The 71,093-nt window shown below is 47.7% G+C and overlaps 1 long non-coding RNA gene across 1 annotated transcript in view; it reads left to right on the forward strand.

Moving 5' to 3' along the window:
* The window catches only part of LOC121657471, a 5,684-nt gene extending 4,014 nt beyond the window's left edge, over positions 1 to 1,670 (forward strand). The window contains exon 2 of the long non-coding RNA XR_006013640.1: positions 271 to 1,670. This is a non-coding gene — a long non-coding RNA (uncharacterized LOC121657471). The remainder of the gene's footprint in view (positions 1 to 270) is intronic.
* The last annotated feature ends 69,423 nt before the right edge of the window (positions 1,671 to 71,093 follow it).

Here is a 71,093-nt window from a genome sequence, read left to right on the forward strand (position 1 = left end):
ACAAAGTTGTGTCAAAACTCTCTCAAGTCTTTGAGGGGAACTTGCCTAGTGCTCTGTGCTATCAGTCACGACGTGAAAGGAGGTGGAGAATGAGAGGGAGAGAGTTGTCTAGGAAGGGATGGAGGGGGAAGAAAGGAAGCTTGATTGTGAGAAGCAGGACAGAATAGGAATCATGTATGTGGAACAGGCAGAAAATGAAAATAATGAAGAAAAGGCTGGCAAAGTTTCTTAGAGCTGCAAAGTTTCTCTTCACGTCTAATTTTATTGCAGGTGATTCACAGAAGGCACAGTTAAGGTGGATGTAAATCCCCTCATCCTGCCTGAAGGATTCACAGCTACGAAAAACAACGAACAAATCCAGCAGCACCTGGCTGCTCCAGCAGAGACTGCCCCATGGACACCAGAGTGACCCCTCTGCCTCCAAAGGCATTTTCCATCATGTGGATGGACAGCAGAGCCAGCTGGGGCTGACAGAGGATGCCTTTCAGTGACACCATCCCCATCATCTCCACAATTGTTCAGATTGCTGTTAGTACCTCAAGCAGTGATGCTCTATCCCTACAGACAGCAAACCGAATGAATTTGGCTTTTCTGGCTGTTTTCCCTCCCTGGCTTGTTTTTAATGTGCTTGAGGCCATTCACGGAATGTGCTGAGGGCAAGAGCTGCTTCAATCGCGGCGCCTGTGCTGCTGCTGCCTCTGAGCCAATATAAAAGTCATCTTCCTCGTGTCCTTTTACATCTTGTAGCTTGTGAATCTCCACAGCACTGCTTTAGAGAACAGCATATTCTTTGCCTTTGTATTGTCAATGCTGAGACGCCTCGTTCTGCTTCAGGGGGTTTTGCCAGGGGCCTCCCCAGGGAGGTATTTCCACTCTTGTTCCTGCAAACCACACCAGCAACAGCTGGAGAATGAAAGTCTGAACTCAGAGGGAGGACCACAGCAGCAGCAAAATATAACTTATCCCAGTTCCTAGTGATATCACCTAAAGGATTAAACTTTGCTTAATTCTGCTAAAATCCTAGTGGTTACCAAAAGACTGTGGTTATATTTGGTCCCAGGTTGGATCCAGTGCTCCCGGGCAGGGGCATGGATCTGCTGGCAAATGTGGATGGAGCACAGCTCAGGGAGGGCACAGGGCCAGATAACTGCTTCCCAAAGATTCTCTTACATCCTGAGTATTAACTGTGCTTTCAAATTTGAGGGGAAGAGAACCATGAGATACATTTGGGTTTGTTTTGTAATTTTTAATCCTCTTTTTCTCTTACACTTGTCCTTATCCACCTTCTGTGAGGGTCCTAAGATAGCACCTATGCCCTGAGATGGTACAGCTGTGAGGAGTATGGAAGAGAAACATCTTGGAAGGCTTAAAGAGAATGACCATGTGATAATGTTGTCCTGCTTCTAATTACAACACTGTGTATCTGCACACTTAGCTGTGTTCTGAAGTGCTCTGCCACCAGACCTGTGCCTGCTGAGCAGCACTGAGCAGGGCTGATTTAAAGGTATTTACTTAAGCAAGTTACTTGTGTGCAAGCACACTTTGGGGGATAGTTACTCACAAGGCTTTCACAGGACCCTAAAGGCTGCAGTCACTCGAATCTTGTTGAAATTCAGTAGCAGTTGGTTCCTTCTGTGTTTGAATTCAAATAAAGCTTGAACTTGTCTTTACGCTTTATCTCCCTTTCTGTTTAAAATGTACCAGCTGCATTTGACCTTATGGATCTTAAACTCTCCTGGGCCGATGTGAATCTGCAGCACATCCATTACTGCCCCGGAATCTGCTGTTGTTTGCTGGAATTTAGGAGGTTTGCATCCAGGAATATTTTAATCTCTTCCTCCAAAGAACCCTCTTCATCCCCCAGGGACACCTTCTCTTTGGGGTTTTACGTTATCTGGACTACATGACGCTGCTGGGAGAGCTGGAGCGTCAGCACGTGGCGGATTTCCTCGTGAACGTGCTGCTGCTGCTGCATGGCCCAGCTTCGCCCCAAGCTGTCCCCAAGGCGCTGTGCCTGTCACACACCCGCAGCTGGATGAGCAGCGATTTTCTGTAGCTGCGTATGGCAAAGACAGGGAATGTTCTCCAGCCCCATGGCAGCAGTTAGCAGCCACAGCTCTCAGTGCTTAGGTGGCATTCGACTCCTCACGCCTCTCCACTTGCAAACACCACTACAGCAGGTTCTTCCAAAGTGGAAAACCCAAATACTCCCAGCCTGTTTCCCTAATGTCTTCCCAAATACTCTTGTTGTTCTGCCTTTGTCCAGCACACCAGCTCTGCTCTGCCTCTCACAATTTTAACTAAAGATTAGGATCATAAAGAACTCCAGATATTGCAGGAGCTGATGCAGATATTGCTGAGGCTGTGACTGCAAAGTGCAGAGCAGGGAGCGTCAGCCAGGGCGGGGCTGGAGCCCTGCCTGGAGCTGTCCACGGTCTGATGTACAAATGAATGGCAGCAGCAGGAAAATGGTCCTCGTGTCAAGCTTTACTCTGGACACCCGAGCTGTGATTGTGCAGGAAGCTGCACAGGTGAGAGGGGCAACCTGTGTGACTTTTCTGCTGAAACTGCCAGGGACTGAGACCGTCAGTGTGGGACATGTGGAGCTGCTTGTGAGTCTGAGCACCAGGAGTTTCATTCGAAGACCCTTGAGGTGCATGGAAAAGCTTCTACTGATGACAATGAGATTCGGGCAAAGACCCATGAAATACTGCTGAGATAAAAACAACCATTGGCTGTTTCTGACTTGAGCCCCGTTTCCCCCAGAGCTGCAGGGAGCAGTCTGGAGTCCCACCCATTCCCTGAGGCCTGCTTTCCTTGCCCAGTTCAGAGTCTCAGCCTGTGTTCCATGGAGTCTGATTACTGGTGTCACAGCTCAATTTAATTATAGATACTCAGTTACATAACTCTCCTCTCTTGAAGGACTTATTCCTTCTGTGTTAACGACTTCATAAACAGAGACTGTGACCGTGAGGGCTGGGAAGTGCACGTATGGCCAGGGAAAACAGCCTGAAAGCTTGTTCTGGAGAGATGAGTCTCCAAGAGACTCGAGTGAAGCGATGGCCTTTATGCATCATGCATGCAGACATTTCATGCAGGAACATGGAGCCATTATCCCTTCCCCGGGAGATTTTCTGTTTGTTTCAACTCCAACATTGAACTGTAAATTTAATTTTTAAAATATAAGGTGCTTTCACCTTGATATTAGAAGTCAAATCCCCACTCCGTTGCAATTACAGGAGTGATAATGTTGGGGATTCTGCTAGAAAAAGCAGATGTCTGTCTGAGAACCAGGAATCTGCTTTTGCCCATGATGTCCATGCAGCATTTATATACAACCTGGTGGGAGCATGAGGAGTAAGAACAGTCAAATCCAGGTTCTCCTGTCACCTGTATTGCTCAGCTCTGTTCATGTCTCTTTATGGAATGCTTGGATGGTCCAGAGCTCTCTCAGTAGCAACAGTTTATTTGTTTCATTCTTATGTGTCAAAGAAATGAACAAATACATCTCACACTTAACCATCCAAACCTCCTGTTCTAGGGGCATTTTAACCCTCATGGTGTGCAAATGTGTGGTTAGAAAACAATAGGAATGTTCTCCTCCCAGTGTGTGATTTTCCAATGAGACCTGAGTGTGAAAGGAAAAGAAATGTTAATTATTAAATTATTTTTAAATTTAATTATTTCAATAAATTATCCAGTTATTTCAGTCACAATTTCTACTCCTTGTAATTCAGACCCAGATGGGAAATAAGCAGTTCACGTTCAACTGCAGCTGGTGGCAGATCCTTTGCAAGAGCAGCATCAGGTTTTGATGAGAAGAGGCTTTTTGCATGCAAATGTTTATCTTCCACAAAACTCTGGAGCCCAGTAACTGGGCAGGTCCTCAGCACAAAGAGAGCTGTTGGCAGCACATCCTGACACGCTCACAGGTACCAGGCTCTGAAATATGGTGAAATTACTTCATTTGCTGCAGACAGCTCAGGATTTATTGACTGATTTATTTATTGCTTTGCCACTGTACTGCTGGTGATCATTGCCCAGTCTCTTCCAAAGGGAGGGGAACGGGGGTTTGAAATAAACCTGGGAAGCAGTAACAGTGATATCCTTTCTCCAGGACTATTCTTTGTTGAGTCAATAGGGGGTAAAAGGCATCCCACCTCACCTGCATGTCACTGTGCTCAATCTGCTCCCCGTCAGCGCTGACCGGGCACCGCCATCCATCTGCTCCCCGGCAGCACACGCAAAGTAATGAAGGAGATCATTCCTGCAATCCCTGGAAGACATTTTCTGCACTAGAGCAGTTGCTGTCACAGTTCTCACCAATTAACTCTTACTGGCAGGCTCAGAACTGGGGAAAAATGACCTGGCCCCAAAAATGAAGTGTCTGTTCAGCACTGAGTTCCTTTGTGTGAGCCCCGAGCCCCGCTCGCAGCTCTGCCCTCGAGGATTATGCTGTGCATGGATCCAAGAGCAAATGCTTCTTCCCCAGCAGAGTATGCAGAACTAACTGCTCTTCTACACATACTTTCATGACTTTTGTACTAATTAGGAGTTCCTAATCTTTAGTTTTCTCAGTGCTGTAACAACTCTTGGCTTTGATAACCTTTTGACTTTGGATAACACAGCTTCAAATTGTTCTGTGCAGAGGAATTATGTGTTATCCATTAGCAAATTGGAATTCTTGCAGCATTTTTTTTTTTTTTTCAATTTTCAGGCTCACAAGAAAAATGGCTTTTTAAAATTTTATTTTCTCTTTCTTTTTTTTTTTTTTAGCTGTGGCTCCCAGTTTCAGACAAGGTCGCTCATCCCAACAGATCACCGGGTTTAAATTGCCTTAGTGCTTGGTGTTCGCCCTCCCTGCTGCTCCTGCCCCTCCCTGCGGCCGGACCTGCTCAGTGCGATTGTCCTCAGCTGTGCTGGGCAGCACAGGGTGCGCTAAAACCCCGGCCCCAGCTCCTGCTGCTCCCAGCTTGGAGAGCTGTTCCTGCCTTCCTGGCAGGGGCTGGAGCTCAGGGTGGCCCCTGCAGCCCTGCTGCTGCTGCCTGGGGCTCACCCCTCGTGTCCTGGGGTGGCCAAAGCCCGCAGCCCCGGGGGAGCTCAGCCTGAGCGTGGAGGAGCCAGGTGGGAGCTGTGGGGTCACGCTGAGCTCAGGGGGAGGAGGCTGTGGGTGCTGGGCACTCAGGTCCCCCGGGGATGAACCCCAGTGGGTGGTGAGCAGCTGAGGAGGGCCCGCGTGCCCCCTTACCCTGAATGGGGTGGTGGCCAAAAGATGGATGTGGCGATGCACTGGCACAGAGTTTGTCCCACCCGTGGGTTTCACCCTGAGTGATGCACATTTTCCAAACAGTGTCATCATGCAGAGTAAGAAATTTGTATCTGTAAGGGCCACAGCAGTCAGAGAACTTCCTAAACTAACTGTAGGACTTCCCTGGAGGATTTTTGGAAACTAAGGGCAACTTGGGGTTTCTTGTAACACCCAGAGAAACAAGGAAGGCAAATCTCTCTCTAGGTTAAATTCTGTAAGAAGGACTTAATCATTGGGAAGTTTAGTTGCTGCTTCTGCCTAGAAAATGAGAGGACAAAGGCAAGTTGCTGTGTGATGTGAATGGAGACCTTGGAATGCAGCAAAGTTTTTCCTGCTGTTATCCTGGCCTGTAGAAGAGCCTCTAAAAAAAGATTAAGAATTGGGAGAGAGTCTTAGATATCAGAGTTCTCATTCCCAGTGCTTGAAAGGCCCCAGGGAGAAGTAATTGGAAAATACTTAAGATCATATGGTTATAAACCAGCCACATTTTGCTTTAAAATTGTAGTGCAATAATCTTCTTTACTGATGGGAAGAAGTTTGGTGAATGTAAAGAATACTGATAAAGAGCAGTTGGGAAGGGCTCTGTTTTCAGTGGAAATGAGGATGTAGCTGTTGCTTGTAGTGCAGTATGGAATATCACAGTGTACTGTTGCAGTGCTCCAGCCTCCTGGACAAACACTGCAGGTGAACAGCCAGGGTGCTGAAGGAGTTGTGACAAATCCCAGCTATTCCCTGCAGGGAGGAAGGGTGGCTTGGGAGCGGGGTTAGTGCTGCCTCGAGCTGATGTGAGCAAACAAACTTTGTGAGATGGAGTCTACTTGGAGAATAAAAAGCGTCCCCCTCGTCACCTCTATCGTGACTGAGGAGTGACAGGAAGGTGTTGAAGTGTCTCTGTTTCCTGCTGGCTGTCGTGCCTCGGTGCCAGCAGGAATTGTTTGGGTGCGGTGCTCAGGAGGGCTCCAGGCCCAGCGGTCCCTGTGTAGGGAAGGAGCGCTGCTTTGGGGTGTCCTGAGGGTCCTCCTGCCGTGTTCAGCGTCTGCCCCACGTGGCTCCAGGGCTGGGGGCTTTCCTCAGGCTCCCTGGGATGGGATTCCCTGTTCAGGAATCCCCGGGGATGCTGCAGGGCTGAGCCGAAATCCCTGCGCTGCTCCCGGAGCACCTGGGGCAGTGCTGCCTCTCTGATCTCCTGAGCTCCTTTTCGGCTTTGTTTCTCTGATTCCATGACGCCACTTGCATTTTTTATGGTGTTTTCTTACAAGGGGCTTAAATAATTCCTTACTCTTGCATTTCTATGGCGTTTTTGCCAAGTTAGCCTTTCCTCGTGTGTTGTGATGTGTGGTTGGTGTCACAAGATTTTTCATGGAAGGTGACAGAAAATGTCATTTTTTTTTTTGGCATGTTATTTGATCTCAGACTCCCAGGAGATTTAAGGGAATAATTATATACCAGGAGCGAGTAGGCTGAGCACAGAAAGGTCATGATTTACACAATGTTTCATGTGAAAGGGAGGGCAAGAGCTGCTCCTACAATGGAGACAGCGATGTAGCTGTGAAACCTGAGAGACTTTGTGGTGTTCCTCACAGATATTTTGTGTTCTGATGTGAATTCTTGACATGTTGAAGCAAATTAGTTCATTATCAAATTTGAAAAATGAGAATGCTTACACATGGCTTTAAAATACCTGTGCTGCGTGGCAAATAACACAACTGTGAATGTTTCCACGAGCAGCATGAGAATGTCAAAGCAGATATTGCTTCATTTTCCAAAGTTCTGTCTTTAGTCTGTTCACTGTGTTTCATTACCACTTCTAGGTCATTAGTGAAGTGACACCCGAGGGGGAAGAGAGAAATCAAATGACAGTGTAGGTGATGTCTGACATTAGCCAAATGTCAGACTTTCTGATGGAGGCATCAAAATTAATCTGAAAATGTTATACCATTTTAGTCATTTTCCTAAGAGATTGAAAATACAGGAGGCAGGCTGATGACATTTTGATTATAGTCTCAAATTGCAAAGACCTTGCAGAACACACCTTCTCCTCTCCTCTCATGTAATTAAAACCTGCTGTCACCTTGATCTTTATTATATTTTTCCATGTTCTGGCAGGTCTCTTGAGTTCTGTGTGCTATTGATCCTTGTTGTTTGAGCAAACTCAACATGTCAGCGTTGCTGAGATGAGCAAGTGGCTCTTGCATTTTGCATTTAAGGGTAAAGATGGAGAGAAAACACACGGCAGAAGGAGCATGGTAAGAGTATCGAGCAACAGGTGCACAAACAGGTGCAAGAAAGTGAATTCAAGTCATGGCTCATGAAGAGCTTTAAGCCCTGAGGGTGATTCCAAGAGGGATCCCTGAAGCTCTCCTTAGGACCAAGTATGCTGTTTGTAGGAGCAGCACCCCTCTCTGATGGGCAGAGAGAGGAAGATTATTCCCAGTTCAAACCATTTTAAAGCATGTTTGGTTCTGCTGCCTGTTGTAAGCAGTAAAGCCTCCTGCCTGAGTGTGTTAAAGTGGCATTTTTATGGTGACAGAATAATGGGCTCTGAGGGAGCTGGAGGATGCTGTATTTTACCCCAGCTCTGGTGGTACCTCTGGGTGGCTGTGGGTGTGATGCAGAGGAAGGGATGGGAACCCCAGGGCCAGCAGGTGAGATGTTTGCAGAGCAGCTCTGTGCAGACCTTTGGGGAGGGATCCAAAGTGTAATTTCTGAAGGAGAGGTTCTGGCCCTTGTTTGTACTTACCAGCCCTTCAACTCTAGCAAGGCTGGAAGTTGCTGTAGTGGCCCTAAAGATGGGAGCTTTGTAGGGCAGGAGTTCCCTCTGTGTCCCGAAGATCCTGAGTGACTCTTTGCTGTGCTCTTGGTGGTCCCTGGGCTTTTACCTCTTCTGTCACCCTCCTCATACTCAGATGAGGACTGAAGAAATCTGCTTTGTTTTGGTTTAACCTCAGCATCTGGGAGTTGCTGCTGATGTTATTGAGGATGTATGCCCTGTTTGAGGGAAAGGGAAGGTGAACTCTTGGTGGTGGCTGCTCCTGGCACTGAAGTGCTGCCGGGGTGGAAGCTGCACAGCTGCAAGTGCCACGAGGCTGGTGCAGTCCAGCTGCTTTCAAGGCAGATTTTTTGTTGTTTCAGATGTGCTGCCCTGCTTCATCTGCTGCTCATCCTTCCTCCTCTGGGGATTCTGACACCAAATAAACATTACTGAAGCCTGGCAGGGCTTAGCTGTGCCACTGCTTTGCATTTGTGAAGTCTGACATCACCAGCTCTGGCAAGGGATGTTCTTGGAAAAGGAATGTTTTGTTATTGGATCCTCAACCAAAATCCCAATTAGCTGTACTGGTGTGGAAATATTACAAAATACTGTGAGCCCGTGTTTGAAAAATTGTACAAACTTGTTCTGAGGGTTTGGGCTTTGTTTGACATCTGCAGGGAATATTTTCCCATCTTTCTTCCTTTGCTGTGTAACTCCCATCCCTCAGTGGGAACAGCTTCCCATTTCCCACAGTTTTCTTGGCAGTCTCAGAGCTGAACTCCACAGGGTGGTTTCTACCATGAGGATCCTTTTAGAGAAAGAGGAGATGCCTCTTTCCCCCCAGCCCAGCTGCTGTGTGTGGGTGCTCATGGCTCACCTGATGTTCCTGGAAAGCCCTGGCTGTGCTGGGAGAGCCCTGCCAGTGTTCCATGCGGGTCTGGCTGCCCCTGGCCAGGGTTATCTGCACCAGGGCCGTGGGTCAGGGCACCTGGGCCTGTCACTGGGGGACAGAAGGGAATTCTGCCTTATAGGGCTTGGTCCTTGCCAGCACCAGTGACCCCAGGGCATCTTGGTGGGTTGGATGTCTCTGCTTCAGGCCCAGGACAGTCCCTCTGCTCCAGGAGCTCTGCCAAATTCCTGCTGAGTTAACAGGACTGTTCTGGGCCGGTGGAAACTGGGATAGATGCAGTGGAGGACTGTCAGAGGGATTGTGGGAATGCAGAGCCTTTTGTCTGTGGAAGGACTAGAACTTCACTGGAAAACGTCCTTCTGGCTTTTGGGAGGGGGATGATATCCTAATTAATTGGGGCACAGCATTTCTGCCACCACAGATGGGGGGTTTTCCACACAGCTTGAGTTAAAAAGATGAGTAACTTGATTAAATTAGGATCAAGTGCAGCTGAAGTGATCACAACGGGGGAGCAGCTTCCCCTGTCCCAGCCAGGAGCTGGGGATTGTGCTGGGCTTCAGGCTGAGCCTGGCAGTGGGAACAGGGCTGGAACGAGGAAGGTCTTCAGTGCCCGTCACCTCCTGAGGTCTGTGAAAGATCTCATGTGAGCTGACATCCTGAAGAGTTTTGTGGCTGGGTTTTTTGCTTTAAATGATTGGCAGGGAATGAAAGCCAAGTGTGTGTAATGTAGGAGTATTTTAAAATAGACTGACTGACTATTGGCTGCAAATCTGATTTTGGCAGTAAATTCTTCTGCAAGGGGAAGCAAGGGAGACTGTCCCAGGAGGCTTTTCTGGACTGCCTTATCCCAAAGATTTGCACAGGGTTTCCTGTCAATAGCTTTTATTTTCTGGTGTTTCTCCTGACAAATGCTCTCTGAAAAGTAAGTGGTCTTTAATTCAGCTATGCTCAAATTTGCATTCCCTTAATGCAAAACAGATGCTCTGATATCACCAGTGGCAAGGAGATAAGCTCAGTCCAGAGTTTTCTCAAGGAAATTAAAATGTTATGGAAGACAAATGCCCAGACAGGAAAAATCCCACAACAGCCCTAAAGCAATCAGGGAAAAAATTATGTGGATATTTGGACTTTACATTTTAATGAGACTCTTTGGAAACCTTAAATCCATTTGCTTTTCCTTTTCTAGGCTTACAGAAGGGACGAGACAATGACTGTAAAAAGAAAATTTGGCATTAATATCAGTGAAGAAAGGGGCTATGTTCAGTATTAAATTCCTTTGCAGATACCTTCAGCATATAGTGAATAAGTAGAAATAGATTTAAGAAACACTGTAAAATTAAACTTTATAAGATTACTTTTTTTATGGAATATGCAGTAGCTGCCACATAGAATAAATGTATGTTTTTCATTATATTTTTATTATGCATTTAAAGCACATTAAGGAGCAAACAACCATCAAAGAAAAAGAAACTTATTAGATTTAGCAAGTAATCATATCAGCTTTATGTATGGTTATATTTCGTGAAAGCAGGGAAAGATGCATGTCAGGTGTCCTTTCGGGCTATTCAGTGAGCCATTTTTCTTTGGGAGAACAATATTAATGGCTCTTTGGCTCTGCTCCTGCTGTATTGCATGAGCATTTTGTCTTCTTTATTACAGTTTCTTATAAGTGTGCCATTACAGCTGGAGCAACCAGGAGCATCTGGAAAAATGTATCGCTTTGGTTTTGGTCTCCAAAGGGGCCTTGGTTTGTGTGGGAGCTTCTGAAGTGTTTAAACATTGAGGGAAACACTTGTGGGTTTCTGAGTGGTGTTGAGGAGTTGTTGCACGTTGTCCTCTAGGACTGAAAGCTGTGCTGTGATGGGAGGGATGCGGGGATAAGCCCTGTCCTGGCACATTTAGGGATCCAAGGTTGGATTCATCTGTCGGTTTCTCTCTGGTGGATAATGCCATTTGTCATCCATTCTTCATCAGTGTTAAATCTGCCTCAGCTCTTGCTTGCTCCCAGACCAGCCTCCACTGATCTCTTTCCTCCCTGTCCCCCAGCTGGCTCTGCCTCAGCTCCGTGGCTTCAGGACATCCCCCTGCCTTGCCTGGGGTTACGGGGACTTTGGAAATGCTGTGGATGTCGTGCAGGAAGTGTGCCCAAGTCTGTGCTCGCTTTCCCAGCACTTGTCAGGACCTTGCTGGGCTGCCTGGGCACTGCATTTGTGTGAGTTTGTGTCAGTGCTAGAAGGAATCTGGGATTTTCTGACTCAAAATCCCCCTTGGTCGGCCTTGGTAATGCCACTGCAGTAAAGTTAATGTGGGTAATGAATGGGCACTTTAACAGAGCTGCTGAAAGCCAAAAGGGCAATGCTTGTTTTCATGCTGAATCACTCCAGTAAATTTAGCAATGAGACTTGACATTCTCTGCCTAATAAGAGCAATTTTTATGCTCAAATTGTGACTCTCTTTATATAAAAGGAAAATAACATTAAGCAGTACTGTACAGCTTTAGCAGTGTCACAGTTTCTATAAATGTCAAAGTACTTATTTAGTTGACAAATATCACTTCAGAAGCAAATTATTTTTCTTAGTGGAAACCTGATGTATGTGTGTATAACGCAGTCCATTTTTTGAAAAAGTGGATTTGTTTTCTAGCACGATTAATTAATTTAAGATTCATTTCAATGAGTATTTTGAGGATTTCATATTTTCATAACACTTATTAGAGCTACATGTCTGAATGTGTTTTTTTCTGGAAGCACCTTATAAACAACTTTTCTATTGAGTGTCAAACAAGGGTTCATTAATCCCCACATTATTGCAGGAAATTTGAGTATTCAGCAGTAGTGATCTGGGGGGCCCAAGAGGAGATGAAGCTCTGGTAATCCAGGCCATGATGCAGCTGAAAATTCCATTTTAAGCTGGGAGGAGGAGGAGTTTGGCCGTTGCCCAGCAGGTGAAGGATGTGGTACTATGGTTGGCTGCTGATAGTTTGGCCTGGAACTCTGTGTTGGGTACCCCTGTGAAAGCCAGATCAGGTTTTTATTGGTCTGTTGCAGAAATCCTTGTGCATCTCAAACTATCCGAGTTGAACTACAAGGTTACACAGCTTTTATGGCCCCCTGCACGCTTTGTTGTAGCATTTAATGTGCTGTAAGCCCGAATTCATTAACAGTAAAGCATCTGCAGCACTGAAGCAGTGAGTTATGAGCACTTTCAACACTTGAAGGATGGCCCCAAAAGCTGTAAGAAAAAAGAGTAAAAAAATTTTAAGGACTACAGAATTTCTTCTTAAGCTCCAGTAAGGGGTTTTACTTTTTGTATTTGCTTGGAAAAATAGCATCCAACTGCTGCTTCTCCAGCAGGGCGAGGAATGGGCACTTGCTACAGCTGCAGCCACTTTCAGAGTTACTTATTTTGCTGAAGATTCAGCTGAATTCTTTCCTGAGAGAGGTGAGCCTGGCTTGAGGCAGTGATATTTCATATGATTTTGGACTGATGAAAAATTTGACCTGTTTTTTCTGGATTCTCTGTGGTTCATGTAGAAGAACAAAGGCTTGTGTTTTACTTCCAAGTTGATGTGATCCTCCCATAGACACTGTTTATTGAAGCATAATTTCACCTTAAATACAGCCATTCTTTGGGAGGTCTCAGCCATCAAATAGAGGCAGAAAATGTGATCCAGGTTTATAGAAATAATAACTGGGGTTTATTTTCTGTCCCAGAGGGGGGATAGTGCAGGTGTGTGCTTTTGTAGAAATACTAAAAGATTTAGCGAGTAGTGGCTTTAAAATTTAATCTGTGCAGTCTGCCTCCTGAAAATAAACGTCCTGCTGCTGTGGAAAGGATCCTGTTTCCTTGTCCCTGCTCAGGGATGAGCCTTTGCTGTGCAGGATTGTTCTGATGCTGGAGGTGTGACAATGGCACCTGGCCACGTCAGCAGCTGACCGACAGCCTGCACAGGTGCCTGGCCAATGTGCACAGGTTGTTTCTCTTTCCTTTGGTTTGGGACTCCTGTCATTATTTTCCTGCACTAAGCATCTGTATTTTTAAATATAATTTTATTGAATAATTTGAATTAATGTTCAGGCAATTACCAGGCTCTTCATGTACTTAGGGTACATGTGTAATTGTGTCATTTGGACAGTTAATTGCACTGTTTAATGATGTTACATCAATTTCCTTATTAAGCATAATGAATCAAATGCAACTGCCATGCACATGGGGTTTTGAAGGAGCAGTTTCTCAGATGATGGCTTTCACAGCAGGAAGAAACCTGACAGAAAGTGCTTGAACTGTATTGTAAGGTGCTTTCAAACTGGCTTTGATCAGAGATGTAAACTGAGTTTTGACAGAGAAAAGAATCTTCCATCTACAGATTTTGGGGTTCAGCATCTATTTTAAACCTTTAGCAACAAGGGAAGACCAAACAGATGAACTGTGTGAACAAGAAAATGGCAGCTCCTGCAGGGAAGCTCCTGGCAGCAGTCCCTGTTCCCTGTCCTGGGAGCTGCTCTTGCGGGACACTGCTGTGTCCGAGGGAAACTGGCTTTTGGGGTGGTGTCCCAGGGTGATGACAAATTCCCTTCTGAGCTGGGGAAGCATCAGGTGCTGGGGCTGCCAGAGACTGAAAGCTCAGCCAGGGGCTGGTTTGATTTTGGTGCTGTTGCCTGGGGCTGTGGCAGAAGTGTGGCTGCCTTTGGGTGAGTGGGCAATGGCTCTGTTTCCTAAGCTGTGGTGGGGAATATTTCAGGAATTTAAAGACCCCCAACATGTGTGAGCAAGGAGAAGAAACACAAGAGCCATGACTGAGATCTGGGAGCTGAGACACTGGGGGGGGCGGTGAGCAGTAATGTTAAAAACAATGGGAAAGTGAGAGGGAGAAGCTGAAGAAGTCAGGCATAGAAATTTCAAGGAAAGGAATGTTTCTTTATTATTCCCTTAAGTTTATTAGCTGTAACATTTCCAAAAGGTTAAGCTGAACTGTAGAAATGAAGACTAACGGTGTTTGTGGTAGAATTGAAAAGTGAACTGCCCTGATGGAAGAATTCATGTCCCATTTCCCTTGGTTTGGTGTTTTTGCATTGATGATGCATCATTGTAACACTGATGCCAAAATACTTTATGGTTCTGTCGTACCTAGTGAGAACTTCTTTTTTTGGAGGGATTCTAGTTGTTAGTTGTTTCCCCAAATCCTTCCCAGAATGAACTTTTGCTCAGTTATGGTGGTTTAGGGATGCACCTAGGAGTGGCCTGGTGTGACACCTGCTTGGAAACCATCAGGGCCACATCAGTCCCTGCAGGGAGAGCCCCTCTGAGCAGGGGCAGCACACAACTTGCTCTTGCTTGGAGGTGTTGTTTCTGATCCTTGTAATGCTGGGTGCTGATTGTCCAGAGCTAACGCTGACCCGGGGAAGGTGGGGGAAGTTCAGCTTGGGGAGGAGCTCCTTCCTCAGCAGTGGGGTGGGACAGCTGCACCCCTTTGGAGAGACAGGGTGCTGCTGCCTCCCCTCTGGGTCTGCTGGGTAAAGCCAGGAGCCTGGTGCAGCGCTGGTCCCCTCGGGCTGCCGGGGGAATCACCCCTGTCCCCCCTGGGAAGGGGCTGTGGGGGCTCTAGGACAGAGCAGGGTGCTCTGCTGCTGACCCGGGGTGCAATTGGGGCAGACACCTTTCCCATGCCTTTGGCTTGCTCAGGGAAGGGAAGGGGCTTGTCCTGGCCCCGGTGGGCAAAGGCGCCTTCTGCTCAGCGAGAACCACGCAGGCCTGGATGGGTGGAAGGCATTGATCAAACTCATTCTCATTCGGATGCTATTTTAAACTCTCTTCTCTAAAGCTGAGTCAAAGGTTTCATTTTCAGTTATTCACTTATTCACACGAACCTGGGAGTGTTTTTTGCTGCCTCGCAGCCCCTGGCAGGGGGCCCTGGGTGTGCCTGGCTGCACGCAGACAGGGTGGGAGTAGTGCTTTGCTCCAGAGCCAGCCTGCAATTTGATGGCAGCGATGGATGTGGGGTAGTGGGAGGAATACAGCGCGTCAGCAGGATGAATAATGCACAGTCAAAATTATCTCGCTGTCTTGAAGCACTCGGGATCACAGAACTAACCATATGTGCCTGAAAGCCACATGTGGGGTAAGTGCTGCCCCAGACTGGGCTAACAATGCCCTGCCTGCTCTGCACAGTGACACCTCCAGGCACGGGGGACACTTCAAAGGCTGTGATTTTTTTTAGGTTAAGTTTGCCAGAGCGTGTTTGAGAGTTACCATTGTGTGAGTGCTGGGCAGGAGTCTCCCCTTCAAAAATCACTTTGCATTAATGGCTCCCAAGTGTTAGGGGGTTATAAAATGTGTTGTGTTATTAAGATGATGTAGCCAGTCCTGTCAGCTATGCTAAGCTTTTGTTCCAGGCCTGTTGTGTGCTCTAAACCAGGCTGTTCTCTGGGTTTTTTGGGATGGAAAAGCTTGAAATTATTTATCTAAAGATGGAGTCTACAGATAACCCCCCTTCACCTGGGCCAATAGGCACAGAATATCAAAGGATTTTGGTGCTGTTTTATGATCTCTAATGAGGGCAATAAAGCAGAAGGAAGAGGGAGTATTTTGTGTTGCTTTTAGAAGCCAACATATGAATGAATTTTCTTCTGCCTTGGGATCAGTGTGCAAAGTAGTTACCAGATACTTCCATGCAATATTATAGACACAAACAGATTTGACAGGGTTTTCTTTTCCCTGTGGAATTTCTAGTAAATAGAGATAAATTATCTCATCTGTTTTCTGTTTATTAGCTGGGACTGTATCAAATTAAGTGCCTCCAGTATTGCCATGAGATGGAGAAATAATCACTACCCTCTGTTTAATCATTTCTCTGCCGACATGAGCTCATGGGCAGTGGCACTTGAGGGATTTGCTGGGCCTGTTTGGCTGCGTGTGTGTGCATGTGCAGAGGTGCTGCTTACAGGGATGGCTTGAAAACACCTGCCAGCAGCTCTTTGATTCTCTCTTGCTTCTTTCATTCCTCCTTCTGGTACTTCTTGTCTCTCACCTACAGCTTTGACACTACCTGTGTGTTTGTGACCAGATAAATTTGCTGTAACACAATCACTTATGACCAGTTAAATGTCTTCATGCAGAGAGCCTTTTTCTGAAACAAAATGTGGATTTTTGTGTAAGTGAAGCTTTGGAGCTGTGGCACAGGTTGGAGTGCAGCTCAGGAGACTGACTGGGCCCCACGTGGCCAGGGAAATCCAATTTAAGTTTACACCAGTTTGCTTGGGGTCACATCCACTTGAGCTTTAAGGGTCTCCAATGATGGAGATCACAGGGCTCAGGAAAACCTGATGTGAAAGCAGCATTTCTTGTTGGAAGTGGCATCTAGAGAATGAAATAACTGCCTAGGATGGGTGAGGAATGCACTGCAGTCTCATGTGTTATCTTCAGGTTAAATAGCCTCCCCGTGCTGATATTGCTGAGTCTAAGAGCTGGATACTTTTGAATGACCTGTTTCAGAAAACAACTGGCACTTGGAGAGTCCGTGTCCTCAACCTGGTTGTTAATTTTGTCTTGTCTCCACTCACTGTTATTCTCGAGTAACACACAGGATTCAAACAGGGCTTTAGTTATATTAATGTGGTAGATTGATGTGGTTTGAGTTAACTGGAATTCTTTGTTCAACCCCCCCCAGACCACCTTTATTACCTTTCCCACTGCACCTTTTTGAAGGCTGCGTTAGCATTTACAACATGACTTTTCACTGCAGGCTTTCCTTTCCTGGTCAGCCTTTGCCCGGGAGGCCCGTTTGTTGTTGCTCACAACAATCTGCTTTCTTCAGTTCAGTGGCATTTCAGCAGCTCTCAGGTCACCTGGCAGATCAGGGCAGCAGTCCCAGGCACTCGGGAACATCTGTGGGGTGACAACAGTCCTCCACACACAGAAGTGCTTTTCTCCTCTCAAGAAGATGGCGAGCAGGGGTCTTTTCTTTCACCACCTCACACTCTCTGAGCACAAAGCACTTCTTAGAGCTGCATTTCTGAAAGGTTAAAAGTAGCATCTGTCTTATTACAGACAGAGTTTTGTCTTTTAAGAGCCATGTGGTGGTGACAGCAGTGACACCCTCAGACACCGAGCCTCATCACTGCACGGTCTGATGTTCCACTGCCAGTCTTGCCAAGACTTAGCCGGCTTTCCTCTGTCTCTGGTAGGGGTGACTGGTGCAAATCCTGCCCCAATAGGAATTTTGTGATGCCTCTGAATAACTGGGCTGTTCCAGCTGCAGAGAGGGCACTGACTGTGCCTTTCCCCATTTGTTGTAGTTCCCTGGGAAGTGCAGGTGAGGGTTTGCTGACTTCTCAGGAAGGAGCTTTTATTTGTGTGGGTTTTTTTTTTTTTTCTCCTTTTCTTTTTGTTTGGCTTATTTAGAATCCCAGACTAAATGGGTTGGGTTGGAAGGGACCTTAAAGCCCACCCAGTGCTACCCCTGCCATGGGCAGGGACACCTCCCACTGTCCCAGGCTGCTCCAAGCCCCAATGTCCAGCCTGGCCTTGGGCACTGCCAGGGATCCAGGGGCAGCCCCAGCTGCTCTGGGCACCCTGTGCCAGGGCCTCCCCACCCTCATAAGGGAAGGATTTCATCCCAATATCTGTTTGGTGATTTGTTTTTTCTTCCCCTAATCACTTTGTTCTCTTCTTGTAAACCAGCCTTGTCACACCAAATGGAATGTCCTGGCAGTTTGATGATCCTCATTGTGCTAATTATATTTCCTTGCTGTAACATCTTTACCTTCCACAAGCCACACGTGTTCAGCAACCAAACTAGACAGCAATTTTTGAGTCAACAAATGTAATTCTTTGCAGTATGGGATTCTGGCAGTCAATTTCTTGGGTATTGCAGTGATGATAATGAGAGTTTGCTGCTAAGTGCCTTTTAGAAACAAGAGAAACCAAGTTCTTTGTAGAATCAGGGGTCTAAATTAAACCTGATGGTTTAGAGGGAGGTCCCATTCAAGAAGGTGACATTGCTGCAAAGGTGTTGGCTATATTATAATATCTGGGTTTTTTTCTGTGATTCACTGCAGAACTACAGAAAGAAGTGAGTTTAAGTGAGGCAGAGGCTGTGGTCTGGCAGCCCAGTGTGGGGAACACACACAGTTACATGAATCCCCAGGGTTCCTATTGCCTTGAAAGGCTCACGGAGTTTGTACTGCCAGTAAAACATTACACAGCCCGGTCCTCTACAGTTTACAACTGCTATTAAATATTGCACACGCAGCATTTAAATCAGCTTTTCATTGTTTCCTGTGTTTGGGTGCAGATTTGTGTGGCAATAGGGGTGGTAATTAAGTATTTGTTCTGTGCCCTGGGAAGAGAACAGAACAAAAGCATCTGCTGCAAGAGGGAGGTTTATATCTGCTAATAGCAAAAACTTTGTAAGTGGGAGGAGAGTTAAATACTGCAATAAATAGTCACTGCATTTTGTATGATCCCTACACCTCCCTCTCCATAGGTTTTTGGGGGAGAGAACACATTGTGTTGGCACACCTCATTGCTGGTTCTGCTTTGTGTCATTGTGATGGACTGGGGAAAGATTTTACACTAATTTTTATGATCTTATGACAATTTTATGCATATAAGCCCAGTAGAAAGTCTTGTAGGAAGTGATTTAATGTTTGGGGTTTTAATACCGATCACAGTTAGTAAGTATCCAGAGTGATTCTTGTACATGTGCTCTGTTTAAATAAAATGTTCTTGTGGTGTTGACCTGTTTTACCTGAGTCCATTCAATATCTGTGTTGTTACTGATATTGGATTTTTTTGTCTGTGTTTTGTCAGCTTCTGAAATGTGATTTAGAAATCCAATAATACTAATGTGCTGCAGAAATATGGCTTTATTCACTGACCAGGAGTAACCCACCAGAAGTATTGCTTTAATTTTAAAGCTGACCTTTTCTGTTATTTGGCAGAAAATCCACAATTGCAAAAGGAAATAGACCTTTTCTTTTGTGGACAGGATCTATTCCTTCAGGCTAGAAAAGACTGAGGGACTGGGCTGCTTTCCCTGTACTAATGCAACAAGAATAAGGACATTTTTGATTAAACAACTTATGATAGTGCCAACATGGCTCAGAATTGCCAGAGAATCATGGAATGGTTTTGGTTGGAAGAGACTTTAAAGCTCATCCAGTGCCACCTGGGCAGGGACACCTTCTACTATCCCAGGGTGCTCCAAGCCCTGTCCAGCCTGGCCTTGGGCACTGCCAGGGGTGGGACACCTGGAGGAGTTGTCTCCCAGCAGCTTTTCCACAAGTGTAGACAGCAATTGACATTAATGCTGTCTCTTGAGACCATGGATTTTTCCTGCCAGTGCTTCTATTTTGAACTGGTTATTCTGGGATTTGGTGCACAGGTTTTAGCTGTTGTATAAAACTAAATGCTTCTGATGAAATTTATGAGGGAAAAAAATATGGATCCCTTTCTAAGAGTTTTATAAGAAGAGATGTGCCTCTATTATCTGTTGTGAAAAAGGTCTTTCAAATCAGGTATAGCTTTATAACCATTGGGCAACTTCTTGAAATCATCCTATAAAGTTTAATAAAAACCCAACATGTCAAGGAAATGATGCAAAGTACTCTGAAAGAGAGGTTCCCTTTTTCTGCTAAATCCAGTATTGAGAACTTCCCAGTTCTCTATAAAAGTATGCTGATGTTCTTTTATAAATATCATGTACCACTTTATAAATCTTTTATGAAAAATATTAACACTTTGCTTCAGAGGAAAGCTTTTGAGGCTTTTAGGCACATCACAATTGCTTTTTCCAGTCCTCCTACACTGTATCATCTTCCCCACTGGTTTTTTCCTTATGCAGAATGCTCCTGAGGAAACAGAGATACCTTAAAATTTCTCAGTGAGATCAGCTAAAGCTGAGGACAGAATCACAGAATTGTTAAGGTTGGAAAAGACCTTTAAGATCACCAGGTCCAACCATCAGCCTGCCACCATGTCCACCATTAAGCTGTGTCCCCAGTGCCACAGCCACGTTTTTTAATGCTCCCAGGGATGGCGGCTCCTCCTCCAGTGCCCTGAGCAGCATCTTCCAAAATCTGTAACCACAAAGAATAACTCTGTATCACTTTTTTCGCCTGGAAAGCTTGAAGCCACTGCTAGAATGTGAAATGTCCCAGTTAATTGCTGTTCCAGTGTGATCTCGGGGGGGTGAGCTGCTCTGGCAGGTGCTTCGTGATCTCTATTTCTTGCTGTGTTGGGAACACACTCACTGGGCCCTGTTTTATTGCTGACTGTTGATGGGAGGTAAAAGGTCTGTGGTTTTCAGGAGTGGCTGTCCTGGTTGGCTTCAGGCACTAAACTGTCAGGTGGTGATGAGCAATAAAGGCTGAACACTTTACATTGCTCTGCAAGCCCCCGGTGTATTAATGGCAGTGAGATCTTCCTGCAGCAAAGCGTCCTTTGTGATGGTGATGACCGCCATGAGGTAGGAGATCATCGATTCCTTGGATCGATGGGACTGTGAGTCACTGCAGCATTTTGTACCCCCAGGTATGGATGTGTTCGTGGGTTGGTGGCACTTCTGTCCAGGCATCCCAGCAGCCCCTTAAATAGCCCGAGGTTTGCTCTGTCCCCTCTCCCCTCCCTCAGTGTGTGAAGTTGTCTGTCTGCCTGGTGTGCCAGGAGCAGAGGTGCTGCACAGAACCACTCACGTGCCAGTGCTGAGGAACCAGAGCTGGGCACCTTTAGTGGGGCTGATATTTGTGGGGGGTTGGCACACCCTGTAAGTGATTCTCACCTCCCTCATAATTCTCCCCAGAGTTTTGCTTCATGATTCTTCTCCTTTGGATGCCTTGCACTGCCTAATCTTTATCTTGAGGGGGTTTTTTTGACCTTTTTTTTCTTGGATGAATGATTGAAGGAAGGATGCCTGAGTCTGTGATCCCACAGTCCCTGCGAAGGAGCTGTGCAGGCACAACACTGAGCTGGGGTTGGGTGTCTAACTCTGAGGAATGGGAAGGAAATCAGGTCTCCTGTGCAGGATTTATCCTGTGCTGTGATTTCCCCCTCCTTGTGTGTGCCTACTCCTGGTTGTTCTCAATCTCCATTGTCTGCTCCCCTGCACATTTCTGCTTGGTGTGAGGTCTGTGAGCTCTAAACATCCTTCAGGGTCAGATATTCCTCCTCTCAGCTGGATGCTGGAAATCTTCCTCTTCACCTAGCTCAGCTTACCATCTGACACGGATGTGAAGTGGGTTTGCCCTGTGCAGGGTGGAGGATCAGCCACCCCACAGTGAAAGCAGGGCTGTGTTTGAGTGTGGCTGTTTGACTCAGAGGGTGGGGCCCAGGGCAGACCTCAGGCCGTGGTGCTGCTCACCTGAACCCCTTCTGGCTGGTTTGGAGAGACCCCAGGAGCTGCCTCTGGCTCTCAGTGCAGGCACAGCCCCCTCCCAGTGGCAGCTGCTCCCCTTGGTGCCCAGTTACAGCCTTGGCAGTGGGTGAGGCTTTGGTGCCCGCCCTGCCGCGGCCAGGCAGTGTTTGGGGCACCTTGTAAAGGGGCCTGGTTATGAGCCCCCCTGTAAGATGCAGACACAGGCAGGTCTCCTGTCTCTGTGCCTCCCCAAGGAGGGGGGATAACAGGAGTGCCAAACAGCCTGGTGTGAGTGCCAGCTACTGCCCTGGGGGGCTGCAGGAGCTGCACCAGGTCCCTGTGCTGCAGGGAGAGCACAGAATAATTGTCTGCAGATAAGAACAGACCTTTCTGGAGACGAGGCAGTGCTATTCAAACAATCATGTCAATAACCTTGTGCTACACACTGATTGCCAGGGAAAAACAATGGGAGTTCATTTGGCTGTTAGTGTATTGTTGCTGTTCTTTTTGAGCTCTGTGAGCAGCAGAAGGAATACTCTAAATGGTGCATTACTCTGTGCCTGTATCTGTGTATATATCTACACCCACTAAACATCAACATTTTCTTAAGAGCTTGGTCTTTTTTGTTGTAAAGTTTGCCAATGTAACCTTGTGAATTGGAACATAAATGGATTTTTTTGATAAATAAACTTAGTTTACTTCACTGGGAGTCCCTGATGCACAGCCTCACTGGACATGGTGTCTGCTCTTTGTCCCCTTGCCCTTTCCCCCTTTCCTACGCTGTGCTTTCCCACCCCAGAAGGCAAAGCCCAGCCACCCCTTCTTCATTTGAGAGTTTCTCATCTCACTGGCTGCTGCTCTGTAGGAGAACTTGTACCTGACACGTTCCTGCTGCTCATAATGAGCTTTCACTCAAGGGGCTGATCAATAGCGGAGCCCAGCAGGTCTGTCTCCATTGCTTGTTTTCTCTATCTTGAATCTGCCAAGACAGATTAGACTATTGCCAAGGTCACTCAATAGGCTGCGAGTGAAGGAAAAGATATCTAGCTGACTTTTTTAGGACAGACTGCAAAAAGGCAAGAATGGAGCTAAAACTGAGTGTACAATGACAGATTAAATCTGCATCAAGGTCGCAGAGGGGCTGCTTAAGTGAACTTGTGATGCAAGATACACATCCCCTGTCGGGGGAGGTTGTTGCACTGCTTGCTGAGGCGCAGTGTCTTGGCAGGACTCGTATGGGAGGAACAAAGAGGAGTTCCAGGACCTGCAGGGAGAGAGGCACTCGGGTGCCACTGTGCTGATATCAGGGAGAGATGTGCATGTTTTTCTGGTGGCTGTGGCAGTCACAGGACTGAGAGCAGCCTTGGGCTTGTGGCATCCTCCTGCTGACTCAGTGAGTGCTGCTCAAGGGGCTGAGGCGCTCCAGAAGCCTCCTGTGAGCTGGGCTCCTCTATAGCTGAGGTGCAACTGCTCCTCAGAAATGAAGAATATTTTAAAAAAAAGCATGAGTCACTTGAAGTTATTTTGTATTGACATTGGGTGAAATGACAGAGGGAAGGTTTCTAGTAAGAGGCAATATATTTTATGAGTCTGACTGCTGGAACAGGGACAGCAGTCTTCATGGCTGCTGTGTCTGAGAGCTTGTCCCACTTTTTTTCCCCCGCCCAGGTCCCAGCAGTTGATCTAATAAAATGCACTGTCTGTATAAATCTTCCAGCCTCAGATCATCATGTCTGCCTCAGAACAGCTAATAAAACAGCAGACAGAGTTCCCTAATATTGTTACCTCGTTTAATGGCTTGTCATGGCCACTCCACACAGAAAAGTTCTGTCCTTAGACTGCAGTGTCTGTGAATGTTTAGGAGTCTTCCACAGAAAACTGAGTTGTGGGTTTACCTGGCTTTGCAAATAAAACTGAAGTAATTGCTTCCATAATAACAAAACAAATTTAAAACCCTCTCCATTCTTTTCATTCAAACTTCTCTTGAGTTTGAAGCTATTTGATCTGTAAGAGATAAAACCCCCTTCCTCTACACTGGGAGGAGATGTAGCTGTGTCCACGCTATAATTCTGCTTTTATACTTGCTAGAGTGGTAGTTTGGTTTAATTTCAGTCTGGTTATTCCTAAGCTTTTAAGTAGCAGTGTGCTATTAATTGATGCCTTGGCCTGGAACCAAAGTGCAGGAAAACTGATGGAAGGAACAGGAGTCGTGGAGATTGTTGCAAGGCATTTGGAGATAATGGGATCCTTTTGATTTCCTCAGCTTCCCTGTGCCCATGAGGATGAGGCCACAGTGTCAGCGATGTTAACGGATGAAGGAAGTTGTGTTAATTACTTGAACTGTTAGAGAGAATCTCATATAATTATCTCTGAGAGAAACCCCAACAGATAATTACAAACTGCCACAACTTCCACTCTGAATTGTTCAGTGTGACCTAAAGGCTTCAAAGCCTGCAAGATTTAAACCCTGTTTGGGTAGCCAGACTCCACAGTGACCAAACTGTTGGCTGAAACAAGGCAAACAGAAGAGACCCTGGCTTTGAATGTGTCTGTCCTTATCTTACAGCTTTATCTGGGTTTCTAATTGAGTTTTAAAATGCTGATTATGGGCTGAGGCTAAAGCTCCGGTCCAGATGGGAAAGGATCAGTGGGACTGAGCTTGTCTTAGAGCTGCTTTTGGCTTTGAAGCACACAGAGTTCTCCTTCCTGGAGCTGATCAAGCCAAGGGTTCAATGTGCCCACGTGTGCCCGGGTTTAGTGCCTCAGGCTCGGCCCTCGGAGCTGTCCCAGCGCGTCCCCAGGCTGCAGAAACTGCTTTGCTTGGAGTTCACTGATGGCTTTCCACCACTGCAAGGTCTTGCCCAGCTGTCTCCTCCCTCTCTCCCTGCTTCTGTTTCCAAGCCACCGGGCAGTTGGATTTTTAGTTTCAAGCCCAGTTCGGCATGGAGTGAGGGAAGTGCCAAAAGTTGGGGGGGGTCTTTCTCCTCCCTCATCTGAGAGGCTGCATTTGCTGGGGGCTGTAAGAGCATCTCCTGGCTCTGCCAGAGCATCTCAACTGAAATCAGTTTAATTTGAGGAGAATCCTTTCTGTTCTCAAAGCACTGTTTTGAGCCAATTCTCTCCTGCTGCAGTGAGTGATTTTTTGCAATGTGAAGACTTGATACAGGATTGTCCTGCGGGTGAAGGCTTGGCCAGAGGCTGGAAGGAAAGGTATTCACAAAGGGTTTTTATTTGACTTTGGATGTACTGTTAGGTTTTCCTTGTCACTTAACCTCCTGTCTGTGACATGGGAAATGATTCTGCTTGCCTTAGTGGGCTTCTATAAGAATATATACTTAGAAAGTCAAGAGAAATGCAAATTGTGGGGCAATTCCTTGGCCAGGAACACAGATGAGCGCTCTGGACCAGTCAGCAGAGAAGTGTTTCCTTCTGTGTACAATGACCTTAATTTGCAGGCTAACTACGCTTCAGGTATGGGCTGGTTTCCCTTTGTTTGCTAATTTGCCATGTTGTGTTGCACAGTATGAAATCAGTTTAAGATGTGATGGAATGGGATGCACTCAACTTCAGCTCTGTTAACATAATATGGCAGCATGTTTGAATGCATTAGTTTCACTTTGTGTAACCACAATGGAGTCTGACAGTGGTGGAGCTGGTGGACAGGCTGGGCCAGGGCAACAACACAGATCACGCTGTCAGTGGATTTTGCTTAAATGAACCTTGGCATCATCCATCACTGTTTTAAAAATAAATCTGAATTTATCTTTTAGAGTTCTTGAGGTGAAACATTGTAAATTCCAACTTGAGTATAATTTTTTCCCCATTTTTTCTCTTGAAGCAACAAAACCTGCTGGTTTAATTGAATTTAGATTGCCCAGAGCAGCTGTGGCTGCCCCATACCTGAAAGTGTCCAAGGCCAGGTTGGACAGGGCTTGGAGCAGCCTGGGATAGTGGAAGGTGTCCCTGCCCATGGCAGGGGTGGCACTGGATGAGCAGGAAGTAGTTGGGGATGATTTTGGTGCTTCCTATGGTGATTTGTCTCTGTTTTCTGTTGTCTGTGCTTTGATGTTCTAAATGTGTTTCAAATGGATATCTCTGCTACAAGGAGAATAAACATTGCCTTAAATAAACTTCTATCAGTGTTTAGGCAGGTGTGCAGCAGTGCTGCAAATCACCAGAGAACTGCACCCAGAATCCTGGGGAGTCTGCAGAATCCCCACTCCTGTTGTGCTTGGGGAGAGAGGAGCAGGAGAAGTGCTGCAGCCTTTGTTGTTCTGCGCAGCTCCATGGTTGAGGCTGTCCCTGCAGAAGGCCCTGGTGGCCCCTCTGTGATGGGGACGCGCTCTGGGTGCCACGAGGGGCAGGGGAGCCGTGCTCTGGTTCTGCTCTGGGGCTGTTCCTGCTCTCACAGCCAGCGATGCTGCCAGGGGAGGGGAGGGCATGGCTCTGGGAGCCCCGCAGCCCCTGCAGGGAAGGCTGGGGACACAGACAGCTCTGCTATTCAGCTTCTATTTTTTCCTTCCCTTTTGCCCAGCTGAGATGTTATTAACTCTGTCAGCTCTCTGGAGATTAATTGGAATTGTAAACACTGAAATAAGCTTTGAATTTTAAAAGTGAGGCTATTTAGACCTTGAGGAGGAGATGGGAGCTGTTTGAATGTTGCTTAGCTTGGTCACAAAAACCTTGGGATCTTTGCAGATGAAAAAAAATGGTTTGAGTGAATGGAAAGTGTATGGGTTTTTTCTTATGATTGTATCACTGTTTGATTTGGTTGATTTGGTTTTATTTTAAGTTCTACGATTCTTTGATCTTGTAGTAGTGAAGATCCTGGAGCTGGTTTGGAATTATGCTGGGCATATGAAGTATGGAGTGGTTGTAAGACCACCTGCAATAATCTGTGTGAGAATTACCTGATTTGGAGATGACTTTTACAGGGCTGTGGTTTTCCATGCCTGATCCTGGGCAAGGAGTGATGCTGAGGTCTCTGTGCCCACACTTGTGTTCCAGCAGCAGCTCAGGGTTACAACCCTCACCAAGCACCCAGCAGCCTTCACTGATGGAATTTGATCTTGGTCTTGTCCTTTGCAATGGATTCTGGAATGAGTTGCTATAAAACAAGCATGTTGGTTTTTAGGAGAATTTTCTACCCCTGAATTTCTGACTTCAGCTTGTCTTTGCAAATGTGGTATTTTTCTTCTAAAGGGCTTTGCATGTTTATGGATCTGTAGAAAGATTTAAGTATGTCAGAGTAGGAGCAATCGAATGGAAACACAAATGGAAGCTGAGGCTGGAGGCAAACTGTGAGAACTTGGACCTGTTGCAGACTTTCAGTAGCTAATTATTGAACTGTTTATTTCATTAGAACAAAACCAACGGCGTTTGAATAATTAAGAATTTGCTTTGTTGGTGGCACACTTTGTCTCTCATTGATCCATTTACTTTAACTTGCCCACGTGCATTTGGGGGTGTCAGACCTGCACGGTGAGACAGGGGTTTGTCCTTTCTTTCCCTTCCTGGTGTGTTCATGCCCACTGGCACATGTCCCTGGGGCTGGTACATTCCAGCCTCCTTAAATCACTGGGAAGGTTTCTCCACTGACAACAGGGGATGTGGGATCCTCCGAGGGAGCAGAGCCCAGCGAGGCTGCAGGGATGTACCTCATGGAGATGCTCAACCTCTCTGACTCCTCGGATCAGAAGGTGGTGCTCCCCTAGCTGGCCTGAGCTCTTTCTAGGCTCTGCCTGTCTGCACAGAAGTCATCATTACTCTAGGAACGAGGAATATCTCCCGAGCACACGGTGGGAATCCTGACTGGCAGGGGAAAGAGGCAGGCGAGTCAGGGAGCATGAGGGGTGTGTGCAGCCTCCATTCCCCAGCAGTTTGCTGACTGGCTGTGAAGCGCTTTTCCTCAGCCAGCTGGTGCAGGCAGAGTGTGGGGCAGGAAGGGCTGTGTCCCTGGCAAGGAAGGTGCCAGAGATCCAGCACGGTGACGCTGCACCAGTGGCTCAGAGCACTGCCACCCGCGCTCCCTGGCCTGTGTTCAATCACAGGCATCAGAGGCAGAACATCTGACCAGCAGATCCAGTGTGATCTGCTGGATTCCCTGCAGACAACAACAAAACTGTTCTCAGTTCCCCCTCACACGTTCACTTTCTTTCAGGCAGGTCGTGCCTTCCTTTTCCCCAGATGCCCGAGAGTAACAGAGGAGAGGAGCAAAGCAGTGCTGTGCCCCAGAGCCTGCCCAGCCTTTAACATCCCTGAGAACTGAGCAATCTTGGTCTTTGTTTTAATATAAAATAATGTCATATAAAACCGGGGAGAATATTTAATAAGAATATAAAGGTTTAGAGTAATAGAGGATATATGTGTTTTTGTTGGGTTTCCTGGTGTTACAATAATAGTCATCATTTTCTTCAATGCATTTTCTTGTAGTGAGGAGAAATTGTAATGCTGAATCCTGATTTTAGGTGGATTCCTTACAGCAAGCTGGGAATTCCCAGCCATGGGAAGATGAACCCCCCTGTAAGCATTCCTGAAACCTTCATTCTCTCTTCTGAAGGGTGGGTCTGTCCTTGCCCACGGGTGCCCAGGGCTGTGTTCCATCACAAGCGCTGCATCCTCATTACTGAGCTCATGTTTTCTTGGAATGGGAAGTGCATGAGGAGTTTGTTTTAAATCAAAATGAAGCTGCTGGGAGGATGAGACTGTGTAGAGTTAAACACACATAGATATGTGCATGGTAATTTGGGAAGTGACTTTTCTTCTTTTGTGGCCAAGGAAAATTTCCTTCATGAGAAGAAGGAAATATGGAAGCTGCACCCAAACATTGTGGAACTATGTTGTGAAGCAGGTGTTTGTTTTGTAGATGAAAGGAACAGTTTGAAAATCCCTGTCTTTCGACACAAGTTGCTTGGGAGAAGTGAGGGAAGCACAAAGCTAAACAATTACAAATGATAACCTTTAAAAATAGAGACATATTTCCTAACAAACAGCTTCTCTTCATTATCAGACACTCATTAACTGAAATATTGATTTGGGATTATGGGATGTTTAAAAATGCAACAGCTGCTCCATCTGCCTTTTCCCTTTCTGAAGATGTGATTTATTCGATGTTAATGCCTGGTGCGTGTTCAGCAGGAGGAGAAGGCAGCGGAGGGGAGGGTGGAGCTGCTCTCCTGGAGTGCCCGTGGGCTCTGGGAGGGCAGGAAAGGTGTGAGCTGGGCTAGGAGTGTGGCCTGAGTGCGTGCACAGACCCTGCAGGGCCCTGCTTCCCTGCAGGAACTCTGGGGGTAACTGTGGGAAAAACCCAAGAGGAGCCCCCCTCTGGGATCAGCCCCTTCCAGGTCCATCCCAGTCCTGCTCCTCCACTGCGTGCCGAGGCCGATACGTCCCCAGTACAACCCCAAGTGGTTGCCAGAAAACTGGGAATTCTGCAATGGAAGCCACCAGGATGGGTAGAAAATAGGTGTAATTAAGGGAAGTGACAATTAGTGTCCCTGTTCTCACGTGCTGTAGTTCCATTTCTGTCAGTGAAGCAGAGCTTAGCTGGAATTTGACTCCTTGTTTTATAATTGTAAATAGGAGTGGGAACCTGGATTTTTTTCCCATATGGTGAGATGCCTTTTGATCAGGAAGGCAGAAGCTCACTGAAAAGAGCTTAAATTTCTGGTGTCTTGGTAAAAGACACAGACTATGTGAAGCTTTTGAAAGATCCTCTTGAATATTAATAATAAATAATAAAAAAGGCAACATGTAATTAATTTCCCAATACTCCAAGTACTTTATGAAATCCAGCTGGTTTTATCATCATCTTCCATTGACAAGGAGATGACTATAACTCCTGAAACTACAGGCCTTGGAAGCCCATAGTGAAGACATGTACTGAACTAGGAAAAAGAAAAATTGATGGGATGTCTCCTTAGATGAAGAATAAGCAGAGGGCACCTGGCAAAGTGATTGATAAAGTTCTTGTGTAATTACCAGAGAAGGTCTCCCCTGGTTTTGCATACTCTGCTTGAAGAGAAGCTTCTCCAGCCCAGTGCATCACTGCTGGGCTGTCTCTGCTGCCCCGTTTGCAGCCTGAGCTGACAAACACCAATGTCCCCGTCAGCGTCACTGGGGCCTGGCCACCTTCAGGGGTCATTGGGGGGCTGGCATCTGATTTGTCTTGCCTGCACTGAGCCTCCTACTGGGCCCCATCCATAACATTCCCGGACATCAAACCAGTCTCTGGCTGCCTTAGGGGCCTTTTTATGTCTCATACATGTAGGACAACAAATGCTGTTTGCAAGAGGCTGGCTGAGAAAAGGGATAATATATTACCTCTGCAAAAGAAATTTATAGTTTGGTTTGTGTGTGTGACAGTACAGAGGAGGGAAAGGAACATATTGATCTAAGATATGGGAGAGGGAAGAGCCAGCAATATTTCTCACACATTGAGTAGCTTTGGAGCTTTCATCTGAAGTGAACGTGTGTTTTTTTGCCCTATCCAGGCACGGCAGGTCAAGTGTTACACCAGGGATGTGTCTTTGACAGAACAGCCTGCTCTTGTGCCTCTGGGCACTGCCCTCTGCTTCTGGTGCTGCTGGGCATTGCTGCTTCAAACCCCCTGATGAACATAACTGAAAGAAACACCTTTGTACTTAAAAGCCCTAAATCTGGCTGGTTGTGAGCGGGTCTGGAGCCTGGTTTGGCCGTGGCAGAGCTGTGGGTTGGGGCCATGGCAGAGTCGGTGCAGGACAACACCTGGGCTGGTGCTGCTGCTCCCAGGGCTCGTTCTGGTGGGCAGCAACTGAGCCACAGAGAGCCCGAGCTGCTCCTGAAGGGGGGGATGGCACAGGAGGCACAGCTGGGCAGCACAGGGGAGTTTATCATCTCTTCTATGGCCTGATGGAAATCAGGGTTTTCCAGAAGAACCCCTCCCCAGAGGCTGAGCTGCGAGCAGGGAGTTCCCTGTGCTCCCAGGAGCTGCAGTCCTGCTCTGTACCTGTTATGGAGCTCAGATTGTGTCTAGCAGCTGTATTGTCTTTGCTGGAAAACCTTTTGTGACTCTCTGGAGAGCAGCTACTGCTTCTACAGAAAGGAAGAATCATGAGAAGTGATTTAGGTGAAATTTTTGTGGAATCACAGGATGGCTTGGGTTGGAAGGGACTTTAAAGCTCGTTTTGTTCCAACCCCCCATCAGGGACAGGGACACCTTCCACTATGCCAGGTTGCTCCAACCTGGCCTGGTACACTTCCAGGGATGGGGCAGCCACAGCTTCTGTGGGAAACCTCTTTTCAAGGAGTTTTGCAGTAGGTAGCTGGATAAATCAGAGAATGCTGGCAAAAGTTTGATTATCAATCTCCAGTTTAATGTGCACTGATGGTGCACACTGTACAGTCTTATTGCTGTGCACAGAATTAAGTGTTATGTTGAAGAGCATAGCAGGGGATAACTTGCTTTGGGCCCATTATCTGCAATATTAAATAGCATTCAGCAAGTATTTTATGAAGTTCTATTATGTTTCTGTTAAGATGGAAGAGATAATCTGGAGAAAGGTGAAAATGAAGGGTTTAAAGAAAAACAAACAAGCCATACAAAGACCCCAAGGTGGCTGCTCAGTTTGTATTGACAAAGCTTCAGAGAATTGACCACCTGGAATTTATAAACTGTCAGATGTTTGCAGGGGCTTTAGTACCAGAAAGCTCTGTGTTTACAGGAGACATAATTATTGCCACCAGCAGGTTCATGCACTTCTCTGTCTGGTACTTCATGGAAACACAGAAATAAAATGTAAGAAGTTTAGATGGTGTTGGAAGGGCTGCAGAAGTGAAAGGTGAATTTCTATGAAGAATATGAGGAAGAGAACTAGAAATGCTGTCATGACTTTGGTGTTGACCACGGAGAGGTGTCCAGACATAAAATAAAAAACTTGGTGTGTGCACAGGGCAGGGGGACCCAGTTCTTCTCCCCAGTGGGTCAGAGCTGCTCTGCTGATGGACACAGTGTGAGGCTTGCAGTGGATGTTCACTGCTCATGAGTGTGTCTGACTCTCACCCCTCCCTGGTGCAGAGGCAGAAATCCCCTAATCTGACCCAATTCCAGGCGTTTCCCACATCAGCAGTGCAGCTGTACCTGGCCAGGCAGGAGGTGGGCTCTGTGTCCACCTTCCTGGGGAATTCAGTGTCCTGGGGAGGAGGAAGGTGCCTGCACAGGTGCTTCAGTCTGGCTTGTGAGAAACTTGAGATGTCAGGGCTCCTGATGAGCTATACATCCCCAGCTCTCACATCAGCTGAGCATGAATATTAACCTGTCAAAAACCACCTAAGAAAGAAATTGACCTCATTTGCAGATAGCTAAAAGGAAATTTCTTCTCAGACTCACAATGTTATGAACATTTTTTGTTCATAGAAGCCATCAAGTGTGACACAAACTTTATAGATATAAAAAAAAAAAAACCACTTCTTTTCATTTTCCTCACGTAATTCTTCCATTTTCGCCACATCAAGATGTGAGTGGGACAGACAAGCCCTGCCTGCCTCCCTTCATGGTTGGGTCTGGGGTGTTTTGTAGACTGAGGGGTCCAAATCAGAGCTGCCCTCAGTGCCCCACAGTTACACCTACAGGTGGCACTGAAGCCAGGCTGCTTCCCCCGGCTGGCTGATGTTTATATCCCCCCTGTCCAAAGCTAGGAACAGGCTGGCATAATGAAACCTCGGCTGTGAGTGACACAAAGTCACCTGCCAGTGGCAGGAAGGGTGTGGGTGCCCTGGGTGTCCCTGTGTGCACAGAGGTGACACCCACTGCCTTTCCCTGGGACACAGGCACATCATTCTCTGCTCTTGGAGAGTCAGGGGCTCAGTGAGGACAGCAGGCAAGGCTGGGATGGCTCACTGAGGTTAACCTGTTTCCCCATCTGAAGAGATTCTTCCCCCAGACCAGGAATTGGTGTCTGGGATCTCTGGATGTGGCTGTTTCCATTGTGCCATAAATGAGCCCCAGTAGGTTGGTGCCTGTGGGATCTGTTGCTAAGGTGACACAAACAGTTTCTTGCTTCAGCTGCTGGAGAGGACAGTTCAGCAGGAGGTGCTCAAATGAAGCTGAATTCAAACCTTTTTGCATTCTTTCACCCTGAAGCAAAACCAATTTTGTTTCATGGAGGTTTGGTTTTGGACCCCCTGAGCTGGCGTCATTTCTAGTCCAAACAAAAGCATCACTCTGTGCATCTGCAAGAATGTCTCTGTGCTTGAGAGAGGAAAATAAGTCTTACCCAGTGTATTTCCCTTGTAATCTGTGTTTTAGTGCTTAATGTGTTGTTGCACTTGAAAGCGCTGAGGTGGAAGGTTTCTGATGGCTGAGTTTATCATAGATCAGAAGAGCAAAGCTTTGATGATCCCTCTGTGCTGTGTTACTGCTCAGCTCTGCCCTGTTTGCCCATTTGAGCTGGAGATGATTGTTCTTTCGGCACTTGAACAAATAAATAACTCTAAAGGTTTGCCAGCAGATCTGCTTTGTTTGTGCCGTTGCGCTTGGCACTCGCTCAGGAGTCGCGTCCTCTGTTTAGTTCTGCTCCTGTTAATGCCAGGCACAGCTGCAGGAGAAGGGAGCATCTCCCACTGAAGGGGGAGCAGATGCACTCAGGCTCAGGTCTGAGGGACTGTGAGCCTTTTTCTCCAACTGTCTCAGCAGTGTTGATGTCATCTGTCCTTGCAAGCTGTGCTTCCCTTTCGGCTGTTCCAGAGGCAGTAGCCTGGTCACTGCAGTTTATATCCGTGCCTGGGAAGGAACCCAGGCTTTTCAGGGGGCTGCAAGGCTCTGGCTGGGCACTGCCAGTTCTGCAGGGCTCACACAGTGAGGCTGGTGCTGCTGGCAGTGAGCCCTCTGCATGCTGGCCCAGGAGCTCCTGGGTGCAGGTTGGTTGTGAATTCCAGGGCTCAGGACACGATCCTGTACCAAAGCTCCCTGTTGCCACTCCAACTCTGCTCCTCCAGAGGACCCTGCCCTGGGGTAAATGGGTGCAGCTGCAGTCACCTCTGAAACTCTGAGTATTTGAAATAGTGCTGTTATACATTACTTCTCTTGTGATGCCCCAGGTGTACAGTGTTTAGCTCATGTCTGGCTGTGCTGGGTGGAGGCACCTCGTGCTTGTCTCTTCCCAGACCCCAGGTAGGCCAGGGTGACTCCTGGTGCCACAGCCAAGCAATGCCCCGTTCCTTGCAGTCAAGAACCTCCTTCCCTCAGCAGGACCTGCTGTGCTGCTGGGGCTGAATAGCCTCAGGGGCTGTGCTGGCTTTTCCAGAGGGCTTGGAGTGTGGCCAGAAGGAACAAACCTTTCTTACAGACCTGCCCCTTTTCACTGATAAATTATCTTCGTGTCTGCAGGAGCACCTTGGGCTCACACTGGCTCCACTGTCAGGAGACAAAGTTTGCCTTTATTTATATCTTGGCTGCGTGACCCAGGCAGTCTGTGAGTTTAGAGTCTGTCACACATAACTCAGAGTAAATAAATCCCCTCATAGTTAATCATACATTGGACACAAATCATTTGTAAATTCAAACAGAATGTTCCCTTTTTCGAAGGTTTTGCAATGGGGAGATTTAAAACCAGAGTATTTGAGCTGGGTGTCAGGTTTAATTTTCACTTACTAAGAATATTAGTTAGGATGCTATTTACTTAAGAAATTTGCCATTAGGAATTTATTCATAGCAAATGCAAGTACCTCTGAAACCTTTGTTCTCAGTTGAAACAAAATGTTTTGTGGGATTATTAAACAGGTGCTCTGTGAGATTTGAATTTCAAACAAGAGTTGGGTTCAAAAGTGTCCCAATGGATTGAAGAAATGGAAGAGCCCAACGGGGACCCATTGTCTGACCTTGAACGAGTCACTGTAGTGCTTAACACTTCAACTCGTACCTGGATTTGTGGGATGAGATATTTACACTTAGTGACCTTGTAAAAATGGAGCCAGAATTAATTTTTACTCTCTGCAGCAGAACTTCAGAACGCTTTGTTTGTGTCAGCAGCAGCACATAAGATCCTTTCTGCAGTTAGTGTTGTGCCTGGAAAATGGAGGTGTCTGGGTTTGATCCTTGGTTCTGCTCTGTTTTCCTGGGTGCCTTTGCAGGATGCCTGATCTTGTTGTATTCCAAAGTCCATTTGTGTTGGGGTTTTTTTTTCTCTTGATCTCCCCTCTTTCTTACTGTTGGAAATGCAGGAATAAGGATACAATTGTAGGAGGTTGGGCACAGTTTGTGAAAGCAAAGTTGTGTTTTTGAATATCTGGGTGTATTCTTGGTGTTGAATCTGTTTCACCTCACAGGTTTGCACTTCAGTGCACTTCAGACATCTTTCTATTATTACAGCACAATTAGAAATGAATGGAGTTCTCCTCCCTCTGCAGTGTTAGTTAAATTCTCCATATGCTGGTAGGTTAAATGGGTATTGAACTGTTTAACATTAATTAAACAGCCAGGGCTGGGGAGAGGCCAGGAGCACACTGTCCAATTAAAGCAGTTGCCTGAATGAACAGCTGCCCATAAATCAGCTTCTCTTGTACACATAACAATTGTTAATTGAATAATTGCTTAAAATTCATCTCTTCATTTTTCCTCAGGAAATGCATCACATTTACTTGGAAGCATGGGATTTTTGAGCATGTTTTGATTTACCAAAGCTGAGGTGCAGCCTGTGTGTTAGCAGGTACAGAGAACTCACGCTGAGGCTCAGCAGGAGGGGGTGGGAGGGGTTTGGGGTGCGTGGAGGAGTGGACAGGAGGGTTTGGGGTGCGTGGAGGAGTGGACAGGAGGGTTTGGGGTGCGTGGAGGAGTGGACAGGAGGGTTTGGGGTGTGTGGAGGAGTGGACAGGAGGGTTTGGGGTGCGTGGAGGAGTGGACAGGAGGGTTTGGGGTGCGTGGAGGAGTGTCAGAACCTCTCTGGGAGCCCTTTGGTGTGGCAGTGGCCAGAGCAGGGCTGTGACTCTGGGCTGTGTGGCTCAGAGGTTGGATTTGATGTGGCAAATCAGAAATAGGAGCCATTGGAATCTCTGCAAGTCTCCCACTGGTGTCAGAAGTGGTTGTGTCCTGCCACAGACCTGTTGCTTCCACAGGGCAGCCCATGTAGTGCCTGGGTGCTCTGGCAGTCCCGGACACCAGGAAGGGCTCTGGGATGTGCCAGTGTTCTCAGGCAGGTGGCAGAAGCTGCTGCTGCTCCGCAGCTCTGTTCAGGGAGCAGCTGCAGTGACACACCTGGGACGGTGCCTTGTGTGGAGCACAGCAGAGAGCTCCTGTGCTGAGGCAGGAGCAGCTCCCTGGAGCACAGATACCAGGATGCTTTCAAGGTGCGATGGAACAGCTCTCACAGAGTGGAATTTGCTGCCAGGATGGGCCTTTCCTCTGGAGCGCCGTGGTGTCTTTGTAACACAGAACTGCAGTAATCCACCTGACAGTTCTGCTCCTGGTTCCCTCCTCACACAGGCAGCTCCTTCTCCTTTGGAGCAGGATTCTGGTTCAGTACCTACACTTCAGATCTTATCTTGCATAGCAACAGAGAATAACAGCTCTTATTTCAGTATATTGACATGTCTGCCACTATTCACCTTTCTTTGGCCAACCCAGGCAAGATTGGACATTAGGCGAGTATTGAGCTTGCACATTTTTTCTCTGTCACTGCTCAAAAATTCTGAGTTCTTTAAGCTCAGATTCCAAACAAGGGCTTACCATGTATTTCAAATTCCTTTATGTGATCTGGGAGAAAAGCATCATCTCGTGTTTGTTCTTGGTGAGCTGGATGTTGCTCCCTTATGTATGTCAGGGAGCCTTTGGCACTGTGAGGAAGAGCGTCCCAAGGTTAGTAAAGCTTTTGTCTGTCCTATTTGGTTTATAATATGAAAGAAAAATCTTGAGTCTGCATCTTTAGCTGCTGTAGGTTTGTGAAATTCGTTTGAAGTTGGCACTCTGGTATGCATACATAAAGAATCAGAATAATTTTAGTGAAAATCTGCTAATACAGATGTTTTCTTCTTTATAACAATAACAATGAATTTTGATCATGCCTAAACAAGATCAAAGGCATCAGAATCTGCTCTTTGTTTTAACATTATAATGAGAACACAATTATACTTAAAGCACTTAAAATGGTTGAAGACACAGTAGCTGAAAGAAACCTTAACTGCTGGAATGATACCTCGATACTGGGCTGTAATAACCTCGATTATCTGTGGCTGCTGGATTTTGCTGAAAGGAGAAGCACAAATGGCTGAGGGCAGGAAATTCAGTTGTCCTCTGCAGCACCAAAAGTCAACGATGTGCACTGGTGTATACAGCAAGCAAAGGTTCTTTCTTGAAATCACCCAGCAATGGGAAATAAGAGGAATTTCTCATTTCTGATGGGGACTCAGTGGCTTCAGGAATGAGATTTTTCTGTGCCTTGTTTTGTTTGGGTGGTGCTGGACAAGGGCAGGGCCCTGTCCTTGGTGTCTCTCCTGCTGCACCTCTGCACCCACTGCCAGTCTCCTGCTTTTGCTATCTCAGCTGTCTTTTCTGAGAGGAAGCCAGGGAAAGAATCCCCACTTTTCAACTCATTCCATCGAAACCCACTGGAGGCACAGCTCTGGCTTATTTTCCCTTGAGATGCTGAAGTATTTTGAGTCCTTCCCTCTTCCCCATCCCAAGCTTTTTCTGTTCATAGGATCATGGAATGGTTTGGGTTGGAAGGAACCTTGAAAGCTCATCTCATTCCAAGCCCCTGCCATGGGCAGGGACACCTTCCCCTGGTACAGGGATCTGCAGCAGGGAACTGAGCCATGGCAAGGGCTGCAGTGTTTGTCACCTTCCCAGGATCCCCAGGCCCCAGCTCGGGTGTTTCCCTGCCCAAAGGCTGGCCATGCCCAGGAAGGGGTTGGCAGTGAAGAAAACCACCAGCACTGCTTGGTTCTGCCATGGCCCCCCTGCTCTGGATGCTGAGGATCGATCCCACGTTGTCCTAGACAAAGCCACTCTGGTAAACGAAGCTCTTGGTGGCTGGGTGAGGTGGCAGCTGCTGGGCCTCTGAACTATTCCCTGAGGAATTCATTAGGAGGGGTGTCAGGGCATTTTGTTTCATATACCCACACTGGACTGTGCTGGTAGCAGTGGACTGGGTGTGGTGGAGGAAATGAGCCTGTGACAGCTGCATGCCAAGTGCCCTCTGCAAATGCATCTCTGTCAGAGCCACCAGGCAGCCCTGTCACCCTCCCATCAGCTGGAATTTGATGCCTACAGAGGTGGTAATTACAAATCCCAGCCAGGCTGCACAGGCTCATTTGTCTCTGTTTATCATCAGAGCAAGAATATTGATCATTACTAAACCATTAAATATCTTTGGAGAGGAAGAAGAAAATCAGATTAATAAAGGTTGACATGCATTGTGGAATGTACTTCTCCATGAAAGTCAGGTTTGGGAAGTGCAGGGATGACAAATGAAATCACTCTGCTGGCCTGGGACAGATGGCATCTCAGAGGAAGCCACTTGGACTTTTGTTACTCAGCTCTGCCTTTGCGTTTCGGAGGCAGCTGAGTCACGCTGTGTTTGTCTGTGTGTGTGCAGCTCTGGGGTTTGGTGGGCTCCCTGCAGGGTGACCCCAGCTGCGGTGGAGTCAGTGGCACGAAGCTGGTGTGATGGAGCTGTGGTGGAAATCTGCTGAACAAACCCTGCCCTGGAGATGGGGGCTCCGAGCCTCTTGGAGGAGAAGGCCAGGAAGTGCCTGCCTGGAGCCTGCCAGGGGATCCCGGCGTGGGAGGGCTGCAGCCACGGCCTCTTTACACCAGGGTAGGCAGACACTTGGATCTTTTACCCACTGTTGCAGTATCAGATGTTATATTTTTATCTCAGGCAGCAAAACATGGACGTTTTCAGCCCAAACTGGTATTTCCCTCACCGTGCTCTTGGAAACAATTAATTTTGGCAGTAGTTTGACCTACACCTTTTGACTGAGAGCATTGTTACCAATTTCCCCCAATTTCCTGTCTAAGCCCCCTTTTATCTAATAACCATTTTACAGAGAAATGACCAAAAATATGCTGTGCAGGCTTGGTTTTCTCAGGCTGAGTTTTATGAACTGTGGATATGCAGGCAGCAGTGTTACAGGAGGACAGTTGGAAGGTGCTGGGAGCTGCATCAGGTAAAGCAGACCCAGAGCCCAGCCAGGTGAGGGCTGATGTCCAGCTGTGGCGGCTGGGGTGTCTGTGCAGCCCAAGGAACGGCCAGAACTGACCATCCCCCAGAGCAGGAGAACCACTCCACAGGTGGAGTTGCTTGCAAATATCTGTGATCAGCAAAAGCCTTTAATCACAGGGTTTTAGCCCCAATTTAGGTTTTCACGCATGCCAATTAGGAGAACCTTGTTTTCTATAGATACAGTCTTTCCTGTTTTGAAAGCTTGACAGTTCTAATGCTTTGAAATTATTGAAGCTGTCATGTCTCCTCAAGAACTGTTTAATCTGTCAGATTCTTCCTTCTTCTATCATCTCAATCATCTAATGACTAAAAAAAAGAAAGAAAAAGAAAAAACTCCCAATGAGTTATTTTCTACCTTCCTTTAACTTGCCAGTAAGTACAGAGGTTTTTACTTGGGGTAGGAATTTCTCTTTAGAAACAGAGAAGAGCTAATTAAAAACGCCCAATATCCTAAATGATGAATTATGTTGAAGTGCAGAGTGGTTTGCAGGTGATAATGTCAGAGTGTGTTGGAGACATGGCTTGCTGCTTGTGCTGGATGCAGAAAAGAAATTCGGCTTTACACAGACCAGATGACCTTTCTGGATTCTTTCATTTTTATATTAGAGTTTTTCTTCATGTTCATACAAGCAAATCTCCCTTTTCTTGCTACATGACTTCTGGTAATTTTGCTGGGTGAATTTTTTCAGTTGAGGTCCTGATCAGTTTGTTTGAAGGAAGTGGCAGATTTGGCACAAACTGGCAATCTCCTCTCTGAGGAAGGCCAAAGATGACGTAGCAGTAAAGTCTTGGGTGGGCATCCCTTGAAAATGACCACAAGCCATGCAGATAGTGCCTTATAAACTTCATAATCATTTGCAGGGGCTCAAAGCAGGCCTGGAGTAGCAGCCTTGGGGTTTTGTTGTGCTGTGTGTTCCTTCTGTCTGGTTAAGCTGCTGCAGGAGCATTGGTGCAGGAGTGGGAAGATGGTAAAATTCCATATGATCTGCTGAGGTGAAAGAAAAGACATGAATGGATGATATCAGCACTATTAGTTTTCTTTCACTCCTTCAGTGAAACCGATTATTGAGTGCAGTGGGAGTTTGAATAATGGATGATGGAAGATGGGTGGGAGCAGGAACCTCTGGGTTTGAGTTCAGCACGCTCAGATCCCCAGCTTCGGTGTACAGGGGTTCCTCTTGCTTAGTCAGAGCAAGAAGGCTTTATTGTCCTGTGGAGGGACAGCAACAGGATATTATGCATTAACAGCCTTGATTCAGAATTAAAACCAAACAAGAGATGCAAACTCTCCCAATCAAAGTGTTTAATCGGTGCAGGTTTCATTTTTTGAAGCTCTTAGTCCCCCACACCTGCATATATTATAGCAGGTAAATCTCCCATTGTGAGCGATTGGTAGGAAGAAATAAACAAAAGCAACTTTGATATAGGACTTAAAATCACTCCAAAGGCATTTTAAAAAAATATCTCTCAACTGCCTCCTGTCACTGCAAAGGCACCACGTTTCATGGGGGGTTGCCCACTCCTCGTAGCCCCAGCCCAGTGCGCTGTGGTCACCTGGGGATTTCATTTGCAATCAAACTGTCCCCTGGATCTTGCCTTGTCTAAGGCCAGATGTGTTAGCAAGATTAATCCTGTCCCAGGCAGCTCCCCAATTACTTTTCTACTCTCATGAGCCTTCTACTGAAACTGTAAGTAGTGGATACACATCCTTTAAATACATGAGAGATTTCACCATTGACTCTGCTGGGCTCTGAGCCACGCCTGGGATGAGCCATTCCTTGCAGGTTGTCTGCTGGACTGGCAGTGCAGCTAGATGGGTCTAGCCAGTGCATTTGGCCCTGCAGCACCTGAGGATCAGCCCTGGTTTGTGCTGCAAGCAGCTGTAGTCGATGTTTGCTCATTAGAATACCCAGGAATGTGTATTGTGGGATGAACTATAATGATCCTGAGTTTGGAGCGGAATAAACAAACCAGAGCTGCATGATGAGCATGTGCTCAGCTGGGAAATGCCAAGTGATAAAGACGTTTCTGCTGGGGGGGGAAGCCTAATTGCTAAGAAGAGCTGAGCAGAGAGTACAAATAACCAGGCCTTGCCATCTCAGAGCTAATAAAAGCTCCAAGAGTTCCACTGGCACTCAGGGGAGCTGAGGGCTGCACTCCCTGCTGCTCTGCAGCTCCCAAATGTTCCCCCCGACAACAGGGGCCACGATCAGTGTCCTTTGGAGTGAGCAGGATGGTTATGGTCCCCTAATGACCCAGGGTGGGTGAGGGGAGGGGAGCTCTGTGTTGTTAATCAGCAGGAGCTCCGTGTGCGCACGCAGCTCTCCTTGTGTGCACACCAGTTGTTCCCCTGCAGCACCAGAACAGGAAAGAGATGCTTGAATATTTTATGAACATGGACAGAAGACAATGAAAGTCTATTAAACCAGCAATTCACATCACCTTGCACATCACTTTATTGTGTAACAGAGTAATTCTAGGTGGTAATGTGCCGTCACTGAGACAAGTGTACAGAGTCACTGGGCACACTGGGGCTACGAGTGCAGAAAACTGATCTAGGGTAGGATCCAGGAGAAGTGTCCTGGCAATAACCAGCAGGGCAGATAATAATCTGCTAACAGGAGGAAGTAGCTCACAGCAGGGTATGATCTCAGGGTACCAGGAGCCATTGCTCAGTGGATCCCTCTGGTTTTTCCCAATGTGTCACGTCCATCCCCTGCTGGCAGAGCAGCCACACACTGAGGCATTTTTAGGTTGTCCCTGTATTTCATTGGAGAGCAAATGTCCCCGTGTGTTCTCACCCTACCTCCTGCTGACCTTATCCCCTCTCTGCAGTCACACCAGTGACAGACTGACCGCTGCCCCGGTCACTGCTTGGGGACCAACTGGGCCCCCCCTGTCCTGCAGGACAGCTCTCAGCCAGGTGACAGCTTGTGGATCTGCTTCCTGCCTTTGCTGCCTCCTTTCCTTAATTTCCTCAGCACCTCCTTCCCAAGCTGCAGTGCTGGATGGAGAACATGCTCTAACCCAAAGGGTTTTTTCTACTCAATCCATCCTCATTTCTTGTTGGATGAGATGCTCCTTGTACTTGTACAGCTGGAGGAAGTGGTGCTTCTGTGGCAGCAATTAATCTGGGAACAATTGAATAAGGGCTGGTTTCTCTTAGCTGGATAGGCCTTGTGATTTAGGGTAACTCAATAGAAAGAAGTAATTTGGTTTGTGTTTGCCAGGCCCAGAGCAGTTGTGCTCAGTGAAGTTTTGCAGGGGCAGCAGTGTGGGCTCGGCTCTGGTCAGGGGCTCTGGGGTATCCCAAGCCCCCGAGTGCTGCCTGCAGGAGCTGTGCAGCACAGCCCTCACTGCCTCTTGCTGTCACTTCATCACAGAGCCTCCAAGCGTCTGGCAGTGTTTTTCTTGTACATCTGTGTTTGGCTTTTATCTTGCAAATTTCCTGTGTGCTGGTGGGACCAGCTGTATCTTTCTACAGCTACTGATTTTCAAGAAATCCAGTAGAGGTGTCACCTGTCAGGTGTCTGGAGGGTTTGATCAAGCTGATGCATGGAGCAGTGTCAGCAGGCACAGGGAATGATATTTCAGCTCCTCTGTGGTGTCTGATTTTTCCTTGCCCACTTCAGCCTCCCTTCCCTGGGCTGCTGTGCCTTGGAGAGCTGCTCTCCTTCCTGCTCTCGCTCCTTCCTCCTCCCCTGGCTCCCCCTGCACAGGTGACATGGGCTGCTGGCACAGCACTGGTGACAACACCTGGCAACAATGACAAGTGTGTGTTTTAATGGATATCTTAGAAAAAATTACTGTTAATGAAATTTGCTTTAGTCTGTTTATTACTGCTTGCCACCAGGAGAGCAGTCAGTCTCTGGCAAGCTCCAGCTTCCTTGGAAGCCTGGGGAGTATAAAAACACCTGAAATAAGAGGGCAAGCCTCAGTCTCTGGGTTCCATTGCATAACTGGAAGAAGTTAAAACATGCTTGAAACAACTACTGACAAACTCTAGCAATAATAACTCGTGACTAAACCCAAAAACTGGTGTGGAGCCCAGGAAGCACCAGAGTGGGAGGATCCAGCAGCAGGGCTTGGTGCCAGGCTGTGGTTTGTAGTGGTGGGATCCCTGCAGCACCTTCTGGGAATGTTCTGCCCTTCCCCTTGGTGTTCCTGTGTTTTATCTCCCGAGTGTGAATCCTCGGGGTGCTGTGTGTCAGCCAGCTGCTGGAAATGTGACACGGAGGAATTCAGTACAAGCTCAAGAGCAAACACAGTGGGAAGGTTTGGAATGATGCAGCTGTAAATCATTTTAGGGAAAAAAAGAATGAAAAGGTCGCCGTGCTTTCCCTAACAGCCAGTGGCCGGCAGTGGGTTTGCTGCTCATGTGTTGTGGGGAACATGTGGTGTGGGCTCTGTTAATGGGGTTTTGTTTGTGCTGCCTCTTTCTCAGAGGTGCTTTTTGGAATAATTTGCTACATTCTGCTCCTGCTCTTTGCAAGTGAAGAAAAATGGGATTCTGAGGCTTTCTCTGTGTCTTGTGCTGCAGGGAGAAGGAGCACTAATAGCCCATGAATAATTAGTGTGTTGTTCTAAGCTCGTATTGTAGAGGGATGCAGTCAGAGCGTGCCTGGGTTATCGCAGAGGCTTTAGGGAGCTCTGATAGCTTTGCCTCTCGCTGGGGCTGCCTGACACTGCTCATTACAGAAATACCTGGATCAGAAATACAACTCAGGGACATGTGTTGCATGCCAAATGTGGGTGTGTATGATATTTGCAAAATGCCACAATCCTCCCAACCAAGATGTGTTTCCTGTGCAGAGTTTTCCCTCACAGTGCATCTCTGAGCTTGCACTTCACTGGGAGCTGTCTTGGCAGAGTGCCTTGGTGGACATGGAGGGCTCTTTGCATGAGTAGATATCCCAGATACTCCTGCCAGGCGGCAGCACCAATGCAGGCACTATAAAATGTGTTTCAAGCCATTTTTCAGCCTGTTATGGGTTGCATTGAGCTGCACTAGGACTGACAGCTCCTCTGGAAGGCAAAGGGGAACGTCAGGTAAAACACAGCCCAGGCACAAGAGAGAATGTGGTGCCATTTGGGGCTCAGGGCTTTGCTCATGGCTCTCTGGAGCTCTGCACCCTGCCCTGGAGCTGCTCCGTGCTCCTCAGGGCCAGGGAAGGCTGATTCCTCTGGCACCAGCCGGGACTTGTGCAGCGGCTGCAGGTGCTGCAGGAGTGACTGTGCTGGGACAGGCTGAGGGCTGGGCTGCAGCTCCTTCATCAGCTCCGGGGCCTGGGCTCAGGGCAGTTTGTGCTGCCTCTTCTTCCTCCTCGGCCCCGAGACCCAAGCTCCTGGTTTTGCTCCTGACCCTTGTTTTAAAAGGCTATAATTGGCACCGAGATCATCTGCCAGTCCCTCACTTAAGGAAGAAGCTGGATGTGCACTGGGACAGTGAATTGATCAGTATTTGATCACACTGATTGCTCCCATCTAATGTATTTGACAATATTGAACAGTGTAGCCAAAAGCAAGTGAAACTTATAATTGTGTTGTTGTTCTATTTAAATAGCTGTTGCACAGTGTGGGAAGAGCTGGGAGAAGCCCAGGTTACATCGGGATCGCTGTGCCCTGACTGGTTCAGTGCCCCAGTCCCATCCTCCTGTGCACACTCAGTCATTCACTCACTGCCTGTGGCTGGGTGAGTGGGACAAACACTTGTGGTTCTGCACACGAAAAGAAGCTTCACGGGGGGAGAGGACACAGTGATCAGATGTTGAGTGCTCTCTACCCTGCAATACCCAGCTCTGACTTTCCTCTGCTGGAGCAGAAAAAGCCGCAGTGATTAAATGTAGGTGTAAAGTCAGAGGAGGCTGTGTGGAGGTAAAGGCAGTGGGGTGAACAAGCCCCACAGAAGGGATGGAGACAAGGATGTAACGCAAGGTGTAATGGCTGATTTATGTCATCTTGCCAGATAAAACCCCAGATCATCTGCAGTTTGTTACTTACAGTTCAGCCCTGTGAAATCAATTACCGAGATGCAATTTAATTAAGGCAGGTTAATGCTTGATCCAAGGCACTAAACCCATAAGATGTAATTTCAGTTTACTAATCTCTGTAATGCTAATGGCCATTTGACATCTGCTCGGGCAAATTGGGCCATACGTTTTGGTGCCAATTTACTCGGTGATTTCTGCATGCCAGAACACCCAGAACAGCTCAGGAGCTCGGGAAGGGTGGGGCTCCACTCTTTGAGGGGACCTTTCCTTGGTTAATCCCTGCTGCTGTTTCCTGTAGATCTGGCCTGGCGTGCAGTTCACCTTTTCACAAGTTTATGTTACTTTTTCTCCCCAAGGAGCCGAGTGCTTCTCCTCGCTGTGCCATTGACCTGTCCGGGGACTTTTGGTGAGATTTTGGCTTCAGTAATGCTGCAAAGCCTTTCAGCTCAGAAGGCAGTTGTGCCTTGTTCTTTACATAATGTTATCAGTGTGAAGGACCTGCTGGATGTGGCAGGAGGCTGGGAAGCTGTTTGCTTCCAGTTCATTTTTATTCTGTTTCTGTTCCTTGTGGTCCCGAGGTGGCTGTGCTGTAACAGAACAGCAGTGAGGGAGAAGGTGGGGAGTCTAAGAATAGCAGTGCTGAGGCTGGGAGAGCTGGAGGGAGGGCAGGCTGTCACCCACAGGGCACTCTGGGGGAGGGACAGGGTCACTGTCCCCACACTGCTGTGGCAGGTCCATCCCAAGGGCCACTCTGAGGACGAACATCTGCAGGAAATGCCCAAAAGGTGCTTGAGTGAGGCCAAGGCTCATCCCAGCTGCACTTGGGGCACAGCACCAGCTCCCTGACACCAGTTCCACCAGTCCCACCAGCGCAGCTGCTTAGTCAGACACCTGCAGACTAGTCTGGGTGGGAGGGACCTTAAAGCCCATCCAGTGCCACCCCTGCCATGGGCAGGGACACCTTCCACTGTCCCAGGCTGCTCCAAGCCCCAGTGTCCAGCCTGGCCTTGGGCACTGCCAGGGCTGGGGCAGGCACAGCTGCTCTGGGCAGCAATGGGTCCCACAGCCCCGGTCAGGCTGTGCCTCAGTCTCGCTGCTCCCGTGGGGTGGAAGGGGGAGAGGAGGAAACCCCAGGCAGGGGGAGGATTCTGTGTGTCAGAGCTCTCTGACAGCCAGGAGCACTCTGGAGCAGGCGCTGCTGGAGCCTCTGGGCACTCCCAGAGCCGTGGGCTCCTCAGAGCTCGGACAAGCTCTGACAGCTCCTGCTGCAGCAGGTCTGGCTGTGGCCACGTCTCAGCCCAGAACTGTGCACAGAGCACAACTGGTACTGGGCCTACTCCTCCCACTTTGCCACGCCAGAGATTAATTTGAACTGGGGCCAGCACAAAAGGACAAGGTCAGCATCATCCAAAGGTGTTTTTTATTTTTGTCTTGCTGTTCAGGTAACTTCTTCAGAGCTGGAAAGATTTTATTGTCTTTCCCCACTACTACAATGGTTTCATGCATGGGAGAGTGGCTATTTGTTCTAATATAAGACTAATTAAATGTCCCTAAGGTAGAAAGATAACAGATCTTAGATTTGGGAAGAATTTGCCTGCTCGGTGTTCAGTGCAGTCACTTTTCATCAGCAGCACAGTCCTCACAGATGTTCTGGTGGGAGTTCCTGCAGAGCTGCCTCTCTGGGTGAGCCATGTGTAAAACCTGGGGTTAACTCATTTGGACTCCCAGGGAAGTCTGATAGGGTGTCAGGGCTTTGTGATCTGTACAGAACAACGATCTTAGGGTCTCAGATTAGAAATGAATCATTTTAAAGCATAATAGTTAGGTGTGTGTTTGAGGTTTTTCAGTTAAAAATCCGGCTCTGTCCTGTGCAGAGCCACAGGAGTCAGGCTCAGAGTCTCACTGAGGGCATCGTGTCAACACCTCCCTTCACCAACCCCAGGGCAACTGTTTGTCTTCTTAGACCCAACAGAATTATCTTTTATTCACTTTAATGCAGCCCTTGCTGTCGTCTGGGATGTTTGTGTGAGTGGGGGCTTGGATCCCTTCCTTGCTTCAGAAAGTTTTTATACTGTAATTTCCAAACTGGTATTTGTAATTAGTCCATAAAAGAAGGTAATGTGTGAAAAGTGCTCAACTGCTCTTGCCAGGATAGAAAATATATATTGTAATGCATTCAGAAAACATTCCAAGGGTAGAGGATCAAGTTGTATTTGATTTTCTCATTCTCTATAATAATCATCTTTGTTGTCTTGCAAAGCTCCAGCTTTGAAGTGTGACACATAAAGATTCTGCAATACCAGCAACTGTTTCTCTTTAGCTATTTTCCAAGTGATTTGATTTTTTCAATAGCATTAACTATATGGAGGTCTAACAAGTTGTAATTAATGTATTCAGCCATTTTCTTTTGTGACAGGCTGGAATGTGAGTGACAGCATGATGGGAAGAAGCAGAATAGAATTGGATGCTTGAGAAGATTATCATAACAGAAAAACTGACAACTCTCTGGCTCTTGAATAACGTATTGTGTTACTGAAAAGGAGGAAAAAGCTATTTCACAAAAAAGCCCAATGGGGCTTAGAAATTTTTTGAGAAGGGGAGAGATTTTCAAAAGCCTTTTTTAGTGTTGGACAGATTTGAATACTGAAGTTCACAAACAGTTTCTTACATGCTGAAGTGTGTGTGCAGTGGAATTGGTGAGCACATGGTGGGATGGGCTCTGCTGGACCCGCTGTGGCTCTGTGTGCCCCTGGCTGCAGGAGCTGGTGGGAACGAGCACCCTTGGAGGGGAGGCAGGAGAGCATGGCTGGGCAGTGGGAAACAGGCTCCCCACTCATCTGTCAGGATCCCAGAATCTCCTGAGCTGGGAGGAACCCACAAGGGTCACCAGAGTCCAACTCTTGGCCCTGCACAGGACACGCCAAGAATCCCACCATGTGCTTGAGAGTGTCGTCCAAAGCTGAAGTACCTGCTCAGCTCATCCCCTGGGGCTGGTTTGCATCTTGGAAGCTGGGATTCCTCCTTGGGAAGATGTCCTGGATGATTAAAGAGTGGAGCTGGCAGCCTTTCCTCCGCTGCTGCCATCCATCCACCACAAGGTCATCTCTGGCCTGGCCCCTTCGTGTTTATTTCTGAGCCAATAAAATTCCCATTTGCTCTGGTACATTTTGTAATCCACAGCTTTCAGCCCAGAGATTGATTATCTGTATTCCTAGATAAAATCAAAGTGCAGGACTTTAAACAGATTTCCACTCAATTATTTCCCCCAGACATCTTAAACGGTGTTGTGAAACCCCAGATTAACTCGAGAGTGACCGAGAGCTTTGTACCTGCGTTTGCCTCCTGGCCTTGCTGCATTTCATTTTTTGAAGTAGTTTTCCTGCTCTTTCTTTAACTTCCACCCAACAGGGGGGAAATAACTGTGCCCAGCCTGGAGTGTGGGCATGGCACCTGAGCAGGTGAATTTAGGGCAGTCAGGGGGAGCTCTGGCTGGCAGAACAAACCGAACAGAAACACAATGGGCACAATTTCATTGCAGCTTGTGGCTTTGGTCTGGGGGGATCCCACCAGGCTCTTCCCATCCCACAGGAAATCCTGGCTAATGAGCCAAGGCCTTGATGGAAAACTGCAGTTCTGAAATGTGTTGGGTGAAAAGTAAAATATGGCTTTGAAACAGAAATAGAGAATTCCTGGCAGGAGCTGTTTCCTCTGCCTGCCCCTCAGTTTGGATCAAGGTTGTGTTCAAGGAGCCTCAGTTCAGCCACTTAAGTGTGTGACATTCCTAAGGAAATCAGGAAATAAAAATTCATTTCAAGGAGGACGTTAGAAATTAGGATTGGAGGAAAATTTGTTAGCACTTGTTCTAATATTTGGGACTGGAGGACATTTTTGCACAAGATTTTTTCAATAGAAATATAAATGTAATCCCAGCACGATTTGAGAAACATTAATTATGAGCTGTACAGCAGATGGAGGCTTTAAAACTGTATTATTTTGCTTGATTTTTTGATGGCTTGTTCAGAATTTTTTAAATTGCCATTTTCTTTTGAAAACCTTTAGTATCACATTGATGGGTGTAAGATTGAATACTGCCAAGAGAAAAAGATATATATATATATATATATATATATATATATATATATCCCAGACCAGACCTTTGAACTTTTTGATTCATCAGTGTGTTAACATTTATATTAGTTATGCTTTTAAAATTTTTTTCTTTTAACGCTTCTTGGGATGATCAGTGATTCAAAATATCTTTCCCTTACCCAGTTCTACAGGAAACCAGGGCAACATAAGTGAGTTCTTCAGTTCTGTGCAGACAGTTTTGTAATCCAGAACATTGAGATGCTGGTCAGGTGAAGAGACATTCTCCATCTCTTTCTTGTGATATTGAAGTGTAAATTGAAACTGTGGCAACAAAGTCCGGTGTCAGTGATAAGAAATTGCAGGTGTGTGTAGTATGGGATGGATTTGTGCTCACAAACGGATCACAGGTGGATTAAACAAATAATTGGAAAAGGAACCTGCAGCCAGGCTCTCACTGCAGTCAGTTGCACACTGTTACCCTGTAATTCCAGTGAAGTTATTCCAGCTGTTCTCATTTATGGGAACCACTGAGATAAGGAGACTTCAAAAATGACTATAATGGCATCAAAGGAGCTGCTAAAACATGTGAGTCATGGTGGAGAGCATCCACAAAGAAGTTATGGCACAGGATGACGATATGTCTCCTTTGGGGATGTTTTCATCTTGGATTTTGCTCCATTTCCTTTGTTCCTTCGAGTGCTGTAGTGCAGGGTGAAGCACACTCTAAGCAGCAGCATGTGGAATAACTGCATGATTTTGCAATCTCTGTTAAAGCAGCTGCATCTGTAACTCATTTCATGGAAGTTTTACTGGTTTTTTTTTTCCTTTTTCCATACCATACTCGAAGCTCAATGAAGATAAACTTCAAATAATGTCAGTGTATCACGGAAGATTCAAAGCCCTGCAGCTGAGCCCATATTCCTCAAAGTGCCATTTATGAGCTGAGCTGTTTTAATGTAGTGGTAGAAGTAAACCCAAACATTTGGCAGTGTCTATATTTGCACCCTTGGGACAGATGATGGAGGAGTTATTTGCTCCAGCCTTTAATCAATTTTAGGTAAACAGCATGAGTGTACCTTGAGCATGCATATTTTCTAATTGGCTCTCTTAAATGTGAAGCCTCCCATAACTCAGCAGGGAGATTTACAGCAGGGGAGGGGGGGAGCGCCCAGCACTCCCCACTTGGTGCTGTGATGGATCTGCTCCAGCAGCACAAATGGCAGAGTGCAGTCAGGAGCTGCAGCTCCTTGGCAGTTCAAAATGCAAACCATGGGCGATTTCCCGGCGCTGTTTGATTCATTGCTCTGCAAATCTGGGGCTGCACCAGCAGCCGAGCTGCACGAGCAGTGCTAATCCTTGATTTAGCACCGCCAAATCTGTTTATTTTATGTGTGCTTAATTCTCTGGGCGCTGTCAGTTTGTGTTATTCATGCAAGGACTTCTCGTGGGGTTCAGAGAGTTTGATAAATCTACTTTCTGCACTTGGTTGGTGAAGTGTTTGTGGTTGCATCTGCAGGGAGCCCTTGTGGTGAGCTGCAAGAGGAGTCAAAGGGGGAGGTGAATCTTATTGTAGGGTTGTGTCCAAAATCATCTGGGATGTGGCAGGACTGAGTAGAGGAAAGGCACAAGGGGAGAGTGACAGTGAAAAATGGCTTTGCTTTTTAAATGTATTTCATTTTATTTGGCTTTCCTTGGAGTCTCCTCCCGAGCTTGGTAGCCCCAGACCCAAAGCCGTGTGTCCATGTGCTAAGTAAGATGCAACGTCAGGGGGACGGGGCTTGGAGCAACCTGGGATGGTGGAAGGTGTCCTTGTCCATGGCAGGGGGGGAATGGATGATGTTTAATGTCCCTTCCAACTCAAACCATTGTATCATTCCACGTGTTTGCTCTCCCAGCCTTGGCCTCACCTCTGGCTCCTGCTTGCCAGGGATCAGTTCTGGTGCTTCAGAACCAAACACTCTTCTGTTTTCCTGATTTTATACTTTATGGGTTTGTGTGAGTCCTGGGTGTGTGGCAGAACTCGGTAACTTCCAGGTGTTCCAGAGTCGGCTTCCTGAAGTGCAACGAGTTGTTCCCAGCTCTGGCACCTGTGACTGCACGCACACACAGAGCCCTGTTTGAGGCAGCCCCTTAAGAGCAGCATTTTGCACAATATTCTGCATTTTCAGCAAGTTGGGACACCCTTCGTTAAGATTCAGACTTTATGCACTGATTACTTCTCCTCTGCTACAGCTTAACTTCTCCTGCATGGCTTAACTTTAAACCCAAGTGAAAGGAAATCCAATAAAGATAAATGAGATGTCTTTAAAGGATCCAAAAGGAAATTCAGTAGTGTCAGCGATGAATGTGAAGATACAGTGAGTTGAGGAACTTGAGGATGATGGCTCCTTTATGAGGTTACATCTGTTCACAAAGGCTTAGAAGTATTTAAGATAATTAATTGCTTTAGGAGCAACACTTCTTCAAATTCTCGTGGCTGTGATTCTCTGTGTTCCTGTCTAGCCCCAGAGCTGGGTGCATAATGTAGTAGCTTGAAGCTGATGCCAAGCAGTGTGCAGTAAGCACTGACAAAGAACAGTTCAGCTTCCTGTGGAATTCCTCATGGACAATGTGTTTAATGTGCTTTTTGAACAACAAAGTCTGTTTCCCGTTCAGGTCTCCTGGTGTCAGTGGTGACCAGAGGTTTCTGCTGTTCCTGAGACAGGTAAGTCACTGAGCTGTTCATTCAAGATGGGTCCCCAGTGGAGGGATGGGCAGTTGTGTTGTACCCAGGAATGGTCACCTTCAGATGTATTCCCTGTGGTTTAAAGGAATTCATTCCTTCCAGAACTTGGGTTATCACTGTTGGATTCAGTTTGACTGCTGAGGGTCCTTCCCCCTAAGGGTGTCTGTGGGTGCAGAACTAGAGAGGTGCCCAAATTCACTGGGAATCAGCTCTTCCAAGCTGTGAGTGCAATGTCAGTGGGTTTTTGGCTGTTTCCTGATTGCTCTGAGGAAAAGCAGTCCCTGCCCATGGGACACCTGCTCAGAGAGGAGTATTTTGATTTCCAGGTCAGCTGTGCTTGGTGCAGACTGTGTGGGATGTTCCAGGAGCGAGTCCCAGCCTCAGGAGGTCACCGAGTTTCCCCTCCTGTGGCTCAGCAGCCTGCTCCCTGCATGCTGTTTGAGTTCTCAGTCCAAACTCCCCAGGAATGTCCCAAGTGCTGGGACTCTCCTTTCTTTAGCAGCCTGTTCTACATTCTCTGGTTAATAAGATCCGTGCTGGAGCTGTCATCCCTGATTACATGTTTCCCTGTTTATATTGCTTCTTCCCAGTGGTCACCAGCACAAATGTCTCTAGGAATCTTAATGTATTTCCTTTTCTTCTAACATATAAATGCCTGCAACCCAATCAAAACAACCATCCTACTTTGATTGTGTATTTTATTTCTGCTGAAAGGTTCAAATGTAATGAAAATAAAATGTTCAATGAGCAAACACACATTTTCCAGAAGAAACAGGCACATTTAACTTGTTTTGAAAGATGGATGAACGCTATTAGTTTTGATATATTCTATATATATCTTCTCACTAGACAATTGTTATTTAAAGATTTAGTTCTGGGTTATTGCTGCACTTACATTGTAGAGTTGTTTTACACCAACGCACGGATCAGTAACTTAATTATAAATAAGTGGGTTTAAGCCAAATGTAATGGAAATAATGTTTTCTTAGCCAGAGTGTGCTTAGCCTCAGCTGTGGGGATGAGCTGGTGGCATGGGGGATGTTCCACTTCCACACTGCACCAGAATGTCCTGGGGTGCTGAGCTTGGTGTGGTGGTGGTGCCAGGGCTGTGCCAGGCACGTTCCAGGAGAGGATAACCTGGAGACCCGAGGAATCAAGGAGGGTCACCAAAGCTGTCATGAACCTGTGAATATGGGGGTGCAGGCTGCTGTTCACAGCAATTCCAGGATGTCTGCCCCTGGGACAGGCAAAAGGGGTGCTGGTACAAAATATTACAGGGTGTTATTTTTACACTTCATTCTTTAGCAGACGAAGTGATGGGTATTGTTCAGCCTGAGCCCCTTGATGCATACCATTGCTAACATTAATTTTAAATCCTTTCAAAATGTCTATTAAAATATTTAATTGCAAGGTGCTTTTTTTTTTTGCTTCATCTCTTTTACATTGTTCTTTATCTCAGAAAATGAAGCACTCAAGACTTTGACAGTGAGGGAGGGGAAGTGATCAAAATGTGAGAGGGCAAGAGCAGCAAATCTCCCGGAGCCTCACGTCTGGGAGGTTAACTTTGGGTTGTTAGGGGATTTGTAGGACTTGGGAGAGAAACTGACTGCTTGTAACTCAGAATTAGTACCTGAAAGCCTCCAGTCCTCTGTTATCGATTGTAGTCGCGGCTCCCAGCACGCCAGCAGAGGGGGAAGGAGAGGAATTATTCACTGCTATCCACCCTGATGGAGACTGAGCTTCGCAGGGTGCGAAGTACCCATCACTGATTTAATGGGAAAGAAACACCGTGCCAGGCTGTGGGGCTTTCGGAACTCCCCCTCAGACACTTCTCTTCGTTCTCCCCCTTTCACACTCACAGGATTGGCTCTAAAAGCTGTGGGACGCGCTTGCCTGGACAGTTGGATCGTGGAGCTTTAGGAACTGGAGGGCCAGAGGCAGGCGGCAGAGGGACCTGAGCAGCTCTGGAGTCAGGGACATGTCATGCTCTGAGAACTGCAGGTGGCTGGGAAATTGGGGAGAGGCTGATGGCAATGGCAGAGGTGTTCCTGTAGGAAAGGAGAAAGGGCAGCAATTTAGGTGTGATGAGTTCTGGATGAGAAAGGGCAGGCGCCGAGACAGAACCCACAAACAGAGCAGCTGAGCAGCCCCCTGTGGGTGGGTACCTTCCATCCACAGGGGAGGCAGGGACAGGGCAAAGACTCTCAAGGCAGAATCGGGAGCTCCTTTGGGATGTGAAAGTCTGAAGAGGTAAAAAAGCACTTGACAAGGATTGAAGGTGAGGGCAGAGCACAGGCACGTCGTGGTAAAATGAAGAGCCTGAAGCAAAGTGTGTGTTTTGTTTAGCAAGTGAGGCAAAAGCAGGAGGAAACAGTGCTTTTATAAATACATCAGAAATAAGAGAGGAGAGGAAATGCCAGTCTAGTTTACAGAAGCATCTAAAATGCCCTGATAGCCTGGTTAATTTTGACCGGGGGGTAGGATAAGGGACCAGGACAGAGAACAAACAGATGAGAGTTTGGATGTTCTGGATAGGTCAGGCCACAGGATCTGAGGAAATTCTCTTTAGAATTAGAAAGAATTACTCAAAACTATTTTGGAACAAGGAGCAATCATTTTTAACAGCTTGTGGAGTTCAGAGGAAGTCTCAGAACTATCAAAATGCAAATACAGATTCTAAATGTAAAAGGAATAACCAGTCCAGTTCATTATTGACTAAAAAGCCTAACAAATTCTTGGAAAGGTTCTGAAATTAATCAGTGGGAAAAAAATCAGCCCATAACACTTGGAAGAGGCAACTAAAATCAAAATAGAACAACCATCATGGGTTGGTTGAAAGTGAGATGAGTCTAATTAACCAACCTGGTGGTTAAAGGGAAACAAATAGTTATGATACACCTTTTTTGCATTTCCAGGCAAGCCAGGGAGGTGTGACTTGGTGTAGGATGCACAAAGAGCTGTTTGAGAGATTTATTTCAGTAATAGTTGTCAGTATTTGCCTGAAGATCCGGGAGAGCCTTTCCAGCGAGGGTCCCAGAGGGACCTGTCTGGCTCTCCAGTCCCTTCTCTATTTTAATTAGCAACTTATATGATGGAGAACTTGTAAAATTTTTAGGTGACCTGGAGCAGAGAGGGAACACAGGAACTCCGGAGGTCAGAATTGCAATAAAAAGGATTGGAAAAAGGGAGGTGTTCCTGAAAACCCCAGGCTGGAATGCAATGATGTGAAGTACGAAGCAATGTATGTGAGGAAAGACAGAAAAGGACTCAGCTTGGAGTGGCTGAGAAATTAAGCCTGAGTTAAAAAGTGGTGCAAGCCTCTTGTCAAGGAGGGGCAGTCCATCTGGAGCTGTTATCAGAAGGGCTGGGGAGAGCAGAGCGGGGCAGTTCTGCTCCCTCTGCCCGCCAGCACTGCGTGGGGCACTGACACCCAGAGATGTCCTGAGCCTCTGTCAGGCCATGGCTTCAACTCACCAGAAGTCTGGGCAAGGAGACATTTATTTACCATCTTTGGAAAATTTGTAACAAGGATTCAATTTCCAAAATGATAATGAAATCAGCTCTTAGGAAGAAGTGCTGCTGTGATGATGTGCAGTATCAGACATGCTGCTGCAAACAAACTCAGCAAGCCACAAGCAAACCCGGGGACTCAAACTAAAACTAGTTATTAAAACCTCTTAAATAACTGGCTCTAACTGCTAATTCATTGCCACTTTGCCTTGTCTGTGGCTGCAGTTTTGCTCCATTTCAAAGCAAAGCTGGTCTTTGTGACTGCTAACACAATGTACAACTAGCAAAAACCCCAGCATCTTGGCAGGGTGATATGAACTCATCCAGAAAATAAAAGGGGTGTCATTTGTACCATCTGCTGCCCATGGATCAGGAGAGGGGAACAGCTGAATGCTGGAGACATCAGTATTGGAATGCTGCTGCGAGGGGAGCGGTGGCCAAGAGCCCCGAGGGGCTGGCTGGGCTGCCTCGAGGGCATGTGGGCAGGCGTGGCCACGAGCCTTTCCCAGCTGTTTTCCTTCTCACCTGCCCTTCTTCCCTTCTTCGACTCAGCGGTGTTTTAGAACCACTGAGTCACAGGCGTGCTGTAGGAGGTGGAGGTGTGACACTTCCTGCAGGGCAGCTCTGCTGTGTTCAGAGGGCTCCATCCCTCAATAAACCAGCCAAGCACACGCTGCCAGCCTTGCTCCCAAAAGCTTTCCCCAGCCAAGCTGCTTGGCAATGTCTGTGCTCCCAGCCCAAACCCACTGAAGGCCACTTCATATTTACCAGTTCTTGGCCAGTGTTGTCTCAGGCTTCTCCTCCTGTCCCCGGGCTCAGCCCTTGTGTGTTTGCAGAGAGCAAACCTTCCCCTGGAGCTGCCTTTGCTCTGCCTGAACAGCCCCATCCTGTGTGCTCTGTGTTGTCTTTGGGCTGCTGGGCTTGATCCTGTCAGGCTTCTTTACATGAAATAAAACTTTGCTGCACAGCTGGCTCTTCTGAAGTCAACAGGATATTTGCAGGGAGAAGTCACTAATCAATAGGTTTGCTCCAAAGCCCCCAAAGTTAATAGGAATTCTATTTTTCCATCACTGCACTCTGGATGGAACCTAACCAGGGGATGACGGGAGGAGCTGGATTTGGAGTTTGTAAGTGCAGTTCTCACTGACTCTGAATTCATGGGGTGATACTGAACTTGGAGGAAAAGAGATGAACCTTTGGTATTTCAATAATAGATGCCAGCTGAGTTTTGGGCAGGATCTGGAGAAAGAGACGCCTTAATAATTGTGGCAGAAGTGGGGAATACCCAGCTGCAGATCCCCATGGCCCCAGAGCAGCCCTTCTCACAAAATAATTAGGTTTCAGGTATAGGTGATGCCCTCACCTCACTTGATCTGTGGGCAATGAGATCGTGGTGAGAGGCAGGGGGCTGACAACCTCTTCTCTTCTCTTCTCTTTTCTCTTCTCTTCTCTTCTCTTCTCTTCTCTTCTCTTCTCTTCTCTTCTCTTCTCTTCTCTTCTCTTCTCTTCTCTTCTCTTCTCTTCTCCTGCAGGTGTCAGGAGTGATAGAAGATGAGCTGGAGCCTGCGGGGATGTTTGTCCAGCTCTGAGGCACAACGCCAGGAGTCCTGCGAGCCTTCCTGCCCGGGACACACCCGGGGCCATCGGGCAGCCCTGGCTGCTCTGCTCCGCAGCCCAGGCACGGCTCCAGCTCCTGCTGGGCTCAGAGCACATCCTCCCTCCCGGCCTGTCTGACCCTCTGCAGAGCTGTCCTTCCTCTGCCAGCATGGGAGAAGGGGTAGATGAAACTTGGCAATTCATGAAATACATGAAAAATGGGATTTCACTCAGAAGACTGACAGGAAGAACTTTTAAAGCACGTCACACACTGGGTGCTGACATTTGCAGCAGGGAACTTCTGGCCCTGATGCTCTGAAGTGGTGCTTTTCTTCCTAAATACTGCCTCATGCTTTATAGCAGGAGCAGGGTGACAGTTCACTGACCCGAGAATGAAGGGGGAAAAAGGGATCTCATGTGGAATGAAACGTTTTATTTGATTGAAACACTGAAGCGACAAGATTTCTTTTTGTGTTTGGCACAAAGCAAGTGCAGCCTCAGCCACTCAGCCCAGCAGGATGAGCTGTGCTCCAGCAGTGCCTGTCTGTGTCCATCCCTGTGGAGACATCCAGCCCCACACGTGGGGACCTCGTCCTCTTCTGCTCTAGTAACGTTCTTGCCACATCTTGGACTGCACCACAGTAAATCAACACCAAGGCTTGGATTTCCTGGAGGAAAGCACCTGTGGGCTGAGGGGGTGGGGTGCTGCTCCTGCCGAGCATCCCTGCACAGCCCCACGCTGCTCCTGATGGAGGGGCAGGAGCAGCCAGTCTTTGCACTGCTGGAACAAGCTGTGAATGACACAAACACTCCTGTATTCCATATTCAAACCAGTCCCCCGTGCTGCCTGAAGACAGCAGGGCAAACCACCCTGGGAAGTTGGTGCAGTGCTTCCGTGGCTCACTGAGCCGTTTAAAGCTGGTATTGATTTGTCCATTACCATAAATTGGTTTACGCAATAGTGAGAGAGCCGGCGGTGGGGTCGGGTGGTTGATGGGGAGACAATGTGGGCTGCTTCCACTGCAACCTGATATCCAGCAGAATGGTTATTTATATTCAGTGCTGTTGGTGTTGATATTTCCTAAGGACACCTGCAGTGGGAGGAGATGTACACCACGAGGGCTGGCTCCATGGAATGCTGGGGCTGGGAATGGGGCAGGAGCTGTGCTGCAGTGAGCTGCCTCCCTCCCACTCGCGTCTTCCTGAAAGCACTTCAGGCCAGTAGGTGGGATTAGAAACATTCCATAGACTCATGGAATAGCCCAAGTTGGAAGGGGCTCACAAAAATCGTTGAAGTCCAACCCCTGGCCCTGCACAGACCCCCCACGACCCCACCCTGGGCATCCCTGGCAGCGCTGTCCCAACACTCCTGGAGCTCTGGCAGCCTCGGGGCCGTGCCCATTCCCTGGGGAGCCTGGGCAGTGCCCAGCACCCTCTGGGGGAAGAACCTTTCCCTGATATCCAACCTAACCAAACATCAAAGTGTCACTTGGCAGCTCCTGGCAGAGGGTGTGGGCAGCTGTGCTTGAGCATCCCATTGGTGCTTCCCAGTTCCAGACCTTTAGACCTGCACTTTGTTTAAAATTTGGCAGGTGCTTTGAGAGATGCTCCAATACAGAAACGGGGAAGAGAGAAGGAAGCTTCCAGTGTGACCTCCAACCCTTCCTGGCAGTAGGAACATCCCTCTTTTGTGTCTTTTGAATCATCTTATGTTCAGCTAAGAAGTGCTTAGATTTATTTTTATGGATTTCATTTTTAAATGCTTTCACTTGGAAAAATTACTTTTAAATTATCATTATTTTCTGTGAAATTTGCTTTCTTCATCTGTCCCATGGTTTAAAAGTCAACTGTTTACTCAAGAGAAAATCACTTTGATGTCATGGAAGTAATGAACAGCATAAAGAGACTTTTGAAAACTTTCGGTTTTGTTCTCAAAATGGCTGATAATGTCATTTATTTTTCTTCATCCCTTTTTCACTGCTACTGAAACTGCAAAAAGAAAGAAAGGGGAAAGCAAACAATACCCTGGGAATAATAACTGAAATATTTTTATGGGAATTAATCTATTTCTTTTCTAAAAATGAGCAAGAAAAGCAGAAATAATTCCATGAAACCAATAGGAGAAGCCCCAAGTGTCTGTCCCTGTGCTGTCAGCACTTGGCAAGGGATGGAGATGGCCCCGTGTGGGATGAAAATGGACAAGTGTAACAAGCACCTACTGCAAGGAACCCTGAAAGAGGGTGATTGAGGTCAGACATTAGGAAGAAGTGAGGCAGGTGAGGCCTTGGCACAGGGTGCCCAGAGCAGCTGCAGCTGCCCCATCCCCGCAAGTGTCCAAGGCCAGACTGGACAGGGCTTGGAGCCACCTGGTCTGGTGGCCTTGTGCTGTGGGGACACTTGGTGTGGGGTCAGCTCTGCGAGGGCACCTCTGCAGTTCACAAGCTCACTGTGCTGGTGTTTGGGCTGGGGAACGTTCTTACAAACCTCCAAACTGACCTCTTGCAGATTGAGTTACAAAATTCTCATGAACTGCCGGCTCAGGACTCTAATTCTCTTTGGCCAGAAATTTAAAGGGAATCGATAAGAAGATACAAAGAAACCACACCACACTGAGTTCCTTTTAAGTGGCTCCCATGGTACCTCCCTGCCTGGCAAAAGCGAGTGCCTATTTCTAGTCTGGGTTTGTTTAGTTCTTGCTCCCGTGTGCCTTGTTATGCTTTTTACTTTGGTTTTCAAAGCTGCGTCTCCTCAGAAACTCCTATTGTGCAGAGATTTTGGACTCAGATGCCTCTTGGATAAAGGGAGAGGACTGAGATTCTCGAGTCATAAGTCTTGAATAACTTTGTGTAACTCATTCCTAAGTCTCTCCTGTGTTTTTCCAGATTGTGCTTGGGGAGTTGCCCCCGCATGCCCCATCCCCCAGGCCTGGTGCTGGCACAGCTGGGGCGATGCCAGCTTGGCCATGGTGGATCCCAGCTCAGGGGCTGCCCTTGGACAGGGGGGATCCAGGTGGGCACTGTGGGGTCACCCTGCAGCTCCCAGCACATCCAGCTGGGATGCTTCCACAGGGTCGGGAGGTTGGTGGTGTGTTCTGGCGGGGCAGCGTCGCCCACGTTGCCGTGCAGTGCCATGGGGATGGGGACAGAAACTGTGCCCAGCACAGGCTTTTATTGGATCAGGAGCCCACAGAGGTTGTTCCCAGTGGGATGTAATGGAGTGGACACAAAAACACAGATGCAGGCAAGATCATTTTTGCCTTTTTTAGAAAATCTCTGTAATGGCCAAGCCCAGGGAGGTGAAGGATGGCCGGCATTAACTCCATGTTTTACAGCTGGGGAAAAAGGAGTAAATGCAGAGAGCGACTCCCGAAGCTGTGACAGCTTCACTTCCTTCCTCCATCTGGTTTTTGAAGCGGGAATTTGCTGTCTCCGTGCAACTGCAGCTCTGGCTGCCTGTGCCCAGACTGACAATGCCCAGTGAATGAAATCACATCTGCTCTGCAGCACGGCTCGGGAGGAGGCTGCTGCCTCCCTGCAGCCCCGGGAGCCTCTTGGAATAGAGTTTATCTGAGCTTTGGGACTCGTGAGCTCGGCACCAGAGCTCTGGGTGGATGCTCACTGTGTGGCTCCCCTGAAGCCCGTCGGCCAGGGGGTGCTCAGTACATGTGTGGGGAACACTCTAAGGAAAAACTGTTGTGGAGATGGGAATGACTGTGCTCACAATCAAAGTGGAGCTGTTCCGTCAGCTGATGGAGGAAAGCAGGGAAACCAGCAATGCTCCGGCCTGTGCCTGGTGGGGGATGCAGGTGGAGCTGTTCTGGAGCTCCAAACATGATCTGTGTGTTTGGAACAGGAGCTTTCGCTCATTCTCTGCTGTGTTCCTGCTATTTTTTTTCCAGCATTCCCTGGTTTCTCTGTTTCTTTCTTTTAGACTTGGATCCATTTTCCTTTCAGTTGTAGATCGCTGAAACTTTCCCTGGCTGAATTTTAGCAACTTTGAAATTTGGCTGAGCCTTTGTTCTACTTTGGCTGCTCATTCTGGATCCTGTTTGTCAGGTCGGTTCTTCCAGCACAGCAAAACTGCTTTCCTTAATAAATTTAATTGCCCACATTTATTTTTTGTTCCACTACTTTTTACTCAATCTGGACTTGTTTGAAGTGTTGTAAGTCCCATCTCTTTTGGTGAGATTTTAAATCTTTATTCTCTTGGGCCAGAAAGCAATGCAAGCCCAGCTCTAGTGGGATACACTGTCATTGCTATCCCAGTCACTCCTCAAATGGGGTTTCTGGTCTGGGGTTTCTTGATGGGCTGGCAGAGTGAAGCTGAATCCTGTGGGATGGGCCGAGTTTGGCACTAGAGCCCTTCCCTGCGGGTGAGGAGCAGGATGCACACTGAGAGTGTTGGCTCCCAGAAGCAGGAACACAATGAGGGCATTTCCCCCCTTCTGTGTCACGAGCTGCCCTGTTCTCCTGTCTCTAATGTGCCTCTAATGTGCTTTGATTTTATTGATACAAACCTAATGAACGGTGCACAATTTGTGTGGAAGAAGAATAATCTGCATCCCTCTCCCTTTGTGTGAATCAGTGCTGGGGTGCTTTAGTGCCAGGTCATTAACCCAGGGCTGCAGCTGCTGCAGGGACAGAGAACCAAACCCAGCACCTGCCCCACGCCCCAGGCATGCAGCTGGGACAGGGGGAGAAATCCACACCTGGGGACAAATGCAGGGCTGGGCCAGCACCAGGAGCCCAAGTGCCAGCAATGCTCTCGTGGTGGAGGTGGGTTCAGCTGTCAGGTACAAGTGCAGACAGCCGACATGAGTTCTTTTGCCTGTTTTTCACCATAGGTTTTTTTATTCAGGAAAGGCTTGGCACGAGATAGTTGGGTTTTATTTGCACAGTCCAGAGTGGTTTGAGGGTCGGATGTGGAGCAAGGAAAAGCCACCGAGATCCCTGGATATGGTGGGAAGCAGGGCATGGAAGCAAGGGCTGCATCAGCTTCCCCAGGCTTGAGCTGAGGTTTCCAGCCATTCGGAACAACGCAGGAGGCTCCGCAGGCCCCATCCCGGACAGCCCGTGGCACATCCATGGCATTCCAGGCCTGGCAAAGCACGTTCCTGCCAAGGTTCCAGCTTGGCATCATTGTTAGTACAAAGTCTGGTGTGAGCACGGGGAGAATGTTTGTGTTGCCTGAGCTGACAGCCTGTTCCTGTCCCCACCTGGGGTTCAGGAGAGCAGCGGGAGTTCCAGACATGCAGGAATGTGCTGCCAGAGGCTCCGGCCTACACGGCTCCCTGCTACCTCAGGCTGCTATTGATAAGTAATGTTTTTTGAAAAGAGTTAAACCCACATTTTTCACTGGGATGATCTGTGAGTGTTTGCCTTGGCAGAGCTTTTCCCAGGTGCCTCTGGAGAACCAGCTGTGTGTTCTTGTTCTGCTCCTGCCAGCCCCGGGGCTGGGGCTCGGTTCCAGGGTCCCTGCAGGAGGTGCGAGGTGACCACACCACTGTGATGGGGGACCCTCGGGCCATCTCCTGGAGCACTCTGTGATTGTCACTAACGATCTCATCTCACCACGAAGGGCCCCAGAGGGCACACAAGGAGCACCAGGCAGCAAATCTCTCATTCAGCTGCGATGCTTTTTGAAGTCCAACCAAGTCAAGCCAAGAGTCCCAGGCATGGCGCAGTGACCGATGTAATTGCAATTAGCATTTTATCTGGCCTATTGATTCGACCCAAATTCTGGCATCAGTGTTTGGACACTCTTTAATTTGCAAGCAGATGCCTCCACCAGCTGCTTTCCCCGTGCAGACGCTCCACCTCGGAGCTGTGCCGTGTGAGCCACAGGAGCTGGGGCTGCCCAGATGGACTCAGGGCACTGCTGGACTGCTCACAGAGCTCCTGGGAATTCTTTTTTCCTCATTCTCCCTCTGCAAGGGCTCATTCCTGCTGGCTCAGCCTGGATGTGCCAGAGGATGTGCCAGCCTGGCAGGCCTGGAGGCTTGGTGGGATTTGGGATCTGGACACCAGGGCCCGGGCACTGGTCCTCCTTTCTCAGCCCACAGAATTCTCTCTCTTTCCTGTGTTTGGGCCCAATTTTCAGGTCAGGTCCTTGCTTAAAGCCCTGTCTGGATGCTCCCAAAGCTGAGCACTGATCACCTACTGCCGCGTGAGCCTGAGGGAGGCAGTCCAGCTCAGTCACCTGGAAAAAGCACTGTTATTAGAAACCCCATACTGAGTGTGGTCCTATGAAAAATTAGCAGCACTCAGTATTATTTGAATCAAAAGTCCACATGAGAATGAGGAAAGTGTTTGTTCATTTCAATGGGAATTGCAAGGGGGACGTTTAGGAACCAAACCCAGCCCCACTGGCTCACACGTGCTGGTCGTTGGCTGTTTGACCAGCTCTGGGCTTCTCTCACCAGAGGCTCTGGAATCTCCACCACTCCTTGGAGCCAACACAGGATCTGGTCACACTCGGATTTCTCTCACTAAAGATGTGAGCTGTTATTTTCCTACCCATGCTGGAGCCTGCCGTGTCCCTGGGAATGTGTTATTCCAGCGAAGCATATGGTTGCTATAACTACAGCCTGGTTTGCCTCTGACGTGCTCCTTGTATGCCTGATGGAGCAATGAATTTTGCACAGAAATCCATCCCTCCTCCTTTGTACTCTGTCTTTCTCTTGCTGTTCCAAATGATGATGGCTTATTGCTTACCTGCCACACAGAACGTGCGTATTGATTTACTTATTTATATTTAAAATCCAGGTTGGATGGCAAAGGACTAAATCGGGGGAGAAATTGATACATTAGAGACTAAATTAGACATTAAAATCTAGAAGTAAATGAATAATAAATTAGCGAATAAGTCAGGCGTTCAGACATCAGCAGTGCTCTATCATCTCTGTATGAAAAGCCATGGAATGAATGTTGTTGGACTCCTTCATTTCTGCAATAGTCCAAAGGAAAAAGCTACCTTTGCACAAGATTTAAAGATCTGAAAGTAAAAGAATCCTTGATTTTCAGGAAAGAGAAGGAAAATTGATAACTCTCATGAACCTAATCTGAGTTACAAACTGGGCTGTGGTGGAGTTTTCCTTGGGTTTGGTTTGTCTACTCCATCTTTACCTGCCAGCAGAACATCTTCAAAAGAAAATGTCTCCAAACAAATAGCAGTTACTCATCTAATTGCTCACCAAGGACACCCCACTAGCAAGATTTATAGTTGTTCTCAACAGATGAATTATTTTGAGGTCCTTCCAGACTGTCATAGAGTTAATTCATCAGCAGCTACCTCACTTGTTCCAGAACTTCGTTTATTGCTGGCTCGGATCTCTCTGGGCTGGCTTTGCACCCGTCGCTGGGTGTTTGTAGGAATATTGACAAACCACAGACACTGAGGGGACTCGAGTGATGGCACAGCCCACCCATGCCAGGTCCTCCCAGCTGTGAGTGTGTGGAGAGTTCTCCCATCTCCAGCTCTTTTATAGCTGCCTCAAAAGAAGTTCAAGTCAGCTGTTCTACCTGTAATGGCTAGACATTGCCCAGGGAGGTTTGGGGTCTTCACCAAGCTTTGACAAGTCTTTAGTAGCATTTAGGAAAAGGTTTAAAACAAAATATGGACTCTCCCCAGATGCCAGAAGTCATTTCTTGGGGAGAGAAGTTAATTTATCCTTTAATAATGAATCTGTGCTGATGGAAAGCTCTGGTATGGTGGTGATGACCATCACAGCCTCTGCCCTCCAACCACTTCGACCTTTTGCTACATCAGTGGTTGTCAATATTTCCTAACTCCCTGCCTGGACTTGTGGCTCCATGATTTCTCCCCTGTTTGTTGATGCAGTTACTGGCAGTGCATTTCTGCTCATCTCAAAATAGGAATACATGATACAATCTCAGAATTTAACGCAAATCTTCTCTTGGAGAGGTTTCAGCTATTTTAATAATTTCAGCTTTGGAAATACCAAAGGAATAAATAATGTGATATTAACAATCTTAGAATCATAGAACCATGTAGGTTGCAAAAGCCCTCCATGACCATCGAACTCAGCCATTCCCCCAGCACTGCCAAGGCCACACTAACCCATGTCCCCATGTGCCACATCCACAAGGCTTAAGTGGAGCTAAAATTGGGTCAAACATTGCTTTCCCTTTTTTCTATTTCCCCCCTTCATCAGACAAGATTAAATTCTAAAGAGATTCATTATTTTTCCTCCATCACTCTACCACTGGCAGTTTGGCACAAGATCTTTCTCAGCAGAATGTGGACCTGCAGAGCTCTGTCCCCAGGCAGAGGTGAAGTGCCAGGTCAGGCCTGGGTGCTGCTGCAGCTCCGTGTGTCCCCTGGGTGTGACACTCCCCATGCTGGCTGTGGGACAGGCTCTGGCTTCTCCAAGGTGCTGCTCAGGACACAACTGCCAGGGAAGTTCCTGTCAGATTCAAGTTGCATCAGCCTGGGTTTTGGGTGTTTCTTGGCATGAATGATCAGCTTTGTGCCCACCTTCCGTGGGCTGAAAGGCCAGAGAGTTGACTCGGGAGGGACGAGACTGCCAGAGGTGCCTGCCCTAACTCAGCCCCTCCATTGTGTGAGCAAACCCACCAGTGTGGGATCTCTGGCCTCCACCATGGATCAGAACCAGCTCCAGCCAGGCTGGCCCCAGCCCAGGGTGGCACCTCAGGGGCCAGCTCAGGAGGCGACCTGGAGAGACGGGAGCTGCACCTGCAGCCAGAGCCAGCACAGGAGAGCAGCTCAGTAATAGGTGACACTGCCAGAAATGAAGATGTCAGTGTGGAATGGCCCCTCCCAGGAATGCCCACTGTGCTGGGAGGTTGCTTGGCGCATCCCCTCCTGGCTCTGTGGTTGTGTTGTTCAGTGTGGAGCCGCCAAACCCCGCAGTGCTCGGCGGGGTGTGCAATCAGTTACACCCCAGGAATGGGGCCTTCCTTGGGATATGGAAATAAAGGCCCAAAGAATGCATTCTGTGTAACTCACTTGTTCCTGATAATATTTGTTTGTGTGCAGGATAATGAAGTGTAATCATTGTTAAATTCGTAAATGAAGTTAATCCCTGGTATCCGTCATAAATATGGAAAGGCTTTGCACGCTGCAGAATCCAACGCCTGATTGTAAGTGAGTTCTGCCTGGAACTGGAAAATCTTCCACAGAGGCTTGGGCTGACCCCGAGGCCTCACGCTGATCTGGGTGGAGTGGCAGGAGGGGGTGGTGGGGTGCTGAACAGGGCTCGAGGACTTTCTGGGAGGGACCATGTGGAACATCTTCCCCTCTAAAGGCCAGTTCTAGAGCAATAATAAAAATAAAATAAAAGCACTGCTTTTATTCCTGATTTATAAGGGCAGAAGAGATCCACAGATCATTCGGTGTGCTGTCTCTGTGTCCCAGAGAAGGAAGTCTCATCCCTAGTCCTGTTCCCAGCCCAGTGCTGCCTTGAATGGAATCCCTTTTGGAAAAGTGCCCAGCTGGGCATGCAGAGCTGGGAGCTGCTGCCCTGGGCAGCCCTTCCCTGTGCTCTGCTCTGGCTGGGGCAACTCTCAGCTCCCAGCAACTGCTTCTCCTCAGGCCTTTCTTGATGAGATCAGCCCCTGTTTTTGCCTTTGTCCTGGGCCCTTCAGACGTGGCTTCTCCAGCCATAGTTCCTCACCTGAGTGTAGCCAATCCTCACCTTGCTATGGAGATGCCTTTGGAAAAGCCTGCACTGGTATCCACGGGATCAGCAGGAATACCTGGCTCTCCACAGCATGGTTTGAGTTGCACTGAAGATTTCTCATGTGCCTGTTCTTAGTCTTTAATAGAAACAAGTTCAGTACACTGAACAGTGACAATTTCAGCTGTTTCTCACCGGTTTTAATTGCCAACCCCCAAATAGCCAGATGGCCATGGCACCGAACTGAACCAACTGGAGCAATTAGAAGGCCTGGGGACCCTGTAGGCTCCTGCTCAGGATGAATCCCAGCCCTCCGAGGCGGAAAGCAGGTGGCTCGCTTCCTTCTCATCATTTTTCATGTTTGTTTACCTCTGTGTTCTCAGACACAGGCCAGGAGTGAAGCAGGGAGAGCCAGAAATAGCAGGAAATATGGTCTAGCTAAAAGGGGTGTTAGGACTTGTGCTCTCCTTGCATGAAGCTCACAGTGATTTGCATATGCAAATGAGAACAACAGCAGTGACATTTGAAGAGAACTCCAATGAATAAGGTACCTTTGGAAGCACAGGTGGGAATGCTGGCTCATGCCTGCTCAGAGGTGAGGAGTTCTCTGGGGTCTGGGTCAGGGGGTTTAGGTTGGAGATCAGGGAAAGGCTCTCCCCCCAGAGGGTGCTGGGCACTGCCCAGGCTCCCCAGGGAATGGGCACGGCCCCGAGGCTGCCAGAGCTCCAGGAGCGTTGGGACAGCGCTGCCAGGGATGCCCAGGGTGGGGGTGTTGGAGGGTCTGGGCAGGGCCAGGGGTTGGATCAATGATCCTTGTGGGTCCCTTCCAGCCCAGGACATTCCATGATTCTGGGTCACACCACCCAAAATTTGTCCTACTCACTTCAAAAAATGTTCTTTGCTCCTGACCGGAGCATGCCCTGCACAAGACCTGGCTCTGGCACGGGCTGGGTGTCCTCCAGCTGCCCACACAACACATGTGGCAGCCCCTCTGGAGATCTGTGCTGAAGCTCCCACTCCTGGAATAAAACTCTGGGTATCAACAAAACTCCCTGCAGTTGTTAAATCCGAGCAAACAGCACTTGGAGCAAATGCCTGATGATTCAGTGAGGTTCATAAAGGCGAAAACCTGCTGGTGGTAGTTCACTGAAATCGATCACCTGTTGTTAGATACTGTATTCTAAAACTGTGGTGCTGATGCTGAAGGAATTAAAGAGCTGGAATTCCGTGGGGTCTATGGTCACGATGTGGTTTAGTGGGCAGGGAGGTATTTGGTCAGAGGCTGGACTTGATACTCTTGGAGGTGTTTTCCCCCTTAACGATTCTGTGATTTATGTGTGTACAGCAGGTCTGTATCCTGCATTTGATATTCCCCGTGAGCAGATACCAATATTCCTGCAGATCATCAGAGAAATACCCTGAATGTACAATTAAGTGAAAGTACAAAACTTTCCCTGGCTCTGATTTATTTTGGTCCTTCTGCAGTACTGCAGCAGTGCTCTGGTGCATTCCAGGTGCCTGAAGCAGTGACTGGTGCCAGTGTGAGCACACAGAGGCAGCAGAACCCGGGCAGGGGGGATGGAATGGGGGCATTTGCTGGGGGATGCAGGCCCTGGAAGCTGGGAACCCTCGCCTTGACCTTGCTCTGCGCCCTCGTGTGATTGTTCAGGTGCCTGACCTGGGCAGGGAGCAGATGTAGGGCCCATTTCTTTGTCCAAAGGTTTAGTATTTAATCCATGTCTCTCTAATATGAAGTGCTGGGATGGCCAGAAAATCATATTCATTTTCAGTCCTTTTTCTGGCCCAGTGACTGTTTAATTAATCATGTCACTGCTGCTCCAGAGCAACACCTGGCACATGATATGATCAGCTTGGTTTGGTTTACTGTGCACTGGACCAAGATAGGGTGAAAAAAATCAGATTTTGCATTGTTTTGATGGAGAAGATGCATCTTTTCATCTCCCTTCTGCATGCACGAAAAATGTCCCTTTTTTCCTCACTATGGATTAGATTCATGCCAGGCTGTTGGCTTGTTTTGTAGTTACAGCAATCAAAACTGAAAATCACCTGATCACAAAAATTTGGTTGAATTCTGCTGGAACCTCCTGACTTGTTAATTCATATGGAAAAAAGATTATTGGATTCTCCCACTTCTTGTTTGCTTTAAATAAGTGCTAAACAGGTGAGCAGGGAATCTGGTTTCGCACCGTAACCAGTTCTCCTGAAGCAGAAACAACAGCTGTAATTGAAGAAATCATCCAACCCCTGGAGCTGGAGGATCTCCAGGCTGATGCACTGGCCCCCAATTTCTCAACTCTCTCGTATATATTTATTTATTTATTTTATTTATTTATACAGGGCTGGGGACATGCAGGTCGCAGGGCTGGGGATGTGCTGGTCACAGGGCTGGGATCTGTGTACCCAAACACCAGGCAGGGTCACTGAAAAGCACTGCCTGCACTGCCCACCCTCTGAGGCACCTTCTCACCCTTTCTGACTTCTGTGCACTCCTTAGGGCTTCTCCCGAGTGAGGAGTGAGGCAGAGGAAGGAATCTGTGTGTCAGCCCTGCTGAAAGCAGCCCTGAAATGCCTCTGTGCTGTTTCCAGCTGCAGAACCCTTGGCCCCGTGTCTGACCCCAGGCTGCTCCTGCAGCACCGCAGGAACCTCCGTGTGCCCGGTGCGAGGGGACACGAGGCAGTGCGAGGGTTTCTCAGGGATTCAGTGCACACAGGGCACAGACTGGCAGTGGCACTTCAGAACTACTTTTAGTGTTTCTCCTGAAGCACAGACTGGTGGGGAGCGTGGCTGGGGCCCAGGTGCTACTGTGCTCGATGTGTGTTCCCAGGGCTCTGAAGGGCAATCATTTAAATGCAAATGGCTTTGAATCAGTTAAACTGGGTGGGAGAGCCCTTGTGATCCTGCAGATCACATCCCTGTCACATCCCTGCCCCGCTGCCAAGGGATGGGATTGTGCTCTGTGCTGTGTCAGCTCAGTTCCCAAGGGAGCAGATCTCGGAGCCTGGTTTCCAGCCAGGATCTGCTGCTGGCAGCATGAGCTGATAATCTGAATTTACACAGCTAATTCTGGCTGGGGATCTGTTTGTTTAGACTTAACATCCCAGTGCCTTTGTGGGTAGGCAAAGGGCACCATCCCCTCTGTTTTACTGGGAAGTGCCTCCTTGTGCTGTGGATCTGCTCCCGCTCTCGGAGCCCAGGAAAGGCAGTGGCACATCCCAAATCCTGCAGCAGCATTTCCCAGTGGTGTCATGCTTGGGAGAAGAGGAGGGATGAAGGATCCCTCTGTCCAGGCCTGTCCTTCTCTTCCTTCCCTCTTAGGCAGCAAAGGGTTTACCTGGGTAAAGCTCTTTCACATAAAAATCCCAAATGCTTTCTGTATTCCCGTGCATTTCTATTTGCCTGGCTATTTTTGAGGCACAGCCACATAGCCAGACTTCTTTTGTCATTCCCTTCCATGAGCAGGTGGCACAGAGGCACATCAGAGAGGCTGAACATCCTCCTCACGTCCAGCTGGGACCAAGCTTCACTGTCCGGAGAGGAAAAGGTGGTGCCAGGCCTGTGACTGAGTGGCCCCAGGAACTCACTGGGCCCTCCTGTGGCTCCTGTGAGGGAATTAGTGGGATTTGTAGTGATGCTTTAATCTCATTTAGAATGCAGGTTATTCCTTTTGCAGTAAGGGGGGGAATGGAGCACTTTCCACGTGTTTCTGCATTTACCAGGAATTCCTGGGAGGAGAGCACCCCTCACAGCCTGCAGGACCTGTGCTGAGGGTGGGAATTCACTGCTGTGCCCACCGGGGGAGGCCTCCCTCGAACAAAGATCATTCAAAAGAGAGCCTCTCTTCTCTCAGATATATCCCTTTACCCTCCCAACTACATCTTAGCTCGCAAAGGGCAGAACCATCTATCGGTTATCCTCAGCTTTCTGCTGGACTCTCACATCCACCCAAATCCCGTTTTTCCATCTGGAGCAGCCTGTGCACCAGCCAGGACAAGTTTTCCACAAAAAATCTTGGCAGAATCTCTTTGCTTAAATGTGTTTCTATGTGTTTGCATTTGTGAAAGCAAACAAGCCCTGTGAAGTCTTTGTTTAGCAAGGTTATGAATTATTTGCTTATTTTGTTCCATATTTGTGCAGCTGCCGATTTTACATCTCTGTAGTTGTGGCTGGGCCCAGCTTGTCTCATGCCAATAAGTAATAATGGTGGTAAATTTAATTAAAGGAGTGAATATTGCTTTTTGTTGTGGTCTGGCACAGCTCTTCCAGCTGCACTGCTCCGAGGGAGCTGGTACCCCAGGGAGGGCTGTGAGGCTGAGGGACAGAGAGAGAGCAGGGTGAGACCCCCCAGGCTGGGGGTGCCTGAAGGAGGCCGAGCCTGCAGTGATGTGTGATGGCTTTGGGGGAGAGGAAACACCAGGGTACTGTCCCTGAGAAATAACCCGTGGGGCTGCACACAGGGAATTCTGCTCTGCAAACTGAGTCAAATTCAGATTAGGGGTAAAATGGGCACATCTCGAGGGAATTGTTTGCGTGGTTGTCTCCAACATTTCCTTTGGACACAGTTTCTTTTTCAAAACTCTGTAGTGGTTCAGCAGGCATAACAGTAACCCAGAGCAAAGCTGAAACAAATTCACAAGCAAAAAAAAAAGCCACAAAGCCACCTTTAAAGTATAACCACAAAAGACCTTCAGGCTTTCTAGCCCTGAAATGGAGAGCACGTAATAATCCAGTGACAGCATGACCAAAATAGTGCACACTGAAACCAGAGCAGAGAGAATGAGTGAAAGGAAAGGGAAAGCAATGAGATGGGAGACTACAATCATTGCCTGTTGGCCTTGTTGCTGTGCTTGTTTTCCTCCTAGTGCCATTAAATCATGTTTACACTGGATTATCATAAGGAAAAAGGTACCGTAAAGTTTTATGAGGAGAGTCTTGGAGGGGATAGGTGTTTGTGGGAAGCTGCTGTTGCCTGCCTGGGCGGTTCATTTG

This window comes from Corvus kubaryi, unplaced genomic scaffold, assembly GCF_017639235.1.
Source record: "Corvus kubaryi isolate FWS band 111438036 unplaced genomic scaffold, C.kubaryi_AGA036_p1.0 136, whole genome shotgun sequence".
Lineage (NCBI taxonomy): Eukaryota > Metazoa > Chordata > Aves > Passeriformes > Corvidae > Corvus > Corvus kubaryi.